Genomic DNA, 72089 nt, shown 5'->3' with positions numbered 1-72089 from the left:
CATTGAGGATCCAAAATTCCAAAAAATTGTGCCAAATACGGCAAAGGTAATAAAAGGTATTAGCAACGTTAATAGGAATAAAAGTCTTACTTCTAAGGAGAGAGGGTCTGTTGTCCTAAGAGGGATTTAAGTGTAATAAAAGTTTCGTAATCGCGTTATTTCTTTTTCATTTTAGAAACTTATGTAAGCTTTATATCTACATGACGTCAAGTTATACTTCGTTTATTTGAAAAGTGAATGTTTACAAGGGGGATTTGAATTTTCCATTCAAATATGTCCAAGATATCAGGAGTAAAAGACAAATGTATATACCATTTTTCAACATTAATTTTTCATACAAAATTGTTTTTCTTCAGCGTAATCACTAGTCAAAGAAGTTCATACTATATTTTCTATTGGCATATCTTATATATAATGAGTGGGACTCGATTGCTTATGGCAGGGGTAAAAATACAATACTTATAAAAATTAGTTGTAGATACTCACTACAGAGTTATTTTAGTCTTTTAATTGTCTTTTTTTTCTCATATGGGTATTGGTTTGGTGATCAAAGTACTTTTCAGAGAACAAATATGTTTTCAAACCATATACCGTTTAGCATTAAGTTTCGGTAGTATAGCCAAAGCCTGGCAAGGAAACAGAGCTATGCATGAAGGAGATACAATCCTTTAATAATCTTAAATTATTTTATTTTTTTTACAGAAAAATGCATAGTAAAAATTTAATAATCAGTTAAAAACAAAACTGTACGACATAAAAGTGATTCTTTTGGCCAACTTTTGGGTATTTTAGTCTTCGAAACTCTTCATATTTGTACTTATTTGGCTTCATAACTATATTAATCTGAGCGTCACTGATGAATAGTATGAAGACAAAACGCGCGTCTGGCGTATTTAAATGATAAACCTGGTACCCTTGATAACGGCTTAGCTTCCCAATTGTAAACTTTCCGTTTCTATGAAGCAACATTCAAGCAATGTCTGCATGCGGATTATATATTTTCCAATTGACTCGATATTTCTGGGCTTAAATTTTATGGACGTCATCACGAGTTAGTTGACCGCTATTGGATATTCGTTTTACAGATGTTATCAGATATGTTCCTAATTTCGTAAGTAAAATTCCTTTCCTTTTTCACAAATGTGATCTACCGAATTGGCTATTGACCGGGTTTGTAATAACATGAGCAACACTACGGATATAAAAGAGGGACGAAAGATACCAGAGTGAGAGTCAAACGCAAAGTTAAAATATAAACTTACAACGCCATGTCTAAAAATAAAAAGACAAACAGCAAATTATAGTACAGAATACACAACATTGAAAACTAAGGAATAAAAACTTTGTGTGATCTTATGTGGTCTGGAAGGGTAAGCAGATGCTGATCCTCAAGGGGCAACCGTCGTGTTGCTTATGTTATTACAAATTCGGTAAATAGTCTAATTCGGTCGGTCATTTTCGTGAAAAGGGAAAGGGTATTGTAGTTACGACATGAGAAGATATCAGATATCATCTGTGAAACGGTTATTCCATAACAGTCCACCAACTCGTGATGGCGTCCGTAAATGTTACGAATGAATGATTTCAACTTCACCATTTGGAACTCTTGGTTTAATAGCTTCCTAGTGAGTAGCAATCCTCTATCAAGGAAATCATGATAGGAAATACAAGCCAGGGAATATAGTATCAATCGGGAGATTAAATTCCGTATGCAGGCAAGCCTGAATGTTGCTACATAAAAACGGAAAGTTCACAATTTAATTAGGAAGCTGAAATCATCTCTTTTGTCGAAAAATTCTGTTGTGTACTATTGTACGTCTGTTTGTAATTTTCTTTTATAGTCATGGAGTCATCAGTTTATTTTTGATCTATGGGTTGAATGTCCCTCTTGTTTCTTTCGCCCTATTTTATAACAAAATATATTTCCAACCATGTTTTATTCATACCAAAAACTCTTTGTAACATCTTACTATTAAAATAAGTTTGAATAACTATGGTATCTATAAGGAGGAAAAGGGGTCATACTTTTAGAACTATCCACACAACTTTTAATTGGACCTTTCCCATTTTTGTTTATTTCAAATACTCTAATAGTTATAAACACTTATCAATTGGTCAACTTGTATCATCTGAATTTATATAATCCTGACGTTTAACTCAATTATGGAAAAGAAACTGTCATTCTTGTTTGCTTAAAAGTACAGATAAATGTGTATTCTAAAGATAGTACTAATTCAGCACGGTATGTCAATCAAGACACACAAACGAAGTTTTACTGTTTAATCCTGGTATCTATGATAAGTTTATTTTGCTAAAAAAAAACCATTAAGGTTTGGGAATCCGAAAAAGTCAGCAAAACTGTACCTTTTTTAAATGCTCGAATTTATGTTGCGGGTGTGATTAAACGAATGAAAGATTTTTGTTAATTTTACAAGGAGTTTAAGTGATTTAGCTGAATATAATACAAGTCAAGGACTTGAATGGCCGGTTTGCACGTGGTGTTTCAACCAATGGTCTACATGTATATTGAAAATTCAAATACAAAGAAATATAAAATATCAAAATATATAAACAATACAACAATTAAATTTGAACATACCAAATAGACTATTTAACTGTCTGTTAAAAAACTTTTTTAAAAACAAAAATAATTACCATTTTGAAAAATAAAACCCCCGGAAAAATTAATAAATTTAAAGTTAAAAAAGAAAGAAAAAGATGCAAAACTGCAAGATATGTAATTTTTCCCGTAAAGTACAATCGATTAATAATTGTGATACAAGTTACGTATATAACATCGAAGCGTCTTCTGTGACTATACAGAAAATGATAAATTCCTAAGTTAAGACAAATTAAGTCAACTATACAATACTAATACAACTTTTGATTTATCTTGCTGAAAAATTTATAAGTTTAGGTGTAAAGTAATTCGCCTTAAAAATCATTTGAAGAAGGGACACACCTTCAACATGTACACAATCATTCTTCAACTTTTGATGGTTTGGAAATTCAAAACTGTATAGCGGGAGTTGATTACACACATAAGATATATTTAAGTTTTACCGTCCGCCTGTCAATATTTCTCTGACAATACTGTACAATAAGCCGGTTTTGGACTTCATCCAACCTGGAACACAGGAATTTCCATTATCTGTATTAAAGTATAAACATTTCCAAAACCATATCTATTTTTAATAAATGGAAAATCCAGTTGCATCATTTCTGTTAAATATGAAATAGGAAATTTCCATTATCTTATCGTCGTTACGTATACACTACTAGGTTAACAAATCTCTAGCATATCTTTAACCATCTCCGGCTAAAACAGTTGGAAAATTCGATGTTAAACTGGATAAACGTTGAATAACAACTATCTTTTGCAGTTTAATAGACAGGTATGTTTACAATGTTAATCATTGTTAGAGCGTTTTCATGTATTTGCCATGATTAATCGTGTCTATGTATGTTTGCGTATATTTTGCAGCATTTCAGTGTTTTTGGTGTTCCGTTTTTTCCACTTATAGTTGATGTGTTTCCATCGGTGTTTGTTTGTGGTCTATGATTTGTTTCAGAGAAAATCGATTAATGACTATTGAATAGTTGTATACTACTGGTTTATTTTTATTAAAAATAATATCATATTCCAAAGGATATTTAATTGTATTTGTACTGCAAAATATAAGAGATTGTTTTAACTTGTCATTACAACTTTTGACGATGCTTGTGTAAGAAGATTATCATAAATTTTGTTTTTGTTATAACATGATGCATATTATACATTCAACTTACGGAAACATAGTAATACCATAAGTACTTATTTATTTGTTTTTGCATTTATTTAGGAATTAGGAACAATTTAATCGAGTGATTTGGTAAATTACATCTATATAACCTGTCTTCATTTTTTATAAGATGACCCATTTAGATAACATAAATCAATACATACCATAAAGATCATACACTATGCACACAAACAACACATGCGATCAAGTCTACATACTTGTTCTTAATAAATATGATTAAGAACAGCACCTGAATTAAATAATTTAAAAGTTAAAATAAAAGACTATTACGACAAAAAAGCCGAGGCAGTCATAATTGGGTCTAAGGTTAATTGGTACGAGAAAGCGAGAAAGGCGAAAAATCTACCGGGTACTGCTTTAATCTAGAAAAAAGGGGACGCGGAAAAATTATGGTCTTGAATAAAAGGTGCAGACGGAAAGTATAAGGATGATATAGAATCTATTTTAGAAGAACAAGTATCTTTCTACAAAACATTATTTAAGTCCGAGGGGTGGGATAGGGAGGCGGCAGAAAATGTATTACAGAATATAGACCATAAACTAACCGAAGAAAATAAAAAAATGTGTGAAATGGAAATAACTTTGGATGAAATAAGTAAGGCCATTACAATTTTGAAACCTGATAAATCCCCTGGGGAAGACGGAATTGTAAATGAATTTTACAAAATATATTGGTATTTGATAAAGGACGACTGCGTGGCGGTTATTAGGGAAATCTTCGACAACTATTTGATCTGTGAATCTCAATATAGAGGTATGATTACGCTTATGTTTAAGTCTGGGGAGAGAGAAGAAATAAACAATTGGCGTCCTATAACGCTATTGAACACGGATTACAAAATTATTTCCAAAGTACTCGCGGAAAGATAAAAAATGTATTACCGCAAATAATTGATTTCGATCAAAAGGGTTTGTCAAAGGGCGCAACATTTTTCAAGGCAATAGATTACAACAAGATGTTATAGTTTTTTGTGAATAAGAAGATGAGGAGGGTGCAATTTTATTTTTTAATCAACAAAAAGCATTTGATAGGGCGGAATGGGAATGGATCGATTTTTGCTTATTTAAATTTGGGTTTGGGGAAAAATTCCGGAGTTGGGTAACAATGCTTTTCATTAACGCCAAAACGTGTATTTCAAACGAATTGGTTTACTTCTAGATTCGTAGGCATAACCCGTTCAATTCGTCAAGGATTCCCAATAGCCCCGATGTTATATATTCTGCAAGCAGAACCACTTGCAGCATCAATTAGAAACAATCCTAATATAGAAGGAATAAAACTTCCTACTAGAACTGGGGACTATATTGAAACAAAGCTAAATATGTTTCCTGACGATACTCAACTCTTAATAAAAGCGAGGAGTCTATCGAAGAAACTTTTAAAACTTTAAAACTGTACGAAACGCTTCGGGGGCTAAAATGAATATCGATAAGACTGTTGGCATGTGTTAAGGCAAGTGGCGAAATAAAAAACCAAAATTTAACAAAATTAAATGTTCTAAGCGTCCTGTGATAGCTTTAGGAGTACAAAATGGATATGGGCTGGACTAATATCAAAGGAGTAGGTCCGGTAAGACCCCTTTCTGGCCCCAAAATATAGCAGTTTTACAAAATTGCTAAAATGTAAACTTTAAGTTATTTATTGGATAGTAGAATGGTTCTGCTACATAAATATGGGCTGTTTTTGACAACACAATGTACATATATTGGGTACTAGCACCATTAAGTCATGCTAAAATACTGAAATCTTAACAATTCCAGCATTTTACTACAATTTTAGCCGATTTCTGTGTAAAACGAAAGTGGCCGCATTCGTGTTCATCCAAAATATTGAAAAGGAAGTGGTATGTGATGATAATACATAACATATATAAAGATTGAGGATGCACACGGATGCGGCCACTTTCGTTTTTCACAAAAACCATCTGAAAAGTGACATTTTTTTGCATATTTGGTAGATTTTTCATATTTGAGCTTGAATCGGATCGTTTTAATGACTAAATAAGTTTAAATCTTTCACAGAAATTAATTGAATCATATGAATTAGACATTTAAGTGTTTAAAAAGTGGTCAAAATCTTTCGTTGGATTAAACTGAAATTTGAGGCCAAAATCGGTCCTTTGGTTAGAAAAAATAAATAAGATAAAAAGCTGTATGGAAGTTTGGAAATCAAGAGATCGCACATTTACAGGAAAAGTTTTTATTATTAAATCCTTTGTACTGCCTGTTATTGGATACGAAATTGAAATGAGAGGTATCCCGGATATATACGAAAAACAAATAAATAATATTATATGGTCCGTTATATGGGATGGGAAAACAAACCAAATCGCTAGAACAGTTTGCTGTTTACCGAAAGAAAAAGGGGGATAGGAATGATAAACTTAAGGGACTTTATGAAATCAAAACAGGTGAAAAGTATGTACAGTATTGTCAACTCAAAAACACAAAAATGGAATGCAATAGGAAAATACTGGTTAACGTCACTAGACAAAAAATATGATACAAATTTTTTTATATGTTCTTGTTCGGACACTACATGTTTTATGCAAATACAAATGTCCAAATATCATAAAGAACTTTTAATTTCCTGGTCTGACTTACAGAAAATCAAAAAATCGGTCACAAAAGAGGACCTTTTAGAAGAAAATATATTCGGCAATTGTAAATTTAAGTTCAAGGGACATTCATTATACTATGCACATTTTGATTCCAGTGGAATAAAAAAAAAGAAGATATATGGGACTCAAACAAAGAATCCTTTAAACTTCTATTGATATTTTTAACCGTCTTAAAGATAAAAGGAATTGGATTGCACAATATAGCCGCATTTAATCTTCGTTAACACCTCAACAAATTGACATTTTAAAAACAGACTCTAGCATGCAAAGTCATTCTGATAGACCTATAAAAATAATTAGTTCTTGTCAATTTATAAAATTGGAGTTGACGTTAATGCCAAAAAATTAAAGAATAAGAATTTAGCTAACAGGAAAACTATACAACTCCAATGGAAGTTACTACATAATATAATTTACACTGAAGAAAAAATACAAACAATGAATCGCTCAAACGGGAAGTGTCACTTTTGCAAAGAAAAAGAATCACTTTTTCGTCTTTTTATTTATTGTAAACTGGTGGATGACGTTTGGCGAGAAATTTTTGAGAAAATATGGGAATTTTGTTCAAAATTAAATATCGAAAAATTACAAAAATCGGAAACAAGTATATTTGTTTGGGGTCATTAATGCAGATGCATCTTATACCCAAATTTTAGATACGAAGCTTCTAATCATGAAATGGGTATTCTGGAAAACTAGAAACATCGCAAAATATCAAAATAAAGGGATAAGTAAATCGGGGGTTTTAAATATGATAAAACAAGAAATGCAAATTTTGTTCAAATATCTTAAACAGAATACGAAAAACGGAGCCTTTTCTTCTATGTGTGACATTTTTTGTATATAAAGATATATTTTGTGTGGTCAGGTCAGTGCAATGACCTCTTTGATACTGATGGAATAATAATATGCACACTGCTCTCAACTCCCTACATGTAATTTATAGTGTGTATGTAATCCATGTACTATAGTATAACATCTAATTGTAACAAGATATGTTGTATCAACAGGTTCATTTTATAATCAAATATTTACCCACCATATCCTTTAAATAAATCCTTTTTGGAAATCAAAAATCATTGAAAAATCCATTTTTTTATGAACACATCCCTTTAACAAATCGCACGTGGTAAATGATCACTCGACCAGAATTTAAATGTAAAAGAAATTAACATAACAAAAGACTTGATGTACGGTAACACTGAAACTGCCTAATAAATATAGGTAGCCTTTGTGAGAAATAAATAAAGATACAAAATATACTTTATTCAAATTATTATATATAGTGAGAGGTAAAGATATATAGATCGATAATGATTGCAGGTTCATGTATATATATTATAGTGGGAGTTTTTTTTTCTCATTTGCTTTTTCCCCGACAAATGAGAATGTAAAAATTGGGACCCCCTTAGTTGCTCCCCTGGGCAACTGAGGGTTGATGTAACAGGCGATTGTTAATAAAATATGTTTTATATTTAAAAAAAAAACAAAAAAAACAAAAAAACAGCACCTGTAGTTGATTAGCAGCTTACCACACAAATCATGCAAATGATGATACAAGCATGAAATTTTGTAAGAACATGCATTTAGGAGTATTTAATAATATTAAAGGGGCAGCCAAGGAAAAAAATTATCCCATCATTGCGGCCATCTTTGTTTTTTCAAAATGACGTCTTTCGTTGTAAAATACATCAAATGTATGATACCGTCTGTATACATATTGCTGGTATTTAATTCAAAATGTAATAAAAATAAGAAAGAGGGTTTATTTGTCTTATTGAAGTACTAAAACAACATTTCTGGTCAAATTTAGGTCGATAAATAACTTCCGGTTAACAAAATTTCTCACATTTGATTCATCCGATCACAAGCCGATGTTTATATCGTAGAATATTGATAGTTATTAATTTGAAGTCGTCTTTGGACCTTCTCCATTATCAATTCTTAGTGTTAAGTTTTTACTTCACATCCGTCCTGAACCATAATTTGGTATCAGTCCATATTGTGAAGTTGCTTGACTTGTCAAATGTCATTCATTACCAGGCATAACTGAATATTAATCACTTATAATCCACATTAGAAGATACCGCATGAACCAAGTCAGGAATCTGATTTTTTTTTACATATTAAACAGGACTAAAATGATACTAAATGAACAATCGGTTTGAATATATACAAACATCTATTTACCGAATTTAGTTAAATTGATAAGAACAAAGGGTTATACAGACGATAAAGGGATAATCCCTCGACCTAAATATCAGAAGTGTTTAGATATTTAATTCAGGCAATATTTTCGTAACTGTTCTATTGTTACATTATTGATCTCTTAAGTTTGTTTATATAACAGTTGATCTTTTGAAATGGTGAAAATAATTCGTCGTTTGTCAGTTTCCTTAACAAATAGTTGGGGAAACTGATTAGACAAAATGTTGTTTTTTTGAGGAGGTCACAACTAGCCGAATGAAATCGTCAGCTGGAGGATATACAATAATGGGCAAAACTGTCCCTCTTTTTTTATAAAGAAAATACACTCCCTTTTCCTCGATTAAACGACGGAGAGGAAATTGCAAGCACGATGAAAAAGAAAATGATAAGATGTGCACAGAATAAAGTTTAACAATACAAAACTTGAGAGAGCCAAGCAACTCCATCTTTCGCATTTGCCTGTAATTATAAGGACACTATGCATATGACAAAGACGGCCGAAATGATTCTCTGCCAGATCGCTTCAAAGAAGTGACCATTTTCTGGAACCTTGGTCTCTGAAGATATCTATGACAGCATACCTACTTTGTTACAATTGTTAAAAATGAAAGAGCATGGACCTGATGATAAATCGCAGTAGACTACGTTTCTACAATGTTCGACTAAGCTCTGGCCCAAATATTAGTATTAAGGTTTAATTACTATGCAAACTACAAGAAAGCACAAGTACAGCACACACACTTAGCTTATCGTATTTGTGTATCTTCCAAAAACCAGGAAGAGATAGCCTATATATACATTATTTCAACATGGATTATGCATTGTTTATGATCAGAAACTGGAAATATCAAATCAACTAAGTGAAGCTGTAGTAAACACTATTTGAATGAGAGAGTGAATTGTCCGCTTTTATTTAATTAAAAATTGTTTACCTATGCTGCGGTCGACATGAACCTCAGACTATCAGACACTAAATATATTTAATGGGACAGAAATCTATTCTTCAATATCCAATGAAAGAAAATATTGGCGTGAGAAACCAAAATTCTAAAAGGTACCTGAACTCCCTGATGCTTACATGAATATGAAACTGCATATCTAAAAAACAAAACTAAAAAATCCTATTCTGTCCAAGGATGTTCCTGCCATTCTTAACTACGACTATCTACTCATGAGTTTACAGAATGAGTTTTATTGGTCCTTGTTATCACGAGGAAGTAGAATCAAGGATATTTGTTCATATCAAAAGTGCATCTAAACGGGGTTGTAAATCAACACTGATAATCAGCTCAGCTCAGGTCAGCCTTTTTCAAGACACTACAAGTAGAAACCTTGGGTTTTATTTGGAAAAGAAAAAGATGGCCTTCGATTCACGAAATTGATCATGCTCTTGGTCCTGTATGAGATGTTTTGCCATTTTTTTCTTCTTCACTGGAAATGACACTGCCTTCACTTTATGTGTGAAAGGGAAAGCAGTCGAGGAGTTGATAGACGAACTTGTTGTAGTTATGTATTATAGACCGACATCATTTGACATCAATTAATTATCCAAACTTGACATGTTGGTACCAAAAAGAACCATTGACAGTATAACAAAATTCCGCCAACCAAAACTGCACTACTTGAGCACACCTTAAGAGCGGCATATCAAGGTCATTATGTATGGGGATAGGCATTTACATATGAACAATGTTTATCTATGCCGGGCGATTGATTTTTTTTAGAACACAGATCCCGAATAAGGCACACTAAGCAGCCATTGTAGCTTCTTGCCAAGAGTTACACACAGGTGAATTCAAGAAAACGTGTTCTGGTAGATGCAAGTCTGACATACCTAGTTGGACATGCACAACATTGTGTTCCTGTAGCTGTTAGAACGAAAAACATCGGAAAATATGGTAGAAAAATTAATTAATCTACCTTCCTTCAGGTCTTAGATAATAAAATATATCCTTTCCACTATTATTTAACTCGATTGAATAAACTTTTTACAACCCTAACCGGAAGTGGCGTTTTATTCCTATAATAACTGTCTGTTTGGGGTTATTTCATTTCCTTTATTGTATATAACATAGTTGTCATCACCTATATCACATTTAAAAGGTGTGAATTTGTTTGAAATTTTCCAATATTTAGCAAAATAATGTCAATTTTGAATGCAAGATGGCCGCCGTGTAAATATCCAAAAACATGTTGGCTACCCCTCTAATATGCTATATTATCTAACCACCTATACATTTCTAGAAATATTATTGGTTAAAAGCGACCTCCTAGAGACCGTGTATATTCTATATTAGGTTAGTAGGGATTCGGGGCTTATTTCAATACATGGTTAGTAGTTAATTTACGACTTAGGCACTGTTTGATTTTTTAAAATATTGAAAATCCTGTTTAATATAGGTATATAATGGTTGTTGATAACAGATATTTTTTCGTTTACATTACTTTTTTTTTTTTTATTGCAGACCAATTGAAAAAGGTTCTTAAAATTAAACACTTGAACACTTTAATACAGAAATAAGAAGATGTGTTATGATAGCAAATAAGACAACTTTGGTCTAAATTCAACAAATTAAGATAGTCGGTAAGAGAAATTCGTTACATAGTGTGCTAGTGATCTAATATGATATATACAGGGTTAGTAAATTCCATATGGGGTTCGAGCTTTGCTCTCATCGCATATGGACTTCACTTACCCTGTTTATATCATATTAGGTCACTAATAGTCCTGTCAACTAAGATTTAGCATCAAACTAATTGCAATAGAAAATGTTTAGTTCTAATCTATAGCATAATGCCCTTTATATACACAGAAAAAAGTTCAATAAAATCTAACTTGAGGAAAACTCAAAATCAGCATTTTTAATTTCCTACGGAAATTAACATTGATAGGGGAGATAACTCTTGCAAAAATGAGTTTGTTTTGATCAGATTTTGGTTGTTTTCTTGAAATTTATGTAAAGTATGATACTTTGATGGGGTTATAAGTTTGTATGTGACTAAATTGGAGATAAAGGATACTACAGATACAGTTAAGTCGGCTTCATATCTTGACTTACATCTAGAAATTGACAATGAGGGTCGGTTGAAGACAAAACTTTACGACAAAAGAGATGATTTCAGCCTTCCAATTGTGAACTTTCCATTTCTAAGTAGCAACATTCCAGCAGCACCTGCATACGGGGTATATATCTCCCAATTGATACGATATTCCCGTGCTAGCATTTCCTATCATGATTTTCTTGATAGAGGGTTACTGCTCACAAGCAAGCTATTAAACCAAGAGTTCCAAATGGTGAAGTTCAAATCATCCCTTCGTAAATTTTACGGACGCCATCACGAGTTGGTTGACCGTTATGGAATAACCGTTTCACAAATGATATCGGATATGTTCCTTACGTCGTAACTACAATCCCCTTCCCTTTCATGAATTTGACCTGCCGAATTATACTATACCGGATTTGTAATTACATAAGCAACACGACGGGTGCCGCATGTGGAGCAGGATCTGCTTACCCTTCCGGAGCACCTGAGATCACCCTTAGTTTTTGGTGGGGTTCGTGTTGTTATTCTTTAGTTTTTCTATGTTGTGTCACGTATACTATTGTTTTTCTGTGTGTCTTTTTCATTTTTAGCCATGGCGTTGTCAGTTTGTTTTAGATTTATGAGTTTGACTGTCCCTTTGGTATCTTTCGTCCCTCTTTTATATAACCTTCTGCTCATGAAATGTATAAAACCGAAGTGTTAAGGGTAGTTTTATTTTGTTTCGTGCATTTTGTATTAAAGAAATTGCAAATTTAGAGCTTTGTGGCCATTTTGAAAAAAACATTGTGAAAATTTGGTATTGTTTATATCTGTATATAAGTTTCAGCAACTAACTTATCGAAAGAAACTTTAAACCACAAAAAGAAGAATACTTGCTTAATTATTTTGATTACATTTGAGATTCTTTACCTTGACATGTTGAAATATTCAATAGATGGTTAACTAATGAATTACGAAATCTAGATTAAAGCTTGATAAAAGAAATAAAAACACCTTTACAGTTGTCTGTTGAATAGAAGCGGTAAAATTATACTTTTTTATTAATTCTTATGGATATGTCTGCATTTTTTTGCAAGAGATATCTCCCTTTTCAATGCAAATCTCTATAGGAATTTTAAATGGTGATTTTTTTTAGTCTTCCTCAAGTTAAATTTTATGGGACTTTTTTCTGTGTATATTTGGGATATAATGCTACAGATTAAAACTTTAAAAAAATCTTCTTTTGCAATTACTTTCGGGTTAGGTTAAAATTAATTCTAGATTGACTGGACACTATCACACTATGTAACTAATAGTACATCCCAACGAACCTATGTGTCAAATCCTATGCTTGTATCACCTTTTGCATGATTTTCTTAAAATTCGGTACTAAGCCGCCCCACTACTGGAATAGAAACATGAATAAAAAGTTACATGAATGAGGGGTGGGCGCAGGTTCAAAAAGGACCAAGTCAATGTGTTTACATTAACGTGTATACCTTATGTGGAAAGTTTTCATTTAGATACAGACTTAAACTTGTCACTTTCAATTCCTAATTTTTCATTTGTATAAATCCAGATAAAGAAATTTTCTCTATTTAAGTTTCTCAGATTTTTTTAAAATAAAATTTTCTATGTTCAGTGGACCGTTCAATTGGGATCAAAACTCAAATTTAGAAAGATCATATCATGGAGAACATGTGTCCAAAGTTTCAGGTTGATTGGACATCATCTTCATCAAAAACTACCTTGACCAAAAACTTTAACCTGAAGCGGGACGAACGAACGAACGAACAAACGGATGGAAGAACAAACGGACGGACCAACGAACAGACGGACGAACGGACCCACAGACCAGAAAAACATAATGCCCGTATACAATCGTAGAGGGGGCATTACCTGTAATTAAGATAATCGAATCATCAAATGACCAAAACAAGAAATTAAGATGTGACATGAAATAACTATGTGCAAGGTTCCTTAAATTGCTTGTGACTGGAATAAACAGATTTCCATGAATTTATTCGATTCTTTTTCTCTTTTTTGTTTAATTGTTTTTTTATTTTTTTTCTCATAATCTTCGTCTTTTGAAATACAACCATCCGTTTGCATAATCAAAATAAAATTATCGACCGGATATAGAGTACTCCATACGTTTTCATAACTGCATATATATTCAATTATCTTTTAATTCATCAAATACAACATAAAACCGATAAAATCAACATTACAAGATCTTACTAAAGTGTTAACATGATAACAAGTAGGATTAAAAGATTTATTCAAAGAATGTATCAATATGAATCGCTCTATATCTTTATGTTTGTTTATGATTTTGAAATTTATAAAAGATAGATACACAATATCGTTCTTGTCACTATGGAAATAATTCTTTCATGTCATGCATTATGCTCATTTCAAAATTGGTAGGCATTACACTTCAAAATATTCTAATACCGAGCAATTCACGCAAATAAGTTCATTTTGAACCTTAGCCTCGTTCAAAAAATGTCAAAAGAAAATTTAATGGAGGGCCAAGCAAGATAAAAAAAAATAGAATAGGGATTTAAAAGAAAGAATGGAGGACTTTTCAACCACAATCTTTTTCTCAAAACTTTGAAAAATAAAATAAAAAAAATAATGTGTATTCCTACAACTATTTATAACTAGCACTTGTTTGGCTTTATGATTATTTTGTTATGAGCGTCACTGATGAGTCTTATGTAGACGAAACGCGCGTCTGGCATACTAAATTATTGTTCTGGTACCTTTAATAACTCTTTGCAATAATTTAATGTACGTTCTTGTTGAATTCAATTTCAACGGACATCGTTAACCGAAAGGAAATCATGAATTGTTTCTCAAAAATAATTCCTAATTTTTACTTTATTTTACTTTCTTATTAACAGTATTTTAGAAAAAAATGACTCATTCTCCTAGCCTCATTCTTTCATTTTTACATTATAGTAAGAATATCTTATCTACCTCATATTGTGACAAATTTTAATCTCATTATATAATTAAAATGAACACTAATGAAAACTTTAATCGGTCCATAGTATGGTATATACGGAATTTCCCGCTGCATTGCAGACCTATTGGGGACCTTCTGCTGTTTTCTGCTATATGTTTCGGGTTGCTGTTTCTTTGACACATTTCCCATTTCCATTCTCAATTTTATGAGTATATTTTCCCAAATAATTTTAAATATTACTTTTTGATTTTGTCCCCAAAAAAATTTCGCCAATCGAAGAACATATTTTATAAATGGTTTACGCGAGAGTACAGATTTACGTATGCATTCGTTGTTTATCAACTTCGAAAAAATGAATAGTATGTAGATCAGTTCTGGGTACTCTTCAAATTTGCACAGAATATTTTCACTCGATTGAAAGTGACAGCAGGTGACAATTTTACAACTCCATATTAAACATGTTTAATAGATTAATGAGCTCAAAACCTTAAACATATCTTGTAAAATAAATGGTCCGTCCTATTCAGACAGCTTGTTCATTTTCATATTCTGAACTATATTGTAAATTTTCATTGAAAACATCTTGAAAACTGTTATCATGGTTATGTCAGGGGATAATAGAAACAATGTTCGTCCCGTTTTCGTGTTCAAATGTCGTAAACTTGTGAACCAACATAAAATTCTAATTGTTGTTTGTTTGGTTGGTAATAGCATTGAAGTCAGAAGTATCGACGGACCAGTTAAATTGCAGCATTCAGCATTTTAAAATATTATATTAGTAAGTGTATATGTTTTTGTATTCAAATTTTTACGATACTCAAAAATAAAAGGAAGGCAAACTAATGTATATTTAAATGAGTTATATAAGCATATGCATATATATGTGCCTTATAAATCATAATCAATATGTAAAACTAAAACAAACTGTCTTGTATTTCATCATATTACCCTATTTGTCGTGTTTGTGCCATAGCGTTCTTCGGTTAATTGTTTTTTTAGTTAATTTAGTCTTTACCCAACTACTTACGTATTAGAAATAGCATCTGCGCTTCTCTTTATTCATAATTTTCTTTTGTATAATATTTGCTGGTGTTTTGTGTATTATCGAACATTTCATTTATTTTAGCAAAACGTTGACCACTGAAACAGTAAGATTAAAAGACATTTCTTTGTTAACTTGTTTCTTCTTCTTATATTTATTAGACAATAACAAGAAAAATGTCGATATCAATGGAAGATGAAAATTACATGAGATTGTGCATGTTGGTTGATATTGGTAGAAGCAGTGAAAGTTTATTTTGATTCCGAAATTGATCCAAAATGTTTGAAGAAAGAAATAAACAAAGGTTACATCAAATTAAAAGAATTGCGTAAGAAAAATGTTATTTCTGTAACACAGTGGAAGATATTGACAGGTAGGACTTATCTTAACATATTTCATAGTAGGAACTTTCGTTGCTTATATCTGTTGAGATATTGTTCCATGACAATACAATTAAAGGTGAGAAAAAATTGTATCAACGTCCCAAAAAAATTTCTGGTTCATAAAAAAAAATTGATAAAAAAGCTCTATAACATTATTTGATTTTTGTTATTGTTACGAACATTTGACAGATTCAACTTCGTCGTTAGAGGATAGAGAAATTTTACTCATTTTTTTGTAAGTAAACAAACAATTTCATACATGTAATAAATAAGAACAATAAGACTATAAAATAGAAGATGTGGTAAGATTGCCAATGAGACAACCATCCCCAAAAGACCAAAATGACACAGACATTAACAACTATAGGTAATATACTGTCAGTGGCGAATCCAAAACTTGTGAAAGGGGGCTCAATTTCCAGACTTGGGACAGTAACATACAAACAGCATTTTGCGGGTTTAAACGTGTTAGCGGGATCCCAAACCTCCCCTTAACCGGTGACAGTTGTCTTTAGAAACTGGTCCGATCTGAAGAACTCTTAAAGTTGATTTCTTGCACGTTAAAGACACCCTTGTAGATTTCGAAAAAAAGTAGGCTAATGCCGCTACAAGGCAGCATTCGCACCTGTAAAGTGGTATGGGATTAATATAAGTTGCAAAACTTGTTTCCCAATTCACTATAAATAAACATGTTTAAACTAAAGTTGGTCATATTAAGTTAGGATACCACAATAAGTGTCTAATGATTGTCTTATGATAGTCATACATTTTCACGGCATGTTTCTAAAACATATCGAAGCTCTGATACTGTAAAAATATGACTACCTTTCCTGCTTATAACTTAAATTTTATATGTTGGAGAATTATCAAACTGTTACACTAATTATTCGGTGTATTTTATAGCAATAATGCATGATTGAATATAATCTATTAACATCAATGTCATTTTATTTTTACCATGCTATATACTTAAATTTCCATATGTGTATCGGTGATTTAGTGATGAATTAATCATGCAAATTGCACTTATTTTTAAAGTTAGTTTATCAATTATCATAGAATGGAATATTCATTAACAGTTTTAGTAATTTATTGAAAATTCATACATTTACATAGATTTTGTAAAAAATCTGTGTTAATTTTCTAAAATATAAAGAGCTAGCGACATACTTAGGATGAAGGATATAATTACAAATACAAAACTAAGATAGCTTCGTGTCGAGGTCAGAGATATGTCCTAAGATAGTCACAATAGGGTCATAGGCCATGTCCTGATGTATATCTTATAGCAGGTTTAAGATTGCTTTTTGTAAAATTGTTTTATTGTTACATGCAAATACTAATGCATATGATATATGCCGAACAGTATTATATAAATAAAATTTCGATGAATTGGTTGATTGATTCGATACTGTATTGAAATTTTCGTAATTATTGAAAATGATATATTAAAAAAGAAGGGGTGGTATGATTGCTTAAACGACGACTCTCAATAAGAGACAAAATGACATAGAAGTTAACAAATGAATGTAGAATAAATCACAAATCAGTACTCCATTCCAAGAGTCAAAACTCTTTTTACTATTTCAAGAGGCAAAAAATACTTTCGTTAGAGATTCTCGTTATGTTTTGTATATATTAGTTGCACTTATCATGGACATTGCTAACCATAGACTATTCAAGACAGTATCGACTACATTAAAAAATGAGGAAAAGCGTATTTTTTTTAAGGTAGAATTAGCCTATAAAGGTTAAGATGCTGTAAATATTACCAATAATTTCCATCAGAAATCTGTACAAAACCTTTTTCTGATTACTTCAAAAATAAAGCTACGTCTGTTATCTCTTATACTTACACTAAGTCTATTGCATCCAAAATTTTCAACCACAAGAGGGTTTAAGATGCCTTTAACCTCCAAGATGTGCAATCATAGCCTCCGGATTGCTCATGATACAGTTATAGTCCAGCTATATATACTAGTCGTGTTATTATACTGGTGACCTGGACATCGTTACCAATAAACAACTAAGAGAGTTGTTAGATCAGGGACCAACATATAGAATTCCCCAGCCCATCAAATGGAACAAGAACTTTAAGTTACTGATGGATGCAGTTGAGGACTATGCAAAACAATGGATAAAGCGCGAACAAGACGAACCAGAACTGGAGACTTTGTCTGAACGGATCAAAGCTATTTGATCGTGCATTCAGAAGTGCATTCAAAGTTACGATGAACTATGAGCACAGGAGTTAAATGTTACTAATCCTTTTAAGAATCCGGATGTTGTTGATGCTTTATCCTCTTTGCATGACAAATATGTCGTTGTTTCAGCAGATAAAGCTCTAATAATATTGTAAAAACTTTGTTCTTGTTTTGGCTTTCAAACTTTTTTCATCTGAGAATGGTTTTGTGTGCACGTCTGGCGTATAGTTATTTTTAACCTGGTACCTTTTGATGGCTCTATTTCGTTTGCTTCTTTGTTCTATATTTTTCTCATTTATTGTTGTAGCCCTGTCGTGTAATATTGTCATTTTAATGTAATAATTAACATTGCCATTAACGCGGGAGGTTTTGCATGTCACAAAACCAGGTTTAACCCACCAATTTTTTTCTTAAAATGCCCTGTACCATGTCAGGAAATGGCCCTTGTTACATTATCGTTCGTTTCTGTGTGTGGTAGATTTTAGTGTTGTGTTTCTGTATGTCGTAGTTTTCTTATAATTGAAACGTTTCCCTCAGTTTTAGTTTGTAACCCGGATTTGTTTTTTTCTCTATTGATTTATGAATTTCTAACAGCGGTATACTACTGTTGCTTTTATTTGCATATGTATATTAGCAAAATTTGTTTTAATATTTTTATTGTTTATGATCTTTTAACAAAATATTACACATATACAGCCATGTTTATGATCTTTTAGCAATATTACACATATACAGCCATGTTCAGTTCTCCTTAAAGATATTTTGGTTTTGATGACAAAGTACAACACTGTCGAATTTCGAAATGTGAGATCAAAGGCAGCAAAACTTGTGCTATCTTGATTACAGATGCTTAATTCACTAGCAATTTGACCAAGAATTCATATTTTACCAGAAGTTACGATGATCTGAATTGTAAATCGATAAATGTCGTCTACGGATTAGAGTGCAACCTTTGCGGATTGGTATACGGCGGTGAAACGAAAGGAAGGCTAAACAAACGTTTGTGCGGTCATAGATCAGACATTAACCTCAATGCTAACGACATTCTATACCAGCATTTCAATCAGCTTGATCATCCCATCGTTTCTATGACAGTTCGTATTATCGAAAAGATATACCATAGCTCTAACAATCCTAATCTTTCAACGACTCTCCGTAGACAAAAAGAAGACTACTGGATAAGACAATTGGGAACTGTGACACCTTATGGTTGCAATGAAAAAATTGATGGTATAGGAATTTTATCTAGTCCTTCGTGTAACTCAGTGAATGTGATGCATACTTATAGCTCGACTCCTTGACGTAGACTCAGTCATGGTCATCGTCAGAATACATCACCTTCTCTGCATGATGTCTCTATTAATGACTTGCTGCCATTTAAACAAAAGCCGTTAGGTATTCATCACATTCGCACGAAACTTTATTCAGTACTTCTTCTCTGTTCAATTTATGTTTGAAATCCACTGTTACATACCCTCATTCAAACCAATACAAACTTTAAGCTAAAATTTCGGATATTGCAAGTCGCAGACTTGTCAAGCCAGTCCGCATTGGAAGAGATGAAAAAGAGAAAAGATCTTTCCTGAATCTTTCCTTTGTCAACAAAGGTCTCGATGGCGTCAACTTAGGCAATACCCTTCATCATAAATTAGTTATATCGAAAATACCTCCTTATTTCAAAGACCAGTATGTACCAATCATTTCTTATACCTATACCAAACCTATCGCAACTAAAATTTTCAATTACAAACACGTTTTGCAGGATCTCGATATCAACGACTTCAAGTCTAAACCTCCTGATTGCACTTGTGCTAATTCCCTATTCACATATAATCCTGCTGGCCACGTTATTACCGGTGACCGCAACATTGTTAATAACACTTCTCTACGAAATATGTTATCGAAAGGTCCGAAATATCGTGAGCCTAAATCCGTCAATTGGACATACAACTTAAAAATTTTGATGAGTTCAGTCGAGGATTATGTCAAGCAATAGGCTAAGCGTAAGAAGGAAGTCGTAGACACTCTTTTCGAATGGATTAAGGCAGTGAAGTCGTTGATACAATTCAGAATTAAGAAACTAAATGGGTCCATCAATGCCCATGCTACGTCAATTTTTGAAGACCCAAATGTTGCAAAACACCTATCCGACCTCCATGACAAATATGTTGTTGTCCCCGTAGACAAAGCCCCACATGATATCGTTTTCGTGTGTAAAAGTCATTACATAAACTGCTTGATAAACGAATTAAGTATTGACAATTCACTTGGAAACTCAACATATACCCCCACGACACTTACCAAAGAGGAAATACTGGATAATCATTGGTCTGTTCTTTGTTCCTTTGGAATTTCAACCAAAGATGATCAACTGGATCTTCCGTCACTGTATTGGATACCAAAACTACATAAGTGTCCTCACAAATAACGGTTTATTGCTGGGTCTTCCAAGTGCTCCACGAAACATCTTTCTCAATTATTAACATCTATTTTATCAGCAATCAAAGACGGGCTTCAAAGTTATTGTGAAACTGCCTATTTTAGAGGTGGCATGAATCAGATGTGGATACTTAAAAATTCCAAAGATCTTTTAGAGTACATACAATCTAACTCTCTTTCATCTTGTAACAGTTTTAAAACATTTGACTTTTCTTCTCTTTACACAAGCATTCGACATTCCAAACTAAAAGACAAATTGAAAGAGTTGGTATGGCTTTGCTTCATAAAAAGAATGACCAAAGTAGATACAAGTTTCCTGTCTTAGGGAGGAATTATTCCTACCTTGTAAAGACCACTCTGATTCAAACAAAAAATTCTCTGAAACTGATATTATCAAGATGCTTGATTTCTTGATTGACAACATATTTATTACGTTCGGAGGACGTGTTTTCCAACAGACTGTCGGCATTCCATTAAGAACAAACTGAGCCCCTCTATTAGCCTACTTATTTCTGTATTACTATGAGGCTGGCTTAATGCAGGAACTTCTTAGGAAGAAAGATATGAAGTTAGCAATATCCTTTAACTCTACTTTCCGCTATAAAGATGATGTTCTTTCACTTAATAATTCAAAATTTGGTGACTGTGTGGAACGCATCTACCCCATTGAACTAGAATAAAGGATACTACAGATACAGTCAAGTCGGCTTCATATCTTGACTTACATCTAGAAATTGACAGTGAAGGTCGATTTAAAACTAATATTTACGACAAAAGAGATGATTTCAGCTTTCAAATTGTGAACTTTCCTTTTCTAAGTAGCAACATTCCAGCAGCACCTGCATACGGTGTATATAGCTCTCGATTGATACGATATTCCCGTGCTTGCATTTCCTATCATGGTTTTCTTGATAGATGATTGCTGCTTACAAGGAAGCTATTACACCAAGAGTTCCACATGGTGAAGTTGAAATCATTCCTTCGTAATACGGACGCCATCACGAGTTGGTTGACCGTTATGGAATAACCGTTTCAAAATGATATCGGATAAGTTCCTTACGTCGTAACTACAATCTCCTTCCCTTTCATGAATGTGACTTACCGAATTAGACTATTTACCGGATTTGTAATCACATAAGCAACACGACGGGTGCCACATGTGGAGCAGGATCTGCTTACCCTTCCGGAGCACCTGATATCACCCCTAGTTTTTGGTGGAGTTCGTGTTGTTGATTCTTAAGTTTTCCATGTTGTGTCATGTGTAATATTGTTTGTCTTTTTGTCGTTTTAAATTTTAGCCATGGCGTTGTCAGTTTGTTTTAGATTGATTAGTTTGACTGTCCCTTTGGTATCTTTCGTCCCTCTTTTTTTTAAGTTTCAGAATTTATACATCAATCTTTTCCATACCTTAGGTCTTTAAAATATCACCATTTTTGCAGCTAAAACACTAGGATGCTTGCATAAAGTACGACTAGTTTATAACTTCATAATTTTTAGCTGCGGAGTTTATTCAATAAAAATATACAAACATGTCACATCAAAAATGCATTAAACTGTAGCAATCATAATGACTTCGAATACTTTCCACATTTATATCCTTTTGTTCGTATCCGACCTGGAGAACTGTTTTAGAAACATGTGCCTTTTTGTCAGCCAGACAAAACCCAGTTGTTGGACCTCAAATGATATAACAACGTTAAAAAAACATTTAAGAAGCATATAATGCAAACAAATTTGTTATTAGTCAAAATACTGCTGCTATATGAAATTTTATACGTATATGCAGCTCTTTTCTTTTTAAGCGTCAACCTAGACGATACCAAGTTTCAATATCTTTTGCTTTAAAGCATGAAATAATGACCTGTGTTATGACATTTTTTTTTTTGATGAAGGTGCAAACTTTGATGCGTTTGATAGTTACAAAATATATGATGTTTTGTTATCTATTTTGGTTTTCTAAATTTTCCAACTTTGATGTGTTAGTGGCAGAAACAATCCTCTCCTGTGTTTATAAGATTTCTGAAGGATTCTGAAAATCTTATCATAGTCTTTTGTCATTTAGAGACAATCTTATTTAGCTCTATGAATATTCATTTTTCGTGTTATATCGACATGTATCCTTATTTCGTGCTTTCCTCGAGTTCTTAACGCTTCATATCTATCTATATTGTAATAACTTGAACACATATAACACTAAATAATTTTTACAACCTGGAATCTACAATGCCAACAGAAGAAATAAGTCAACTACAGATGGATGTAAACTTTATTGGATGATGGCCTGCAACACAGATATTATTGACTTTATGATCATTTATTTGAATTGGACATACCATTATATTTGCAACTTTTTAACTTTATGTACCCCTTTCACTTGTTTACCAAACTCGTTTTACTGAATAACATATTTTTCATAGATTGTAAGGTGTCTGGCACAAATATGCATATACCTGAAATCCTATTTCAACCCATTATAAATCCTGAAGAAAATAATTCAGTTTTACTATCGGTCCGAAATATTTTTGTTGCTTCTCCGTGAAGAGCCATTATACAGGTCATGTGACCGCAGTAGGACATATTTGTATCGTTGTCATTATATATCTAAAATCTCTTAAGTGTTCTACAAGAATAACAAACAAGTCATTACATTTTAGTTTTATTAAGGCTCTAATATTTATATCTGTTACAGATTAGTTAATAGGGATTATATTGTAACCAGTTTACCGCTGGAATTTAGTATCCGTACATCTAGTGTCTGCTAGTCCTACGCACGACTAGAAATTGGAAACAAGTCTAGTAACGAAGTTTTAAGCTTCTTTTGCTAAATTTAAATAAAGGAAAAGTTAGGACTTTATGTCATTCGTATAATAATTTAAGAACATGTATTTTTCTGTCCATTTTACGTGTGATTTTTAAATGTGCAGGTTTTCCTGTCAAGCACCAATTTTATCGGAAATTTTCATGTCAGTCCTGATAAGGTTTTCATTGGCCCCTTAGGAATCCCTGGCTAGATTCCTTATTTTCGATTGACTTTCAGGGATCTCAAAAGTATATAAATAAGGTTCCACTCAGTGAAATGGCGGATAACTTGTTAGCTCAAGCCTAACTAGTAGCTTAACAACCTAATAGATTGAAAGTTTATCTTTACCAGACCTAGTCCAACAGAAGAGCCAAGCAGGTTTTAAATATGCCTTAATTTAATATAAGATGAAGTCTTTTTTAAGGAAATGTAAATATAGCGGCAGTTATCCCCCACCACACTGAGTGACCTAAATGACCCAAAAAATATAATTACTGATAAAGCGTCTGCATGTCTGCATTTGTCCGTGTATATATATGAACATGTCATAATAAATATATATAATTTTTAGATATATAAATATTCTAATTTCTATGATTTTTATATCATATTTGGATTTTTATGATTTTTATGGAATATTTGGATTTCTATGAATTTTATGGCATATTTGGATTCCTATGATTTTTAGGGCATATTTGGATTTCTAGGATTTGTATAGCACAATAGTATTTGGAATTTTAATGATTACGTAAAACCAACTGTTAATTATACTTTGTAGGCAAGAACCCTAATTCGTCTGAATTTGATATTCCTTTGATGGTATGTATTTTGAAAAATCTAATACCTGACATGAACATAAGCAACTTATTGCCACTTTCAACTCAGGAGAGAACTACAGACGATATTGCAAGGATAGTATTCTACAGAAATGCTATCGCCCATATCAACAGAAGTTGTCTTTCAGATGAAACATTTCTTGAAATTTGGGGAAATGTTTGTGAGGTAAATAAACATTAAATTGTTTAATACGTTTAATATTATATTTGTATCCGATATTTATGAATATAACAAAAGTTCTTTTCAGACAGAGTTTCTTTTCAGATCTATTTGTGAAATTATATATCTTAAGATAAAATATAGTTTACGGAGTTTGACATGTGAATCGCTTTTGAAATTTTGTTTATAACATATATTAGAATAATATATTAGAATAACAAATGTCTCATAAGAAAAAAATACATTTGATAGCAATTCTAATATGACGACATTTTATTGTTTACAAATTTGAGCACAGTAAATCTACCTTTCGCACAAACGCATTGATACCCTATACGTCCCCTGTATATAAACGACCTACATTTTCGTGGATTACAAAAGAAATAAATTAACAAGTACAAAATACTGTTTTATAATTAATTGATAGGGTCTTAATTTTTTATTTTTGTTATTTTTGGAATGCGTGCACTAATCGTCTGCTGCACAGGAAAGCAACAACATAGTCAGTTTGAAATGAATAGACACAATGATTAGACCTGCAACTACTAGAAGTTGTGTTTATTTCCTAAACATCTATATTTTGTGCAATATCAATTTCATCATAGAACACTTTTCCACAATCCGTGGTTCATTAAGGGATGAGAATAAGTGTGAAAGGAGTAAGTTCAGTAAGGGCCATATTTGGTCCCGATAACAAAGTTCAGTGGCACAAGATAAAAAGTGTTTAACGTTGTCTCTTAGACATGTGAGAAAGTTAAATAGAATTATTTGTGTCAATTTTTTATCATAAAGCGTCGATTTTTATATCCAACATAGAAAATTTGGATGACATTTGACAAAATTGCCCGGATTTCAATCACATTTTAGAACCAGGAAACATAGAGTGCAGGCGTTGAGAAACTAAATATTCAAGTTAAACATGTAAAATGTCATTACATACATATTATTTTCATAGATCTTTTTTGTCGTCGTTTGCGCTCTATTGTTCCTGTTAAATAATCATGATAATCAATTGTAAATTACCGTTTTTCCTTGACTTTTTGTTGAAAATAACAACGATTACTGTTTTTGACGTCATTAGTAGAACGCAGGAACGTAAATGTTCAACAAAAAGGCGCATTTCCCATCTAGTAATTGTATTAGCTATGATTTAATATGATATTGGTAAAAAAAAATGCTAGTTTGTCTATGCTAAATCTGAGGGCAAATTAAGGACCTCAACGATCGAACCTACTCCTTAGTGTATCAATTTAAATAGCTATCAATGTATTTATTTAAGGTGCAGTGTAAACAAAATAAGGCCAATGTCATAAAAATATAAACAGTTTTGTATTCGGAACTAGCTAGGGAAGGGCTCGGTAAAACCACACATGTTTCGCAGCCTTATACAAAAAATACTATATTTTTCTGATATTGACCTAACATTGTATATGTATGAACTTTAAAACATGAACAGGATTGATAGGTTATTTTGTTACTATACTGTTACTGCATAAACTGCCTGACTAGAATTATTAAAATCGTTCACAAATATCAATAAAGATAAATACATTACATTCCAATACTATGTAAAATCACAGGCAAATAATTATTCGGTTGAAGCAAAAACAAACATTCTGCGAATTTTTCAACAAAGTTTTTCAAACTATATTTTTATAATAAACATTTTGAAGCTTGACAACATTTGAATAAAATAAAAACCAGGGCGAATAGAGACAGAACAAAAAGCAACTAGGGAGAACGGACCCGGATTCAGAAATACATAATTAATCAATTTATGTTTGAATTATGTTATGCGCGTTTTTTTTTATATTTTAAGAATTAAACGACTGTCTTTTTTCAAGTATTGTTGTGGAGATGAAAACGGAAAAGCTAAAAAGTATTATGTAAAATATTTGACGTTCACGGTTAACAAAATTACCGTAATTGTCCTATTAGAATCGAAATGGCTGTAATCCTTATTTGCCGCAAACATGTGTGAGTGGGTTTATTTCAACTTTGCTGGACGAATCAGACTACAATATATGTATTGCAACGTGGGCTACTAAATTTTACTTTCATCGGATATACTTATATATCCTACCTTCCTTGTCACATGCGTAACAAGAGGCGTAATAAGAATGTAACTGGGTCTATTCACATGTCTCATCAATATGGATCCTCAATAAAAAAGATTTATCATCATGTAATTACAAAGTTCGTGTGTTGAGGTTTTTTTTTCTTTTTTTTCTGACAAAATTTTAAACAATACTAACTGTTTATAATTATTATTCAATATCCTCTTCTCGGAAATATTTATAACATAAACAACTTGTTTTTCATACTGTCTAAATAATACAAATCTTTGATAATAAACATTTGATAAAAGCAGATGCTAGAAATTATTTCGAATGTCGTATTTTAGACTGTGCTACTTTGAATACTAATAAATGCAACTAGTATATTTCTTTTAGGAAGGATAAACAAATTCTCCTTTAGATTATATGTAGGTCTCAAATCTATGGCAGGTTCCAAATTTACGGCAGATTCCTTATCTATGGTAAATGTGACGTTACAAACGCCAAACAACTCAAACCTATGGGAGATTTTTGTTTTCTCCAAATCTATGGCAAATCTGGGGGAAAGAGTAACATATAACGTCACGATTGAATAACTCTATATTACATTTTCGCCCCCGCTAACGATGGCGGAACTCATAGATTTGAACACCATTCAGGATGAAGGTATTTCCCTGATAACAATTTGCGAGTGGTTTAAAGGGAGAGGTGACTTATTATCCCGCAGAGGGACACACTGTGCTGTACCGGTCGATGTCCGCGATGAATAAGGACACCACTTTGTCAGGACCACATATTTGAGAAAAAGGAGTTTAAGTAATTACTGTAGTTTACTGTCTACGACTGGCACAGTTTATAAATTGAAAGACAAAATTACCAGATACAAATTTATTTAGATCGTCATCAAATAAAAAAGGTGTATTAACGATATTGATGAAATATATATCATGTATATTTTTGAAAATATAATTGTTTTTTTTTTATTTGTTACCTTTTTTTCATAAAAAGCAGCCTTCTTGTTTGTTAAGGAACTTATTCGTTGGTTTAATGAATGTGTTAAATATGTACCATACAAATATTTGTTTTGTTTTCAGAGAATATCATTTTAATCCCAAAGTCTGTATAAGGGTATATGAATTGATCATCTATGCTTTTTTTTGGTTGAACAATATGGAATTTTTATTTCATAAATGTTTATAGACATGCTCTCGTATATTTGCTCTGTCTAAAGACAAGTCATTGGTCGAAAATGTACTGCATTGATTTTCATTTGCAAAAACTATGCCAAAGATTTGGAAACGATGTCGCTGAATAAACATAATAAATCCGCCATAGATTAAATTCGGGTTGTAAAAAATCTGCCATAGATTTGAAATTGCATGACGTCACATTAACCATAGATTATGAATCTGCCATAGATTTGGAACCCACCATTGATTTGAGACCTACATATATATTTCAGAGCTAATACATGTGAAGAGAACTTTATCCCAATTGATTCAATAGTCATTTGCTAAATAATTCAACATTGATATATACTGAGGTATTCATGAAGGAGAAAACGATAGTAATTTTTTTTTATTTGATACAATATCTTTAAAAATATTATATTGATCGCATACATTCATAACCAGTACATATCTATTTGGGTGAACAACGTGCCTTTAACATGCATCCTCCTTTTAATTCTATATCTTATCCCGATTGATTTAAAATTCATGTGTTAGATATTCACCAAGGAGAAAACGAACATTATACATTGTATTATTGATTTGACAAAAGATTTCCAAATCATAATATCAATTGCAAACATCCATGTTCGCATTGTTTTATGCAATTCTAGTATTAAAATGCGCAGTACTTATGCAACAGCAGTACGAAGTGGGCCCAAATGATACTAGATGTTTTTAAAAAATCTGGCAAAAAAGAAGCATTGGCGCATAAGAGGGACGAAAGATACCAAAGGGACAGTCAAACTCATAAATCTAAAATAAACTGACAACACCATGGCTAAAAATGAAAAAGAAAACAGACAAACAATAGTACACATGACACAAAATAGAAAACTAAAGAATAAACAACACGAACCCCACCAAAAACTAGGAGTGATCTGAGATGCTCCGGCATAACGGATGTGATTCAAAGGCATTTATTCTAAAGATAAAACTCCGCTTTCTGGCGACTTCACTTCTAAGCATTAAAAAACTGCCATGTCATTTTTTTCATCATTATTGACAATAAATCTTAAATAAATGTATTTTCTTAAAATAATAATTTCCTTATCACCGCTGCTAAAACACTTCGCCGTGTCATTTTTTTCAAATGGACATTACAAGTGCTGGGGCCTTGTTTTAGAAAGTATCCTAAGATATGTGACAAATATCTTAGGCCAATTTGTATGACCGTCTTATGACTATGTCATATAATGTACCCGAAAAGTGTGATCCATACCTGTCAACTCTCTCGTTCTCGGCAGGAGACATCAACTCAAACAGCGAATTTTCGGAAATCTTCCACTTGCTGGGCTGCGCCTTTGAAGGAGTATAGCATCTCTTGCTTTCGGATAATTTAAATCGGAATGACCCGCGTTTGCAATTTTCTGAATATTCCAATCACTGTCGATAAAAGTAAACAAACGTTGGGCGATCGTATAAAAACTTAGGTGAGTAGTTTTTATGTTCAATTTATAAATATTGATTACTGATCGCAATTCATATCTGATTACAGGTTTAAGAAAGATTTTCTTTTTTCAAGATTAAGACTCGCCACATTATAATCAGTACATTTTTCGTTGGCTTCTGTTGATCTTAATGACGATAATAGGAATGATAGTCCCACCACATCTTCCTATATCTATGATAAGATTGAGACTCTCAATGAGGCAGCAGAGGTAGAAAATGAGGTTTTTCTTCCAGAAACCAAACGATACATTTGACAGTCAACTTATTATGGCTGACACTTCATTCAATACTGTTGGCAGAACACAACTTACCATTTGTTGTTGCTGATCATTTTTACTAAGATCTATTCTAAACTTTTTCATGGCAGTAAAGTTTCATAAACGATTTCTTTCCAGCATTTCAAGTCTACCAATTACACACAAATCGTTGAAAGAGCATTAACATCCTGTTTAGAGGGCATATTTGTACAGATGTGTCAAAGGTAACCGTGTTCTAACCTTTGTGATGAAAGTAATGATAGAGCTGCCGAAAAAAATGTTTTCATCGAAATTCTAGAAAAGGCTACAAAGGCTTCTTGACCATGCCAATTGTAAGCATTACAACTGGGGGAAACTTGTTTAATGCGCAAAGTAACAAAAACAGTCTTTAAAGCCATAACATATTTATATAAAGTAAATGAGAAGTGGACATTCTTCAGGGAATAGGCTTAGTCTTCATTGTTTTACAGGCTGTTGATGTATAGATTGGTGTTATGCATGACCAGATCAACAGGATATCCTCACCTAACTTGTGAAAATATCCATCATATATAAGTCAAATTTTAGTTACATTTAGTCACGGATGTACCATACTGCTATAAACCAGCACGACAGTGATCACGTTTCCAGTAAACCTTGCAATAAGAAGTTTTCTAGTAGAAACGTTTTTTCAGGTATGATTGACCTCCTGCATTATAAAATTGAACAGTTTTTAACAAATAATTTATGTTGCATATTTTTTGTCTCTTTCATTGAAAAAGTCCAGAACAGAACGAAACTTTTACAAAAGTGTTACTGAAAAAGATTACAAAGATATTTATATTTGTGGACACCAAATAAAGGACTTGACACATTGAGTGACAAATTTAAAAAGTATAATCACAAAAATACTGAACTCCGAGGAAAATTCAAAAATTCAAAATGGAACGGCCCTCATCAAATAGCAAAATCAAATGATAAAACACAGAAATAGAATGGACTATCATATTCCTGAATTTGGTACAGGCATTTTCAAATGTAGAAAAAGGTAGATTGAACCAGGCTTTAAAGAGAAAAACCTCTGACTTATATGACAGTCGCATCGAATTTTGTTATATTTTCAACGATGCGTGAACATACAGACATAATAGATAAATAGTCAAAATGTGGTTACAGCAGTCATTACTGTTACAATCTCAAAAAAAAAAAATATTTACAAAAGAGCACAAAAAAGCATTTTTCAAATTAAAAAAACACATTAATTGTTTTGCGTGTTTTACGTCGATTAATATTCGTGAATAATAACTCTGACTTTTGTATGCAATCTATTGCAATAGAATACTTTATCAAAATTAATTATAATAGATTACTGTCGATAACATGCTATCATATAATGAAGAAAGTTTAAATTAATATTGCTCAACTTATTGAGAGTAGTTTTAGAATATTTACAAATTTAAAATAACAACTTTAAAAAAATGTTTCCAAATGTTTTGTTGATATGTTGACTCTTCACTTTAAAAGATGCCGTCAGTATGATATTATTATATATTATGTCATTATGATATTATAATTAGGAATTACAAAATACGTTGAACTACAAACGTCAATATCATTCAAGCGCGTAGTGGAATTAACTTTTTGTGGATTCTTATAAATTCTATATATTACTTTTGGACTAATTTAAATCTCGGTCTATTTCTGAAATTTATTCTTGCTAACATTGCCTACGTTAATTTTAAAAATCTTTGTATGTATATTGAACGACAAATCCATGTGACGTATACAATTTTCATACGTCAGACACACAAACCAATGAATGTTTTGTAGATGTTTTTATGTTCTGTTAAATTGTTTCTTCAAAAATTGTAAAACGATGATGACTGCTGTACCAATATTTTGACTATTTAATTTATTGTGTCTGTTAAGTTAACGCATCAATGTAATATAAAGGAATTTGATGAGGCCTTCTACAAAGTGAGAGGATTAGCGCTATAAAATCAGGTTTAACCCACCATTTTCTACATTTGCCTGTACCAAAGCAGGAAATTGACAGTTCTTGTCCATTCGTTTTTTATGCGTTTTGTTATTTTATTTTGCCATTTAATTATGAACTTTCCGAATTGATTTTCCTCTAAGTTCAGCATTTTTGTGATTTTAATTTTTTATTGTTTAATTCTAGGAAAATTGAAAGAAAAAAAAATTCTGTCTCATTGGTTAGAAATCTTTGACCATCTGATTACTAAAAACAAGAAGGTTGTTGAGAATTCTTTGATCTTTATTCAAAATCATAAACAATATATTTTTTAACATGCATTTTCCTATTTTAAAACTGTTTTCCTGTTTTCTTATGTTTGTGTTTATTCATTATATAAGAGGTCTCAAATTGCTTGCAAAGAAGCTTGAAATAAAGTTAAATTTGTGAGATCTGATTACTTATAATGCACCTTCAGACATCAGATCTCAATAAGGAATTTGATAAACAGTCAAGTAATAGTAATACATTCTTTTTAATCAGTACTTTAAACTGTCAAATACATGCATTTTTCTTTTTTCATTTAAATAAGGTTTTATTTCATCACGTTTACTTAAGAAATCGAAATGTAACCGATTATTACAATCATCATAATTTTTGCTATCATCGATTTAATTACAATTGAATGAAATCGAAAACGACGCCAATTAAAGATTACGGTCGATAACTTAAAAAATGTAATCAATGACAATCGATTACGATTACATCATCCCTGATAAGCAATCATTAATTCTGAGAGAAAAGCTAATTTATCAACCGACTGGGGTTAGTAAGTTATTCATATTGATTTAGCTAAATTTTAGGCAAATCAAAATATGGAAATATCTATTTCTCTATTGGTAATGCCGAAGCGTTTTCTGTTTTTCAGTTCTGAACATATCATCAAAATTTCCTCAGAAACTAGCCTCAATTATTTACGAGCAAGACAAACTAACAGAGAATTTCTTGATTTCGAGTTGACCTCAGCAGGAAAACTTCAAAAATGGACTGAAAGGGAACCAGATGTTTAGTATTTTTGTGATAAACAGGAAATATTTTCAACACACGAAAGATAATAAAATTGTCAAAGTTAGTCATAACTTGTGTTGTCATGCCAATCAGTTATACTTATTTTGAACGCATATTCTCATTGCAATAAAAAATAATCAAACAGAGCATAGATCATAATTGGCAAAAAACTGATCATAGATTTAAAAATTGAAATGTTTAATTAACGCCTGACGCGCGTTTCGTCTCCAAAAGACTTATCCGTGACGCTCAATTCAACACACGTCAAAAGGCCAAAGAAAGTAAGATCAGTAGGGAGTTGACGAGTATTGAGGACAAAAATTCCTAAAAGTTTTTACCACAAACAGCTAAGGTAATCTATTCCTTATGTAGAAAAACCTTTGTATTTCAAAACTACAAAGTTTTGTAAACATTTTATCTACAAGGATGCAAGTCATTTCGTACCTTAATCATTTCGTACCCAACGTTTACGATGGTTTTGTACCCACGATAATATCCAGTTCGTTCCCTCGATAATATTCATTTCGTATCATATTTTTGTACAGTTGTGTATGATTTTAATGTTTTTTTTAGAATATAACATTGTTACGGCCAGAAATCGCCTTTAAATTGTAGCCAACAAAAGACACAAATCAATACTTAAATTTAACAATATTTATTATACAAAAGTTTACAAGAAGTATTTTACAAATATTACTGATAACTTAACTGTCAAAATATGAGTCCACTCTTTTATCTTTATCTGTATCCGGAAATCTTTCTGAATCCAATCTGAATATTATGTTCACTACTAAGGTCACAAGCCAGTATGATGTTGTCTGTAGAATAAAAGTGTCAATCCAAATGCCGTGAATACTAATGTCTATCAATGTCTAAGTCCAAGTTTAATTATGAGAGTTTAACTTTAGTGTCTGTATATATATAGTTGTGACGGATTATTCTAGAACACGCTAGAACGGAACATTGTGGAAAATCCTGGAAAGTTACAACGGAAGTTTCTGGAATAACGTAGAAGTTTAAATTACGCATCTTTTATAAGGATCATTCTAGAAAGTTCTAATCATTCTGTGATTTTTCCAGTGATTCCTAAACTGCACAGTTATAAGATTATTTGGTAAACAACTATCAGGCCATACAACACAAATTAGGCCAACATAAATAAACATAATAATTACAATATCATAACACCTCCCCCCTTAAAAGCAGTTTTAGTGTAACAAAAACTTATCATGAATAATATGAACAAAAATACATAATATATACAAAGTGATTTAATAAGCTCTAGATAAAGCATCAGCTATTACATTATCTTTACCCTTAATATGTTTTACAATTACATCATATTCCTGTAACAATAAACTCCACCTAGTCAACCTCTGATTCTTGTTTCTCATTTTATGCATGAAGGTGAGAGGATTATGATCAGTATAAACAAGAACAGGATATACAGTGGGATTCAAATATACATCAAAATGTTGAAGTGCTGACAACATTGCAAAACACTCTTTTTCAATAGTTGAATAATTTTTCTGATGTTTATCTAATTTCTTAGAAAAGTATGATATAGGTTTCTCGACATTATTATCTGTCTCTTGATATAAAACAGCTCCTATTCCTACATCGCTTGCATCAACGGCAAGTTTAAATTGTTTTTCAAAGTCTGGAGTAATCAGAACTGGACTATTAATTAAAAGTGATTTGCTATTTTCAAAAGCTTTTTGACAATTTTCGCTCCAGATAAATTTAGAATCTTTCCGTAAAAGATGAGTCAATGGTTGAACAACAGTAGCAAAATTTGAACAAAATTTTCTGTAAAATCCAATCATGCCTAAATATCTCATAAGTTGTTTTCTATTTGTAGGAGGTGGAAATTTGGAAATAGCTTCCACTTTAGCCATAATAGGTTTTACTTGACCTTGGCCAACTGTATGCCCTAAATAATCAACAGTGGCCTGACAAAATTCACTTTTACCAAGATTAACAGTCAAATTTGATTTTGACAATCTATCAAAAGTATCATACAAATGTTTTAAATGCTGTTCCCAGCTATCACTACATACAATAAGATCATCAATATAAGCATAACAACAGTCTAAATCTTTTATAACATTATTGATCATTCTTTGAAATGTAGCTGGAGCACTTTTCATGCCAAATGGCATTACAGTATATTGAAATAAGCCATCTGGTGTAACAAAAGCTGATATTTCACGAGCTCTCTGTGTCAATGGAACTTGCCAATAACCTTTCAATAAATCAAATTTGCTCACAAATTTTGCTTGACCAATATTGTCAATACAATCGTCTATCCTTGGAATCGGATAGGAATCAGATTTTGAGACTGAATTTACTTTTCTGAAATCAGTCACGAAACGAAAAGTTTTATCTGGTTTTGGCACAAGGAGACAAGGAGAGCTCCATTCACTGTTACTCGGCTCAATAATATCATTGTCAAGCATATATTTAATTTCTTTTCTCATAACTTCAAGTTTGAGTGGATTGAGCCTGTAAGGATGTTGCTTAATTGGAGAAGCATCTCCGACATCAACATCATGACAAACAGCAGTGGTTTTGTTTGGCACATCTGGAAAAAGGTTTTTAAAAGAAAATACCAAAGTTTTTATTTCTTCTCTACGATCAAAAGACAGATGTGCAAGTTTTGAATCTAAATTTGACAAAATTTCTGAATTTTTCAATCTAACTGTCTCTTCCATAGTTTTACAACTAAAAGTTGGTTCAATAATATCTGGTTTGTCATGATTGTTCTCAAATTTAACCATGCCTAAAGTGGCAACTGGTTTACTATCACATAGTACATTAGTACGCTCAAAATATGGTTTTAACATATTAATATGACACACTCTATTTTGTTTGCGCCGACCTGGAGTTTTTACAATATAATTCAAATCATTAATTTTACTCTCTATTGTATAAGGACCACAATATTTAGCCTGTAAAGGATGTCCAGGGACTGGCAAAAACACAAGTACCTTATCACCAGGCTCAAAAACTCTGTCCCTGGCATCTTTATCATACCATATTTTCATCTTGTTTTGTACATTTTTCAAGTTTTTCTGAGCAATTTGACAAGCAGTATACAGTTTTTCTTTAAATCTAGATACATAGTCTAAAAGATTCAAGTCAGTATGTTCAGTAAGCCACTTTTCCTTAATCAATTTTAACGGTCCCCTTACATTATGACCAAATACCAATTCAAAGGGACTAAATCCAAGGGATTCTTGAACAGCCTCTCGAACCGCAAAAAGTAGAAAGTGAACTCCATCATCCCAGTCTCTGTCGAATTGAAGACAAAAAGTTCTAATCATGTTCTTCAATGTTTGATGAAAACGTTCTAATGCACCTTGAGATTCTGGATGATAAGCACTTGATCTGTACTGAGCAATCCCTAACTGGTATACGACTTGCTGAAATAAACCTGACATGAAATTTGATCCCTGGTCGGACTGTATAGACTTGGGAAGTCCTACTAATGTGAAAAATTTGATCAAAGCTTTGACGATAGTTGGTGTCTTGATATTTCTGAGCGGAATAGCTTCAGGAAAACGAGTAGATGTACACATGATCGTCAATATATACGCATTTCCAGTCTTGGTCTTTGGTAAAGGTCCAACGCAGTCAATTAGAACGCTGCTGAAAGGTTCGTCAAAGGCTGGAATAGGCAGAAGAGGTGCTGGTGGTATTTTCTGGTTAGGCTTACCAACAACCTGGCATATATGGCATGATTTGCAGTATTCTGCAACATCATTTCTAAGTCTTGGCCAGTAGAAATGCTGTAAGATCTTAAGGCATGTCTTCCTTATACCCAAGTGTCCAGCCAAGGGGGTGTCATGGGCAAGACCAATAATTTCTTGCCGATACACTCTAGGCACCACCACTTGGTATATCACTCTCCATTCCTCCTCTGGGGTAGCATCAGGAGGCCTCCACTTCCTCATTAAAATGCCGTCCTGATGGAAATAGCATTCAGCCACTTTGTCTGCTTCCTCCTGTGGTTGAGCCCTCTGGCTGAGCTGAAGAACCTCAGGGTCTTTATGTTGTTCTTCGAGTAAATTCTTTCGGTCTAATGAATGGCTGTTTACATCTGGCCATGGCATAATAACATTTTTGTGAACACTAAGTGGTTTTATAATGGCCTTTTCTGAGTTACCAGGATCTTCAATATCAGCTATAAAAGTGTCAGAAAGGTCCATGTAATCAAATTTGTCTTCTTGCAAATTCTGATTTTGTTGTTTTCTAGCCATCGCCCTAGTAACAACACAAGCTGGATACAATTCAGCATCATCTTCAGGTGATTTAACATCCACCACCGGTTCACTGGTAACAATTGGTTCAGCAACCACTTTGTTCCTAGCTAGATCATTTCCTAGCAATAATGTAACACCCTCAACAGGGAGATTAGGACGAACACCTACAACAACTGGTCCAGTTATCAAATCTGACTTCAGATAAATACGATGAAGAGGAACATCTATACAACCCAACTCTACACCTTGTAACAAAACGGGGGCACCAACAGAAGTCTTCTCAGACAAAGGCAACACACCTTCTAACAATAAAGATAGAGAAGCTCCAGTGTCCCGTAAAATCTTAATAGGCTGAAGAGTGGTATCATCAACAATAGCAACAAACCCATCAGACATAAAGGGTTTATATTCCTCCATATAATCACAAAAACTGGACTTAAAAGCCTGACTCGCAGGACATTCCAATGTACTGGTAATATAAGGTGTCGTACAAGCACTGGTCTTCGGCTTATTATCTCGTTCATTCTTCTTCTGGAGTCTAAAACAATCAGCCATCAGGTGACCAATCTTCTTACAATAAGCACAAGTCAGTGACTTCTTCTCAAAAGTATCAAATTTTGGACTAGACATATTATAACTGGACTGACTCTTATTCTGTGGAACAGGCTTACTATCAGTATGCTCAGTGCTTTGATTTTTGTAATTTCCACTAGAAGTATTAACATATTGACCCTTGAAACTTCTTTTATGTGAAAGAGTATAATTATCTGAAATAACAGCTGCATCATGTATTGACTCAACAGTTTTGTCGTCTAAATGTGTTTTTAAGTCTAAATGAACACATTGTTTGAACTCTTCTAATAACATCAATTGTCTTAGGTTATCAAAATTGTTATCTGTTTTCTTTGACGTAAGCCATTTATCAAATAGATCTTCTTTTTCCCGAGCAAATTCCACATATGTTTGTGAATCAAACTTTTTATAAGATCTAAATTTCTGTCTATATGCTTCTGGTACTAGCTCATAGGCTTTCAAAACTTCCTGTTTCATTGTGTCATAATCAGAACTTTTTTTTTTTGATGGAAGTGCGGAGTATATTTCAGCTGCCTTACCCTCAAAAACACTTTGCAGCATCGTAGTCCAATACGGCTTTGGCCATTTCAAATTATTTGCAATTTTCTCAAACTGTGGAAAATATTTATCAACTGTTTTTTCACAAAATTTCGGAACCAAACGTATATTTTTTGCTGCATCAAAATAATCTGATTTCGAGTGAACTTTAGTGTTGCTTTCTTCTTTGACCATTTCAATTTTCAGTTTTTCCATCTCTAGCCTTTCTCTTATTTCTAGTTCTTTTAATTTTAATTCATCTTCTTTTATTTTTTCCCTCTCCTTCATTTCCAGTTCTTTCAATTTAAATTCATCTTCTTTTTCTTTTTTATCCATTTCCAATCTTTCCTTCATTTCCAGTTCTTTTACTCTTATTTTCTCCATCTCTTTTATTTCCAGTTCTTTTAATTTAAGTTCATGTTCTAATTCAAGTTGTTTTAATTTAAAGGCGTCAACATTTTCGACCTTAAGTTCAAGAGCCTCTTTACCTAAAATTTCTGCATCAACTAATTTGTCTATAACCAAATTTTTAATAATTTGTTTTCTCATAGATACTTTAAAAACTAATTTCAGTTGTTTAGCAAGCAACACTAATTCCTCTTTCTTTAAATTATCAAAACTCTCCAGGTCTGGCGTTTTCAAAAATTTACCGGCATCAAATGCCATTTTGTAGAATTTTGTTGGCTAGTTATAATAAAAATACTAAACAAATTTTGAATAAATATTTTAAGATCCCAGGACGAGCCCCCAATTTCTGTTACGGCCAGAAATCGCCTTTAAATTGTAGCCAACAAAAGACACAAATCAATACTTAAATTTAACAATATTTATTATACAAAAGTTTACAAGAAGTATTTTACAAATATTACTGATAACTTAACTGTCAAAATATGAGTCCACTCTTTTATCTTTATCTGTATCCGGAAATCTTTCTGAATCCAATCTGAATATTATGTTCACTACTAAGGTCACAAGCCAGTATGATGTTGTCTGTAGAATAAAAGTGTCAATCCAAATGCCGTGAATACTAATGTCTATCAATGTCTAAGTCCAAGTTTAATTATGAGAGTTTAACTTTAGTGTCTGTATATATATAGTTGTGACGGATTATTCTAGAACACGCTAGAACGGAACATTGTGGAAAATCCTGGAAAGTTACAACGGAAGTTTCTGGAATAACGTAGAAGTTTAAATTACGCATCTTTTATAAGGATCATTCTAGAAAGTTCTAATCATTCTGTGATTTTTCCAGTGATTCCTAAACTGCACAGTTATAAGATTATTTGGTAAACAACTATCAGGCCATACAACACAAATTAGGCCAACATAAATAAACATAATAATTACAATATCATAACAACATAAATACAATAATGCATCTGGACGTTTGATTGAGCAGCAATTGAAAACTTAGTTATACTTACACTTTGATTGTTTGCAGGATTTGTCCTTTATTAATTGTTAAACTCTAGAAATACGAGGTTAATTAACTAACAAAGAAATTATTATCTGCAACTGTTTTAACAGTAACAGGTATACATATATACAATAACTGTTTAGTGGCTTTAAATATCAGCTATATTTGTACGAGGCTAGAAAACTAAGTGTATGCGAGCTATAACACCTGTTTCGAGCCGAGTACAAATACAGTTGATATACGAAAAGTTAAATACACAAACCTTCCACGACGTACGAAGTGGCATACATATAAATCTTCCATGAGGCACGAAATTACATGCATTTAAATCATCCGTGAGGTATGAAATGGCATACATTTGAATCTTCCACGAGGTCCGAAAAGGTATACATACAGACCTTCTTTTGGTTTAAAAGTCTTCATTGAGACCGAAATGGTATACATGTTAATATATCATGAGTTACGAAATGATCAAGGTACAAAATTGTCAGGGTACGAAATGGGAGATACGAAATGGTTAGGATACGAAATGACTATAATTCATTTATACTTATGACCTTATCAATGATAATTGATTAATTCGTGTCAACACAGAAGCGCTGACTACTTGGCTGGTAAAATCGAAATAAAACTCCACCAGCAGTACACAGCCAAATGGCACTGTTTGTTCACTTTTTTGAACTGATCAGATTTAAAGTCTTAAATGTTATCAGTATTGTCATGAGATTGAGGTACTGAAAAGCCTTTAAGGCAAACACATCTTTTGTAGATTACAGCAATAGAAGAATATAAGAAACAATAACTCATTTTAGTCTGTCATAAGTGAAAATATGTTATTTAAATGCAAATAATGATTCAAAGATGATCAATGAACATACAATGCTAGTTTATGTCAGGGGAAATGCCTTTTTATATGAGCCTGAGAAACTGGACAAGGGCGAGATTAACCTAGCCCTTCTCATGTTTTGTGTCGAATACAAAAAAGTTTATATTTTGCTGACATTGACCCACTATTGCTTTTATACTGCACCTTAAATTAATACATTTTTAGCTATCTAAATTTATATTTTAAAATCACCCCTTAATGAATCTTTGTAGAAAAGTTACCGATGATGAAATTGACATTATACAAAAATATAGCTGAGTTACTTTATTTAGGAAATAAACACAATTATAGTGCCTAACAAGATTTTGTGAGGTAGACGAAATTGGTCTTACAACGATCGTATTGACTTTTGATGTCCAAAAATTGGCAGATCAGATATTTTGACTCTATTTTATGACTTCTAAAGTTTGTGATTTTAAATTGTAATTAATAATTTCATTCGGATGCACGTTCAGATGTTATCAATAATCATACATGAAAAGCATAAACAGTTTGAAGGTAAACTAACATGACTAATGAAAACTTCAAAAATCGAATTGCACAAGATTCAACAACAATGACTTAATCACATGATAACAAGTATTAGAAATAAACTGGGTATGAAGAAAATTGAAAATACTTCTAGTTCATTATTTTGCAATAACGAATAAATTTTTTACAACCAAACATTTGGCTACAATTTCATAAACATGTTGTTCTGTATAGATATAGTTTTTGGATCTTTTATTTGCTTATTTCAGGTAATAGAAAGTTTGGGAAGCCTATATAATTATTGACTTTATACAGAAAATTCGCCCTTATAACATTAAATGGTTCACAATTATATCGTGACTACAAAGTAAATGAAGGCAACAGTAGTATACCGCTGTGCAAAACTCATAAATCCATGGACAAAAAACAAAAACGGGATAACAAACTAAAACCAAGGGAAACGCATTAAATATAAGAGGAGAACAACGAAATAACATTAAAATGTAACACACACAGAAATTGACAGAGCATCAGGCAAAATCCCATGAGAATAACAAATATAACATGAAAACCAAATACATGAATTGTGGATAGACAAGTACCGTGACACGTCTTACAACAAAGTGAATTTACACTAAAAAATAAGAGAAAACAAACGACGCAACGTTAAAATATAACACCCACACAGAAACGAACTATATTATAACAATGGCCATATTCCTGACTTGGTACAGGTCATTTTTAAAGGCAAAATTGGTGGGTGGAACCTGGTTTTGTGGCATGCCAAACCTCGCACGTTTATGGCCATGTGATATATAACATCAAAATGACAACACAACACAATATAAATAAATTGGAGAACACAATTGACAAAGAATCACACGAACAACAGCCAACAAAAGACAACAAGTAAATATCTTAATACGCCAGAGGTGCATATTGTCCACATAAGACCTACTAGTGACGCCCAGATACAAAAGTTTAAAAGCCGGAACAAGTACAAAGTTGAACAGCATCGAGAACCAAATGATCAAAAAAGTTGTGCCAAAAACATCAAGGGTTTTCTGTTAGATACACGAACATCCCTATTATTCAGTTTTACTTTTGCAAACAGTAAATTTTATAAAATGACTATACAAAAGATGTACAGGATAAAACTGAAGTATTAACTAATAACAGGAAACAACTGAAATACATAACATAACCAGACATTTGCATCACTAGTAGGCACATCCGAATAAGTTTAAACCTCAACCCAAGTGACGTCATACTTGAAACTGTAAAAAATGACGAAAAATGATGTCATTTGAATTTGTAAAACAGATCAACAAAAAATGAAAAATGACGTCACATCAGATTGAATTAGATAGAATAATTTGTTTCTTTATACTGCACATTAAATAATATATAAAAGGAATATGAATCTGGGTTGATAATGTTTTTAAATTAAGATGTATATCTATATTATTAAATTCTAGAACTTCTTGATCATGTATAAACATCCGAGAAGTGCTTTCTGAATACTTTAAAGATTTGGTACATCGAGTAGCCGCTTAACAAAATGAAACGTGGAAATACGTTGATAAACAACTGTTTAAGGAACAGATACTCTACATTTATTATACATAAGCATGAACAAGAAAAGGAGTTAGAATTTTATGTCGCATGAGAATCATGTTCGAATTGAATGACAAAGTTAAGCGAAGACGATAAATCTAATCTTTTTGGAAGGATAAAAACACAACAACAAAAAGATTAAAGGTACAAAGAAAGATGTAGAGCATCCATGTTGTAACTATTATGCTTTATAAGACCAGTATAAGTCATGTTGCATATCGTAGTCGTAAGATATGTTTTAGAAAGTTCCCTAATACTCTCGTAAGACATGTCGTAATCACATGATACTTTTGAAAACCAGGCGCCCGGGAAAACAAGCATTGGTACATTATTACTTTGATTCAGTAGCGAACCTGCATGTCGCAAATGTGTTCTATTATTATAGATAATTTCGTGCGAATTCGTTCAACTGCATCCGAAACGAATATATGTAGAATATAAATCCAAATGTGAAAAATAGGTCTTCAAACGTGTATAGTTAAACGTAAAAATCTGCAAACAAATATCCGTCCCCCTCCAAAAAAAGCCTATTTCAGCACTATTGTATATATATATAATGGTGGCCAGTTTAATTGTAGAAGAAGCGGCTGTTTTCGGAGAATACTACTGATCTTCTAGCTGAACGCTGGCATTTCAAATTGTCAATGTTCCAAGTGTTCTCCTCGTCAATTTACTGCTGTGTTCTCTCTTTTTAGTCAATCAAAAGGATGCCAGGAGGGTTATATGAGGAATAGGAGAGTTTACAATCAACTGGTCTAAATCTTTTGAACAAAGACATCAAACTCAAAATCAAAACTGCATTTAAAGAATTGTCAGAATTCAAAAAGGTACACGAAAAGCTACTGAACGAATGGAAAACACTAAAGGAGCACAAAAGCAATCCAATTCCTCCAAATATCAGGGGTAAGTATAGATGTTTACGAAATTAAACCGTGAAATATTACTAAAAAATTCAAACCATAGGTATTATTGTATGTTTACAATGTTGAAACTGTTGGTGAAATAAAAACTTATATAGATAGGATATAAAATATTAAGAACTACAAGTATTTTCTGTCCATTGAGTTCATTCTTTTTAATACTCAGTATGTATCTTGAATTTATTTTACAGTCAAGTTTGCTAAGCAGATAGAAAAATGGAAAGAAGACGATAAAAGTTTTAAAAGTACCAACGGATCTAACGCTGTCCTTAAATCGATTCAGGAACAGCCATCTGTAGCTATTACAGGAAGTTTTGGTGTTGGAAAAACCGCTATCCTCTACCACGTAGCTATAGAAATGTGTTCAAAAGGATATATTGTTGTCCCTATAGGAGGACCTTTGGAAGTACAAAAATATAACCATCCTGTTGAGAAGAATTTGTTCATAGTAGATAATTTTTGCGATGAATGCGATTTAGACGAAGAAGAAGTTGAGGCATGGAACAACTGTAATGTAGAGTTCGATGAAAAATGTAAATTACTTGTATCGTGCAAACTGCAGGTTTATAGATCAATGAAACATGCCAAACTGGAAAACATTAGTTTTCATGAATGTAACTTGCTTTCAAATGTTTTATGTTTATCTCGAGAAGAAAGGCAAACAATCGCAAAAGAAAAGTATGGAATTGACATAGCTGATATTGATGAGTATATTGAATTATACAACTGTTTTCCCCTTTTATGCCAGTATTTTATTAAATCAAATAATAATGTTAATGAGAGGGCCTTCTTTGAAAATCCATTTGAAGTTTTTGAAACACAATTTAAAATGTTGCAGGAGGTATTTGCCTATGGTAAAGTCTCCGCATTAATGACCTTACTAATGTTTGATGATAATGTCCGCGAAGTTATGATCTTGGGAGATATTAATGCCGACGACAAAGATATTCTTTTAAATACAAGCAAAGCCTGCAAATTAAATTCGGCAAATGTATACAACACAATACACAGAGAACTCGAAAGCTTGATCGACACGTATCTTGTGAAAAGGGAAGGTATTTACCATGCTCTAAATGAGAGAATATTAAACTTTCTAATACGTTATTTTGGAAAGCAAATGACAGAACTGCTAATACAGCATTCTTGTCGCTCCTTCTTCCAAACCAGATTACAGTTGTCTGACCCGTCAAAGGAGAAACAAGATTATGAATTGTCCAAGACGGTTGGAAAAAGTGAAAAAAAAACTGAATACACTTATCATGAAACATGGGATAAAGTTGGTCAGAATGTAGTTGTACTAGAGAGTGAAGAATATCGAAAGCTTTATGTAAATCGAATGTTTACAGACTGGTCAAAGGGATATGTGAAAGATGCTTTCAAAAATCCAAATTTTGTTCATGTATTTTCGTTCAAGTACTTAGAGAAGAAAGATAAAGATGAATTGAAGCAGTTAACCGAAATAACAGATTTAACCGATGGCTCGACACCTCTAATTGCCTACTTCGATGATAGAACATATACACATTCTCCTTCCGAAAATGTGTACGATATAGCTTTCCATTGGTTAATTGATTTCGGGTGCTCTGTAAATAAACCAAATGTTAACGGAGAGACTGCACTTTTTCTAGCTGTGTCGAACGGTACCGTAGATGTGGTAAAGCTTCTGTTAGATAATGAAGCCGACAGTAATATATGCACAAACGAAGGCTATTCGCCATTATATAAGGCTTGTGAAAAAGATAACAATGAAGTAGTAAATCTTTTGCTTTCTTCTGGGGCGGACTGCAATAAGTGTTCGAAAAATGGCGATTCGCCATTGCATGCTGCTTGTTCTGGTGGATATATATCTATTGTAAATAACTTACTAAAAAACAATGCTGATGTAAATATAAGAAATAAAGAAGGTTACACGCCACTCGATGTGGCTCGTCTAAATGATCATCAAGACATTATAAATGAGTCCTGTAACAGTTAATAAGAATTTTGTTTTGACAGCGTACGAACTGGTTTTGATAAGAACACACAAATTTACTTGGCATTAATATTTCGTTTCTTTGCTAGTAAATATTGGATTGCTGTATTTGAATATAATAAAATACGTTTTTTTTGCACTTGATAACATATCATCTAGCTATCCAGTATATAGTTGTTTATTCACGTGGATTATTGCCCAACGTGTTTTGTTGCTGGAAAGAAAAAAAATGTGACAGACAAGGCTAAACTAAAAGGAAAAAAACTAGAAAACTTTTACTGTAACTAATGTACTAAATTGAGATAACAAACAAGTTGTAAGAAGATAATTGATAAGTTTACGCTTTGAGGACGGGTGCAGAAAAATGATATAGAAAAACAGATACCTACATTTTGTAATAGATATCTGAATTATATAAACTAATAGGGATTTTTTATTCTAAATGTACTTACTAGCATGTATTTGCAATTTTAAAAATGGTATTTTTTGGCAATTTTCATAAGTTTAGACAGTCAACTTGGCCGATGCATCTATGATTTTTTAAACAGTTATAACTATTTTAAAACCCAGGTTTTGGGTGAGAATTCGTGTTGCTAAGTATTTAGTTTTCTATGTTGTGTTTGTAAAATGTCCTTGGTTTTTTAAGTAATTTTTCGAATTTTTTTTGCCAAGGCGTTGTCATTTGGCCTTCGCTTAGGCATATTTCTTTATAATCCTCCACCTCATTTTTATCACGATTTCGAAACCTTTGGTGGTCTCTTCACAAGCAGTTACTTTCAAAAAAAATATGTTTACCGGTAATGTGTTTTCTAAATGACAGCATTCATGTTGTCTATAGTATAAATAGCAAGATACTTAATCGAATGTTTGCCATGACGTTCTCATTTTGTCCTTAGCTTATGAATATCCCTTTGTCATCTTCCACCTCATTTTTATACGACCGCAAAAATTCAAAAAAATGGTCGTAAATTGGTATCACGACGTCGTCGTCATCGTCGTCGTGTCGTCCGAAGACGGATGATTTCTGGATAATAACTTAAGTATATCAAGTAAATAGAAATCAATAAAATTTTAACACAAGGTTTATGACCACAAAAGGAAAGCTTGGATTGATTTTGGGAATTTTGGTTCCAACAGTTTAGGAATTAGGTGCTAACATGGTTCAAAATTATACTTTATTTGATGTCATAAATTGTTTTTGGGTTCTTTTATACGCCAAATCTAACTGTATTTAGATTCTTATTTGTTGGTCCCGTTTTTATATTGGTCTTCATTATGGTCCAAAGGGTTAACAAATAAACTAAGTTTGATTATAACAAAAAATTGAATTATTGTGGTTCTTTGATATGCTGAATCAAACATAAATAACATGAATAACATGTACTTATATTTTGGAATATGGGCCCAGTTTCCAATTTGGTCCAAATCGTGGTCCAAAATTTAACTTTGTTTAATTTCAACAAAAAACGAATATATGAATTTTTTTTATATGCCGAATCTAACCATGTATTAAGGTTTTTGATGTTTGGTCCCCTTTATCAAATTGGTCCACATTGTGTTCTAAAGGGTTCAAAATTGAAATTTATTTGATTTAAAAAAAAATTGAGTTCTTGGGGTTCTTTGATATGCTGAATCTTTAAGCCTTGGTCACACCCTATAGTGGAGCGGCGGAAAGGACAATTTTAGAAATTTATATAAGTTACCTAAATACCTCATGGGATTTTAATGGCTCATTGGAAAGCTGAAATGGTCATCAATTAAAAAATTTGCATATTCATCAAGAGAAACAATACCATTGATATTTTTCAAAATTAATAATCTATTCAATAAATTATTATGTGGAAATGCGTTAATTCATACAAAATATTTTTTTTAAATTTACACAGGACGTCAGAACAACGAGAAATTTAACTTTTTTGAAGGTAGTTCGTGGTATACAAATTATGAAGCCTAATAAAAAAAAACTGAAACAGAATAACTTTGATATTTGACATTGACAAATAGCATTTCTTTGATACTTTAGGATAAAAGTTTTTCATAGAGTATCCGAAATGCATATTTGATAAATCAAATAAGATGTGCAGTTAAATTTCCTTTCAGTTTTCAAGGATTCAACATGTCACTTAGTTTTCTTTAAATGATTTCCAACTATCTCAATACAAGATACCATTTCATATAATATAGTTATTGAAGTGATATATTACCCAATAAGTGCAAGCGTGTTGTAAAACAAATTGAAAAAATGCGACATGACCGTTTTGGTATCCATAATGGGTTTATTTTCATACCAGTTGAAACTTCCAAAATTTAAGCAAATTAAAATAAAGTTATCAAATATTACAACAAGACCTATTTTCTTGTTATTTTATCTGTGTCATCAGCTATGTCGACTGATTCTGTCTGGACATTGTTACAACAACTTAATATTGACAAAAACATAAATCAGTGCAAGGAGGATCCCGGACTTTGCAAACACATGTTGTATGGCATGCTTTGTTCCCCGTTCACGAACAAACTATATCTCGCAGAAAGTCGGAAGCCGTCTGTCCCTAAAAGAAAACTGACTTTAACTTGTCATTTTGTGCAGTTTTCCAACAAAAAGCATATTGGCAGCCAATAATTTGGGTTGACTAAATTTCAAATTTGAACAAGTTGTTTGGTACAATATCTAGACAATTCATGTGGCAAGACAGATCCCTCTCTGCATATTATTCTAAGAATAGCCCACAACATATCTGGAGTCTGACCGATTGGATATGTAAAGTGTTTAATAGTTCAAGTGTATTTTAACGTCGCGATGGTTCGCCCCTTATTTTTGGTTTCGTAAAGAGTAAGCACTGCATCAGCAAGGATATTTCCATAGACTTAAGATTTGTCCTGTTTCCGTTCAAATCGTTGTCTGATACTTAATCCGAGTGTTCCATGTAGAACTGAATTTTGGAATATAGCACGCGCTATCGAGTGAAATGTGTTTTTACCGTCAATCGTTTCGGTATTAATGTCAATATTATCCACACCTTCTGGGATTAAGGAAACACAGTTAGCTATACCGAACGGGATACACCAAACACTTTGTATTTATGTTATTAAAGCATTCGCTACACTAGTCAAAAACCTCCGAACCTCGTCATACTTGAGGCAGAGACCATGTGCATTTGAATTTTCAATCAAAGACTTTGATCTAAATTCTTGATACAACTGTACTACAAGACCAAGACTAAATGAATTAACTATGTTTTTACAATTTGACACCAGGCACTCTGCGAGAGCAACACATTTTCTTCGAATGTCATGCAATATATCCCTTGATAACGAAGAAAATGTTTCAAAAGACTTTTTATCAAGAAGCCAAGTAACAAAAAAAGTAATCAAACAGGGTGGCAACATTGCTTCTGACATTTCCAACGACACTTCGTCATTCGCATGATAATGATAAAATATATAAAAATAATCCATTTTTTGTCTTTATATTGAGGCTACTTCATAAAGTACATGCATATCGATTTGTTTGTAAGTTTTGGTGGAGCTACATGTACTTTAGTCGGCTTTTATCTCAAGCAATTCAACTTTGCTTCGATTTTATTCGCTACTTTAACAGCGTAATGGAAATATCGCAAGCAAATACAATACTAGATTTACCTTGTCCTTGTTGAGCAAAACACATAACGGCTTCCCTATAGTGCTTTTCAAGTTAAGCCTCAAGTTTAGAGGAATTACGGTATGTCTTGCTTACTGTATCAGGTAAAAAAGACTGGTACATTGTCAAAAGTGGTGACAATATAAGAGACTTGTTGTCACGAATAAGTCCTCTGTCTATAATTTCAAATACTCTTTCAAATGCCAAAACATACGCTGATTTATCAGTGGATTTTGTCTATATGTCAAGTATGTGGTCAGACATGTGCGTGATACATTACATTATTGAGCAAATTATCTCGCTCTATTCGATAAATCACTTCAGCGCATGCTCTAACAGCAGCATCTTTGAGATTGACTAACCTTTAAGCAAATGAAATTGAAAAATGTGTTTATCCTTTTTGTGAGACAATAATACACTTTGAAGTATTGTGCTCAATATTTTCAGGCACCAAAGCATTAGATAAATCGGAATTTATATCTGGTGTTTCCTTTTCAGCAGAAAAACATGATACTGATTTTAAATTCTGCTTACTTGTGTTACATGACATATGATACCTAAATACGGGTAATGCTGTTTCATTGCAGAATTCATTCAAATAACTAAACATAAAACTAAAAATGGACTATAACTAGAAACCACAACAATATCGGTTAGTCTGTGACAAATATACGGACTTGAAATCTGGATAAAAAGCAGATATTTAGCCAAATATCTATTTTATTAGGAATTAACTTCAAAAAGTAAATCGGGTCGATTGAAGTATTATAAGGCGGCTTTACTGCTGTGCCTTTAAAATACAAATAAACTGCACGTGCAAATAATGCTAGGTGAAAAAGGATGATTTTTTCAGTGTTATTTTCAGCCATTAAATGAATGGCTTTTATTTATTTTGAATTTACAAGATTGATCGTTTATATAAATATACAGCGTTAATTTCCATTGTTTAACGGGAGCGTACATTTTAAATGAATCAAACGAATGAAAACTACGGTTCCTAGTTTGTGCACTATGATAAAAAGTTCGTATGTATAATTACTTTCAATTGTTTCTTACTCTATCTAGTATTGTTTTCGTCGTATTGTTGCATATATTCAATTTCATGATTGCATCAAGTGTTTCTATCAGTTTACCATAGTGATATCACATGGTAAGGTTAGAAAATAATCAAGTTAGCAAAATTTGATGCAGGAATGCAGATATTTAATATGAATTTTCATTTAAAAGAACCAATTCATAAGAATATTACTTATAAATATTAATATTTTTGCAAAAATTGATTATTTTTTATTTTTTTTAAATTGCTATTTTAGGGGGAGGTAACTGTAAAATAGTGCATTTTCTAAAGGATTCAACATGGAATTTTTCTATCTTGTACTTTAACCGGAAATTTTGTATTTTAACCGGAAAAAAACTCACAGTGACCCTATCTTTTCTTTTGAGATTCTCAAAGCATTGTTTGAAAGCTATCTTTTCCCTAAGTATTTAACAACTCTATCATTTTGTTTAGTTGTAAACCACAAAATGGTGTGTTTTTCCTGTATAATCCTTACAAAATGTGTCATTTTGTCGCGTCCTGTAGCTTGAGAAAATGTGCGGTGACCTATCATTTTTATGTTTTATTTCAACATATGTTAATAGATACTACGTTTTGGCAAAGTACGAACAAATTCTATCATTTATTTTAGACTCCCATACCACCTAAAGTGTTTTAATGTCTTATCTTACCGTTTTAATTTATTGACATAACTGCACGATCCGATTTTCAATTAACAGTGGCAAGGTATTCGTTGCAAAAAATCCTGCTCAAACTTTTGTGAAAGACGGTTTTAACTTTGAATTGTTGCGAGGGTTTATGTTCTATGTTGAAGGAACTTGCATATAGTGAGCTGAAATACAAGCACTGTTCCATTGAGTTTAGATACACGTCTTCTGTTTCTGTCCCTGACCCATGTTTTCTGTATTCGGCATGTGTAGTGCATCATGCCATGAGACATTGGTACGTGATAAACTTTCGTGCAGGACTGCTTTTTTTTTGGCATGAAACTCCTGACCAGACTATGACTTTTTGAATCTTGACTATGCACTTTGGCGTGTGTCATCATGATACATTGTGGTCCTTTGTATATTACCCTGACCTAGAAGTATAAAAATTATTATAAATTGACCTTGCTTCTGAATATGTAACATGAAGATGTATTGTCATAAGATGGTGAGTCTTGTTTAAGCATCTTAAAAATCATATGAAGGTATACGCATATCAATAAACTGAACTCAGTGCGAAGAACCTTTAAAGTACACTTAGACAAAGAGCTCAATCTAGTGAAACACTTTTTTATGCTGGTCACTGTCTGTTATCAAACTGCACCTCAAACCTTAAAAAAAATATGCAAGTTAATTCTAGTAGAAGTAGAATCCAAAGAAAGTAAATAAACCGTTTACTGAAATAAATGTTCAATATGTCTATGGGCCACAGATGTCCCTGCTTGTGAAAAGAAAACACAAGTAAACTCCACATATAGAAACAGGATTCACGTAAGTGGGACTGTTAACTGACCTATGCATTGTGTATAAGTTTTTAAACATTTGGTGAGGCAAACTAAAGTTAAAGAACAGAAACTATAGATTAAGCATCTTTCCTATCTTTAGTCTACGTGTTGATATTTGTATCATTAGTACTAGTACCAACTTCTTATATTTAATAACTCTTGAACAGTAACACCACCCAATATCGAACTTGAAAGAACTGTGTTGTGAGGTAATAAGCATTACGTATAAGGTTTATAAAATTTGATTGAGTCAAACTTATTTATAAGAACGAAAACGCAAATTCAGCATTTTCTATGTTTTAAAGCAACATGATAACTCTTGAACGGTAAAAGTGACGCTACCAAATTTTAAATTCATTATATTTTGTATGTGGAAATAACCATTGTCTCAGGTTAGGGAGATGGTGGAGACCCCGCTAACATGTTCAACCCCGCACTATTTGTATGCATGTGCCTGTCGCAAGTCAGTGACCTATACATTTGTCAATTTCTTTCCTCGTTTGAATTTCGTTTTATCGTGTTTTTTTTCTATGTTGTGATGTTATAATATTGTTTCATCCGGCGGCAAATGTTTGCACCTGTCCTAAGGGAGCTACCATTTGATTTTTAGGGGGGGGCTAGGATGAAAAATTTTGCATTTTTTTTTAGCTGTAATCTCTGTCCTGCCTTTTTTATTTTTCACTCTGTTCGGTCCTGCCTTTTTTTTTAGTTTATCCTGACATTTTTTTACCAAAATTGTCGTCCTGACTTTTTTTTTGCAAGTGTCTCATCCTGCCTTTTTTTTTTTTAACTCAAAACTCCTGTCCTACCTATTTTTTTCAAACTTCATCCAAGGCTCCGTATGAAGGCCGTACATTGACCTATAATGGTTTACTTTTATAAATTGTTATTTGGATAGAGATTTGTCTCATTGACACTCATACGACATCTTCTATACATATTTGCTCATTGTTGAAGGCCGTATGGTGACATATAGTTGTTAATTTCTGTGTTACCTGGTCTCTTGTGGAGAGTTCTTAATTCTTTGGCGCTCATGCAACATGAGGTGAAGGGTGGGGATACTGCTAGCAGGTTTAATCCGCCGCATTCTGTTTGTATGTACCTGTCCCAAGTCAGGAGACTCTAATTCATGAATTGTCATTTGTTTATGTGTTACATATTTGGTTTTTTTTTTCATTTTTTGTACATAATTTGTCCGTTTCTTTTCTCGGTGCTTTTTATTACTGACTATGCGGTACGGACTTTGCTCATTGTCGAAGGCCGTAGGGTGACTTATAGCTGTTAATTTCTGTGTCATTTAGTCTTTTGTGGAGTGTTCTTATTGGCACTCATGACACATCTTCTTTTTATTTTGTGTATAAGTTTTGTAGTATTTGGTTGAGACAACTAAAGTTAAAACAACGGAACCCTTTTTTTATGGACGTTCGGGACGAACGGACTAGTTTAACTCCCCAGTTGATGCCCCTTTTCTATGGTACCAACACATAAGTTCTGACTAGTGTGGTTCTGCTACGCTTTCCACCAGCACTGTCATTAACACACACACACACAATTTTATTATAAAAATATTCAATCTTCATTTTGATTTGATTCTTTTTGGCCTATCATGATTATATGCATGCCTTAATTTCACAAGTAGTATCAAATTTGACAAATTTATTGTACCTATACCTTTTTGTTATATTTTATAACTTATTTTTCAATTAAACTTAAATTGATCATCACTTTCTTTTTGTGCCCCACCTACGATAGGAGAGGGGCATTATGTTTTCTGGTATGTGGCTCCGTTCGTTCGTCCGTCCGTTCGTTCGTCCGCAGGTTAAAGTTGTTGGTCAAGATAGTTTTTGATGAAGATGAATTGCAATCAACTTGAAACTTAGTACACTTGTTGCTTATCATATGATCTTTCTAATTTCAAAGCTTAATTAGACTTTTGACCCCTATTTCACGATCCATGGAACACGGAAAATGATAGCGCCAGTGAGGCATCCGTGTACTTTGGACACATTCTTGTTATATGTCTTTTAAGATTCCGTTTTGAACAAAACGATTTGTTACATATATACTTCACACGTATTTCTATCAAATCTGACATTATTGCAAAGCAGCTATTAAATAAAATGCATTCGAACTTTAAATGTGCATTTAAATATATATGCAAGTCGTCAACTGGTGAAGTGGCTAGATGCATATATCGTTGGCTAATTGAACGACAGGTCTCCAAATTTTGTTGTTTTAAAACGTCTAGAAATAATAACGGAAATAAATAAAAACAGAACGACTGAATTAAATAAAATAATGTTCGATATAATGTACCATTTCGATTTATTTTTAAAATCTAAACAATGTTTTTTTTATCTAGTTTCCTAATCATTAGAATGAGAAAATAAATACCTTACAGCTTCTTTTACCGTCGATCCTGAAATGTTTAATGTTATAACACGATTTTAGCGTCTTTGACCTACTTTACCTTTTTATTCGGATACTTGTGGTTATCTTCTTCAAGTTCAACGGGAACATTAGAATAATCTAGAAAAGAACCCAGATGGAACCAGGAATTCGGGTTGCTATAACCAAACAACCCGGATGTTGAACCAGTTACCATGGTTTCGAACCAAAGAACCAAGGTTCAGAACCAAACAACCCAGATGGAACCAGGGTTTAGAACCAGAGTGCCCGGATAGAACCTTATTGCATTCGGAATTCTCATGACTTTTTATACCTTCAATGTATTTTCGAAATCATTTATTTATTTAGTATATTTATATATAATTGAACCATAAAACTATTTTTTGACTTGAATAATCCGCGAAGCGGATTGTGTAAAATGTGAACAGTCAAAAATTAGTTTTATGGTTCAATAAAATCAAAATAAATTATTGCCATTTATTATAAATAAATTTCTATCAAAAATGAGGCTCAAAGAATTTTTTATATTATTTATCTTGACAATAACAACGTACACACATGTTGGCGTATGAATACACAACGTCAGAGTGGGCGTGTCGCCATTAAAATTGACAACATTGAAAATAAAACTAATAATTTTAACCAATCAGAAGACAGTTAATACACAAAATTTATTTATTTTCAAATGCATTGTGCTTTGCATATAGCAGGGGCGCATTTAGGCGATGGCGTGGCGGGAGTGCGCCCCCCTAAACTTTAGAAAGCATGGGTTGTCTTTAACCTATTAATGTAGTAGAAGAGACCATTCAATCTTTTTTAACATTCAAAGTATATCAAACAGTCAGTTTAACAGAATCAACTGATTACTAATTAGCCCTAATCACCTACCCTGCGATTTATTTAAGTTCTATGAATATTATATACTTCAAAGGAAAGTGTCAAACGCGGATCTGTGTTTAATTACAAATAGAATAGTTTTTTTTTTGCAGTTGAAGAACAAACAATTGTTACATTGTATTTGCGGTTTTTATAATCAATTTCTTTGGTAATCAAAGTTCCAAAACATCCATAACCCTTACTCACTTTCACAATTTCATCATGGCACAGCCATGAAAACAATCCTGGTGAGATTCTTTCTTAATGTCCTTAATGAAAGATAGAAACACTGCTCAAGCGAAAGGTTAGTTCATAAATTGTATCTCTGTCTTTATATATTTCTTACTTGCAACCAAAATTTTTTGCCAACTCCTGTACCGTATTACATGCATGGGATTCCCAGACAATAAACATTACTTCGTAAATGCATCTCCATTCTGATTTGAGTGGTTTGTGGCAAACACAGTATATATAAAGTCTGGCACGACCTCCGAAAATCAAAAAAGTAAAAACGGATATTATGTTAGCGATTAAAAATCACGCAGAAAAGTAGAAATTTTCATTTGCAAAATCTTTTGCTATAGTATTGGTCAGGTGAGCTGTTGTGATATATCTCGTCTCACTTTGCTGCCGTCGGTCAGCCCGTCTATCTGTCAACTCTTCACATTTCCATCGTCCTAACCATGTTCGTAGGAGCTGGTGTTATATATAAAATCGACCAAATATGCCGAAAAATGTCACTTTTCAGATGGTTTTTGTCAAAAATAAAAGTGGCCGCATCCGTGTTCATCCTCAACCTTTAGATATGTTATGTATTTTCATAATATATGGAATGTTAAAGTTATTCTTAAGTGAACCGGTTTCATTACACATTGTTGAAACCATCTACAATTGGCTTAGACACATTGACGATGTGCAAATAAGGGTTATTTATTGTTGTGATGTTTCTGTATTTCTTTTTATCACAACTACCAGGACCATGTCTTTCAAGGATTAGATGAGATATTTATAACCTGATATTGCTATATAGATCATTTTACAACAAGTGGTTGTGTTTTGATTGGTTTGCATAGGAACATAAAATCAAGATAAATGTTCGCATGATCTTACATTTCTGTTTTTGTTGTTTTTTTTGCGTCAGCTTTATAAACTCGTATATGCAATATGAATATCTAAGTGCGTAAATAAGGGGTGTTAGGAGATTGTTGTAGATTTTTCTAATTTGAAGCAGACCTCGCCATCATAACTCCAAGGTTCTTCACGGAAAAGGAACATATTGTTATACCTCTGTACGTCCATCCGTCAGTCAGTCACTAGTGATTGTAGATTGTTGTCAAGAGTGGATTTAGACGGTTTTTGCATGAAACTTTTAATTTCTCTCTAATTTTATCTCACAATAGTTGGAATATTGCACCCCTTTAGAATAATATTTCAATAATTTAACCTCAATCGCTCCGCTGGGCAAAATAAGAATTACGCCCCCACCTAATCTCAAATCCTGGATCCGCCCCTGTATATGACTATTTAGAAATGCCCTTACATTGTATGAAGTTCAGGAATTACTGTATTTATCAATGTCGTTCACAAATGAATTTTTTAGAACGCGTTTATAACATTTGTATGTTTGTCTACCGAATTAGCAGTAGGGTATTTGATTCAAATTGGGTAACGTCAGTTAAGGCTATTTTTAAAGTCATTTGTACCAAATTTTATATTTACGACAAACATTTTTATAAAGCTGAATAATCGATAGACTTTTTCAACATTCGCTGCTCCACTATTACAACCTAGTTTTTGGTGGGGTTCGTGTTGTTTATTCTTTAGTTTTCTTGTGTCACGTGTACTATTGTTTTTCTGTTTGTCTTTTTCATTTTTAGCCATGGCTACGGGGCGCCGAATGGGACTCTTGTGGTTTTGTACTCAAAATTCAATTTTGTACGGACAAAAGTGACTTTTGTTCAACAAAAATGAGTTCAGTTTAACAAAATTTGTATCATACTACAAATTTGAAATTTTGTCATACAAAATTATCTATCAGCGGACAAAAGTCACTTTTGTCATGACAAACTTCATTTTTGTTACACAGACTTGACTTTTGTTACCTAATTTGAAAATTGAGCGACAAAAGTCAATTTTGTATCTAAATTAGTTTAGTTTGGTTTCTGTGAACAAATTTGCATACAAAATCGACTTTTGTTACACAAAATTGACTTTTGTTACACAAAAATTACTTTTGTTACACAAAATTGACTTATGTTACACAAAATTGACTTTTGTTACACAAAATTGACTTTTGTTACACAAAATTGACAAAATTGACTTTTGTCTCAACAAAATTGACAAAATTGACTTTTGTCTCAACAAAATTGACAAAATTGAATTTTGTCTCAACAAAATTAACAAAATTGAATTTTGTCTCAACAAAATTGACAAAATTGAATTTTGTCTCAACAAAATTGATTTTTGTCTCACGAAAGTCAATTTTGTCTCACGAAAGTAAATTTTGTCTCATAAAAGTCAATTTTGTTGTTACAAAATTGAATTTTGTCGTCACAAAATTGACTTTTGTCTCAACAAAATTGACAAAATTGACTTTTGTCTCAACAAAATTGACAAAATTGACTTTTGTCTCAACAAAATTGACAAAATTGACTTTTGTCTCAACAAAATTAACAAAATTGACTTTTGTCTCAACAAAATTTACAAAATTGACTTTTGTCTCAACAAAATTAACAAAATTGAATTTTGTCTCAACAAAAATGACAAAATTGAATTTTGTCTCAACAAAAATGACAAAATTGAATTTTGTCTCAACAAAAATGACAAAATTGAATTTTGTCTCACAAAAGTCAATTTTGTCTCACAAAAGTTAATTTTGTTTCACAAAAGTCAATTTTGTCTCACAAAATTGAATCTTACCGTACACAATTGACTTTTGTGATTTAATTTCCATATCAGGTAACAAAAGTCAATTTTGTATGCAAATATGTTTATATTTGCATACCTTTAAGACAAAATTGACTTTTGTCATGACAAATATGAATTTTGTCTACAAAAATGAATTTTGTCATGACAAAAATGAATTTTGTCATCACAAAATTGAAGTTCTCACAAAACAAGTCTGTAGCACATAGTTTTGTAAGACACAAATGATTTTGTTATGACAGAATTGAATTTTGTACAAAACCACAAGAGTCCCATTCGGCGCCCCGTAATGGCGTTGTCAGTTTGTTTTAGATTTATGAGTTTGACTGTCCCTTTGGTATCTTTCGTCCCTCTTTTACAAGATAGCACAAACGGACGACTCACGTAGGAAAATAAAAGTTGTCCGTTGACAAAATTGTTATCTGTTGAGAGTCCGTTGATGTAAAACGGACGCGTAACGAATACATAATGGACACACACACACACACACACCGGATATGCAACGTACGAGAAACGGAAATGTACCGGACAGAGCGGATGTCGAACGTAAATCCAACGGACGAGTACCGCATAAAACGGAATCCTAACGGAAGCGTACCGGATAAAACGGGTATAAAGTAGTGTTGTCAACGATTAACCGGTTAACCGGTTAACCGGTCGAACGACCAAATACAGAATACCAAAATCGCTAACCGGTTAACCGGATTTTTTCCCTGAATTTTGATAGATTAGATATAAATTTGAAATAAAAATATTTAAAGTTATGTTTTATTTAAGATTTTTAGTCGTAGTAATTAATTTGACAGATCAATTGTCCAGTATATTGATTGCTATTGTTAATCCTATAAACATAAAATTAATTAGAACATGTCTATCGGCTCGGGGCAGGATCTTAAAGAAACATAATTAGTATACATGTTTTTTTAACAGTAACTCTAAATCATAATGCGATTAAATTTTACGATTTACTTCATTATTTCGTTTCTGATCTAATATTATGTAAACCTAAATCGAAATGTGCATCCTCCGTCGTGCAAGGCTTAGTCTTACTTGTAACGGAATGCTTATTCAAAAATTGTGAAGTGCAAACCAATGTGAATGTACTCAATGTATACGTGATAGTATGGGTAACATGCAAACAAAGTGAAGAAGCAGTCATTACGGTAACCTATAGATGTTAATTTCTGTGACATTTTGATCTCATGAGAAGAATTGTCTCTTTGGCAATCATACCACATCTTTCTTTTTTTTATAATTAATCATTCAAATTGAAACATTCCACTCTTTTCGGAGACAACAATTGTAAAGGAAAGAATGATCAGTTTCAGACATATTCAATTCTACGAAATCAAGAAGTTTTTTTTAAATTTTTTAATCTGAAATGGGTACAAACTCTATAGTTGATACGGTGTAGTTGATTATTAAAAGTCAAATTTCGCCAGGAATCCTCACAGACAAGCCTTATAATGCCAAAGGACAAACTGTAATTCTAAAAGCGTAAATTTATGACTTGCAAGAAAGGTTGTCAAATTGACACTCATACAACATCTTTGAATAGACTTATTAAGAAGGGATATAATTACGATACTGTTGTCAAGTCATTAAAGATTGCATATTTTGGCGTTAATATTGAGTCACTGATAAGGTCTTTGCGTCGGAACTAAACACATTTATTCTAAAAACAGTTGTTGGCATGACACGGGTTATTTTCTTCTCATATATGTTATGATGGTATGATACTAAACCCCTAACGGGAAGGATTGTGCTTGATGTTCATAATTATGATGAAATCATAATATTTCAGTCAGTTTAATTGAAGTCTGGAGCTGGCATGTCAGTTAACTGCTAGAAGTCTGTTGTTATTTATGTATTATTGTCATTTTGTTTATTTTCTTTGGTTACATCTTCTGACATCAGACTCGGACTTCTCTTGAACTGAATTTTAATGTGCGTATTGTTATGCGTTTACTTTTCAACATTGGTTAGAGGTATAGGGGGAGGGTTGAGATATCACAAACATGCATGCCATGTTTAACCCCGCCGCATTTTTGCGTCTGTCCCAAGTCAGGAGCCTCTGGCCTTTGTTAGTCTTGTATTATTTTGATTTTAGTTTCTTGTGTACAATTTGGAAATTAGTATGGCGTTCATTATCACTGAACTAGTATATATTTGTTTAGGGGCCAGCTGAAGGACGCCTCCGGGTGCGGGAATTTCTCGCTACAAATTTTATACAGGTCATGTCCTCAAAATGTTAACTTTCTTGGCCAATTAATAGAAACATCTGTGGTAACTTTCACTCATTTATAGAAGAAATATTATAATAAATGAGTAATCGAAGTATTCAAGCCGAATAAACTATCCATATAAAAGTGTATCGACTCCTTTGAGGTTTCAATAAGTTCTTACGTAAAACATGAATTTACGCCGCGTTCCTTAGAGAGATATAAATAGTTATCAAAGGTAACAGGCTTATAATGTGATACGCCAGAAGCTCGTTTCGTCTTAACAAGTCTCACCAGTGAATCTGAGATCAAAATAGTTAGAAAGGCAAACAAGTACAAAGTTGAGGAGCATTGACGATCCAAAATTCCAAAAGCTTCCCTTTTAGTGAATAATTTGTTGTTAATGCTTCAAAATTATTTCATTTGCTAATACATGTAATAAATATGTATTTATCAAAGTATTACTTAGGAATAAGTTTTCTATTAAAGCAAAATATCAGAAATAAGGAGAAAAAGGTCCGAGAAACCCTAAACCTCTGAGTGTTACTTGTAATGTCTCCTAATATTCATAAAAAAAGTCCCTTTTCAAGGCAATTTACTCATTAAATGTGTTGTTGAGACTTAATCCACTCAGAATATTTATTTTTTTGTAATATTTCATTTTAATAGCATGAAATTTGAGAAAAAATGAAAGTACACACATACAGTTAAAGGTGCATGTGTAGCTTCTTATAATATGTGTTCTTGGCATGAGTAAAGTTTTATCCTGTCCAGTACTATAGACAATATAAGAACATAATCATCACTGGAAGTTAACCAATCACATTTTCAACACCTTTTTACTGTCCACAACCTTTAGTAACCATGTAATCACAAGTTTCCAATTTTTTTGTTTCTATAGAAACACAGAATTGAAAAATAATGGTCCTTTCAAACACCCAAGACATATGTTCATGAATCACATATATGATACTGCAACGAAATGTAAGATTAATTTCATATAACTGTCAAATTCAAGGTAATACTTTTGTCGTATTCAAGCAGATGTGACGTACTATGATTTGGTGGTATTACTCCTTTACAAAACTTTGATGTTTTTGAAATAATAACGATTGTTTTCCCAAGTCATAGATTACCATGCTGCATTTGACCAACTATCCGTTTTTTTGAGTTTTCAATGATCTTCAACTTTGTACTTGATTTGGCCTTTTTATTTTTATTCGAGCTTCACCGTATTAATAACAAGTCTTTTGAAGACGGAACGTGCGTTTGGCGTGTAGCATTTAAAAGCCTGTCGTCAGTGTCACAAAATAACTTGAGACTAAGATCGGTAATAAGTATACTGAATTATTCATGACTTAAAATCAATCTTAGCTGTATTTGGCAAAACATTTAGGAATTTTTGGTCCTCAATGCTCTTCAACTTCGTACTTTATTTGGCCCTTTCAACATTTTTTTATTCAAGCGTCTTTTTGCGACGGGACGCGCGTCTGGCGTAATTATAATTTTTGTATCCTTGTATCTATGATGAGTTTATTTGCAACCACTGGGTCAATGCCACTGCTGGTGGAGATTTATTTCCCCGAGGGTATCACAAGCCCAGTAGTCAGCACTTCTGTGTTGACTTGGGTTATCATTGATATGTTCATAATTAACTGTTAACAAAACTTTGAATTTTTGAGAAACTAAGGCTTTTCTACCTCAGAAATAGATTATCTTAGCTGTATTTGGCAAACTTTTAGGAATTGTTGGTCCTGAATGCTCTTCAACTTCGTACTTTATTTGGCGCTTTTAACATTGTTTTTATTCGAGCGTCATTGATGAGTCCGTTTGAGATGAAATGCGCGTCTGGCGTAATTATAAAATTTTAATCATAGATATGATGAGTTTATTTGCAACGACTGGGTCGATGCCACTGCTGGTGGAGATTTATTCCCCGAGGGTATCACAGGCCCAGTAGTCAGCACTTCTGTGTTAACTTGAGTTATCATTGATATGTTCATAATTATAAATTAACTGTTAACAAAACTTTGATTTTTCTACCTCAGGAATAGATTACCTTAGCTGTATTTGGCAAAACTTTTAGGAATTTTCGGTCCTCAATGCTCTTCAACCTCGTCATTTATTTGGCCCTGTAAACATTTTTGATTCGAGCGTCGCTGATGTTACGGCCAGAAATCGCCTTTAAATTGTAGCCAACAAAAGACACAAATCAATAATAAAATTTAACAAGATTTATTATACAAAGGTTTACAAAAGGTATTACACAAATATTACTGTCAACTTAACTGTCAAAATTTGAATCCAACTGTGCATCCTATTCTTGTTTATACTGATCATAATCCTCTCACCTTCATGCATAAAATGAGGATCAAGAATCAGAGTTTGACTAGGTGGAGTTTATTGTTACAGGAATATGATGTAATTGTAAAACATATTAAGGGTAAAGATAATGAAATAGCAGATGCTTTATCTAGAGCTTATTAAATCAATTTGTATATATTATATATTTTTGTTCATATTATTCATGATAAGTTTTTGTTACACTAAAACTTCTTTTAAGGGGGAGGTGTTATGATATTGTAATTATTGTATTTATTTATGTTGGCCTAATTTGTGTTGTATGGCCTGATAGTTGTTTACCAAATAATCCTATAACTGTGCAGTTTAGAAATCACTGGAACATTCACAGATACTTATGGAATGATTGGAACTTTCTATTTGATTATTCTATAATGATCCTTATAAAAGATGCGTAATTTAAACTTCTACCTTTTTATAGAAACTTCCGTTATACTTCTCTAGAACTTTCCATTTATAGAGTGTTCTAGAGTTTTCCGTGACAACTATATATATATACAATCACTAAAGTTAAACTCTCAGAGTTAGACTTAGACTTAGACATCGATAAACATTAGTATTCACAGCATTTGGATTGACACTTTTATTCTACAAACTGCATCATACTGGATTGTGACCTTAGTATAGTGAACGTAATATTCAGATTGGATTCCAAAAGATTTCCGGATACAAATTGGACTCATATTTTGACAGTTAAGTTGACAGTAATATTTGTGTAATACCTTTTGTAAACTTTTGTATAATAAAATTTAACAAGATTTATTATACAAAAGTGAATATAAACTAAAAGTCTGCACAAATTGAACACTTACATTCACTCCCATTCCATGATTTTAAAATATTTTTGAACTGACTGAAATTAGCATTTCCAAAATCATCAGGTACAAATGTAGATCATTCCATAAAACAATAATTTCGATGTAAACAAACAAAAATATATGAAATACACAATTTTTAACAGCGAAAGATACAATAGGTTAAAACAGATATTTCATATTATTTGGAAAGTTTTGTGGTGTTTCGTAAATTATATTATAGTTTTTGTTGAAACCCCTCGGTTAATGCCGGGAGTTTCAACAAAAGCTATGGTATAATTTACGAAACACAACAAAACTGTCCAAAAGATATGAAATATCTATAACCTATCAGCACTGCTAGGTTATTTTGTTATTAAAAGAATATAATTACCAATCTCCCTCGAAAAAAGATTGTTTAAATGGTCTTCACATCCCAACTTAAGCTTGCTCTATATAGATGAAACTTTTTGCTATTAGTTTCAGGCTGCACAACCATGCATGTCTTTCTTGTTTTGTGGGATCGGAAAAAACTATGTCACATTTTTGTCACAACCTTGTTTGACAGAACAACCCTACACTTAGCAAGACATTTGAACATTGTATATGACGTCTACGGCAATTGATTAATGATAACGTACGGTCGGTAATACACGAATCTGTTTGTTCTTTGTGGTCTATAGATATCACCAGAAATCACGTGACATTTTATATCGGACATGCCGACAAGATGTCGATTTCCAAGAACTGATCGATTTTGATCTCTTTACATACAGAATAAAACAATTTTATTGATGAACATGGTTTTTTTTCGTGCTTGAAGAACAAGATATCAATGATTCATTTTTTGGCAGAGTTTCCCTTTAACTTACCTGTAAATCTAATTAGGAGCAAATATAAAATCGGCGCAGTGAAAAAATTAAATCGACGCAACTGAAAAAAAATAGAATTTTCAAAATCGGCGCAAATGTCATACGCCCGTAGAAAATGGTGGTTTAAACCTGGTTTTGTATCTAGCATAAAATTCCGTTAACAACGATGTGCGAACAAAACAAACAGCCATTTAAGGTAAAAATGTACAAATACGGACACAACAGTCAACATTGCGGTATAATCTTAATCGCTATAAAAACTAACAAACATGTAACAAAGAAACACAAAAAGACAAATAGACAAAACACATTAGCAAAAATGAAAGACAAGAAAACAAACAGTTAATATAGCACAATAACACAAAGGCGGGATGCATCTGTTCAGAGCCACGTGCACGTCGAAAGGATATCATAAGAAATAGACTAAACAGTAACAGTTATATTCATATATTAAAGACAAATACAGGAATATTATAAAACGTTACTAAGATGACAAAGAATGTAATGTTCCAGAATCTTTACTTCAAAACCATCGTGTAATATTTTGTGAAGTTGATGCGGACAATTTTTTAGCAAGGTCTTGGTACCTTCAGACGAACATTTTTTTGGAAGAAAAGACGAGACGTTCTTTGACCTACCCCTGATTCATCAGCTTTCTACTCAGACATCAATTTTTTTTATCAACTATAGGTAACTGTTAAACCTACAATGGTTACAACAGTTTGATAGAAATTTCCGTGTTCTATGAGTTTTGTAAAATTTTCATAGTTAACTCAATTAGATTGAGAAACAATTGAAATTTCATAAAACCTTCGAAAGATTTCGCTTTACTTGTCCCTTACTTTTGATTCGTCATAAATATTGATGAATAAGGCTGAGTGTGTCACGGCATCTCAACAAAACTAGTTTCATTGAAATACATCGATAATTACAAGAATACAATGGTATTTTCTTTAAAAGGACAAGGTACGATAAGCTATTGCAACTGGTCCCCTATTTTCGTTGAAATTAGAATGCATTATATCCAAGAAACTTGACTATTTCTAAAGAGAATACTAGTGTCTCATCTAACAAAAAATCAATATAACTTTTCTTATTCCGTGTGAAAAAAATAATGAATACCTCTCTCTTTCTCATGAAAAAACGTAAATTTTATAAAAATTCGAAGTTTTTCCGTCCGTTTAAGCAATTTTTAACTATGAGCGGACGCGAGTACCAAGAAGATATTTCAATGTGTTGTTTGTTGTAAGGAAATAATTCACTGTTTTAAATATATTCGTGGTACTCGCGTCCGCTCATGTTCAAAATTCAATAATTCTACACTGAAAATTTCTTGTCTTAAGGTGGCACGGTAGTATTTCCTGGCCCATAAGGGATAATGATAGCCTTTTTAGAATTTTCACCACTTTCTAACACTGCAAAAAATTCTACATTCACAGTCAACTGAAGTACTTTCATTTTACTATTCAGAAATGAATTTGAATATGTATCATGACCGTTTACTTTTTTTGCTATTTTTAAAAACCTTAGGCCACTAGTACTTTTAGGTCTTTTATGGTGCAGTGAATACAAAATTTAAAAAAATTCTCAAAAATTCATTTTCATCAGTATGTAAAATTATTTCATATTTTTCTACACCTGATTCAACCCTCAGTTTGGGAAAGTAAGTTCAGTTGATACTGTATTTTTTGTCCAATCGCACTGTTTAGATACATTAACCTAAGTAGGGTACACAAAAGAGCAACCTAAATTCTGGAATACAAATACTACCGTGCCACCTTTACGGAAACGTCAATAATATGCGAACCAACGACCGGAACGAACTTGTATTTCCGAACTGCTCGAACGTCTTATTTTAGCTCAGGTGATCTTGATTGGGTTACAAAACTTCAATGCCGGGAAGGTAAAATGCTTTTACGTTCTTAATCATAATTACGTTTTTTTTTAAATCGGGCAAAGTAAAGGAACGTGTGATTTTGCATCATTTATTTATAGTGACAGTGGCAGTGTTGTCAAAGAACAACCAGCAAACTGTACATTCAACAACACTAAATGAATAAAGCCCCTAACAAACTATAACCCTTTTTATCCGTGTACATAGAACGTAAATGGCAACTGGAAATTTAAATCGATTTCACATGAAAACAAAATTAGAACCGAGAATACCTCCCCTGTCAATGGATTATACAGAAAATTATTTGAAATATTTTTTTAAAATAATTTTTAAAGAAACAAAACTCTTCATTCATTAAATTTACTATAAAAATGTTAAATATGTGAATGTATTAAAATGAAATACTGCAAGGATTAGATTTAATTTAGAAACTTTAATTAAGTGTATGCAAATATTATAAACCTTTGAAAAAATACAAAGTCAAATATGACACCATTAATAGTCTCAACAATATACGATTTTCAAAATCCGAAGATACATTACAGATGCATGCTTAATTTTTTAAAACGAAAATCCATGCGTCTTCTCTGGTATATAAGCTGATCAGCTGTAACTTGCTAAAAGCTCACATTATAACATATGTATGATAAAATTTTCAGTTATTAAATTATAATTACTATCTTTTCTGTGACTATTTCATTTTATTTTATTTCTCGTCACTTTTTCTTTTTAAGAATCTTTTCTCTTATATAAAATAAAAGGAGAAGCTGCTATGTGTGCGAATTGTTAATCGATAAGAGGAGAACATAACTAATTTTTGTAAAAGAAATAAATTCACGACATTTTGACACATTCCCTATCCAGTCCATTCCAATTTTAGACAAATTTAAATATATATTAAACTTGTATTTTGTGTATCTTTTTAAGGGATGTAGATTAAACATTTCCTTACTCAAGTGAAGCACATCTTGCACCGATTAGATAATGAGGAACAAAACGATTCAGTGATTATTTGTTTTTGGAATGTACAATTGTACCCAGCCACGTCCACTTATTTGCAAAATTTGTATTTTTATTGATCTTAGCCTTTTTTTTAAACTGATTTTTATAGTTTGTCCTTATGTTTTACTGTTATAGTAAGGGTGAGGTTTCAGATCCTGCTAACACGTTAAACCTGCCACATTCTCTATATATGTATGTGCCTGTCCCAAGTCTGGAGCATGGAGTCAGTTTCACAAAAAAAAACTTACGACTAAGATTGATCGTAAGTCATGAACAATTCAGTATACCTTACGATCATTCTTAGTCGTATTTTTTGGGTGAAATCGACTACTGTTATAAAGTGGTTATTATTTGCTTATGTGTTACATATTTGTTTTTTGGTTATTTTTTTTCCATATATTAGGCTGTTGGTTATCTCGCTTGAATCGTTCAACATTGTTAATTCGGAGCATTTTATAACTGACAATGCGGTATGGGCTTTGCTCGTGTTGAAGGCCGTACGGTTGTTAATTTCTTTGTCATTTGGGTCTTTTGAGTGGAGAGTTGTCCTATTGTCAACCATACCACACCTTCTTACTTATGATACATGCATTGCCCGTTTGAATGGTTTTACACTAGTAATTTTGGGGCCCTTTATAGCTTGTTGTTCGGTGTGAGCCAAGGCTCCGTGTTGAAGGCCGTACTTTAACCTATAATGGTTTAATTTTTAAATTGTTATTTGGATGGAGAGTTGTCTCATTGGCACTCACACCACATCTTCCTATATCTATTGAACAAAATGACTAAAACCACTAGACTCCTATCAGTTTTTCGAATTGCCGAAAGATAGATATGTTATTATTCTATTTTTTATGATATATTCATCTTCTGTGTTAGATTGAAAATAAAACTATAAAAGAACCAAAAGTCATCACCCCCTGTCCTGACGATCCCAGTTGAAAAATATCAACATGTAGATCAATTTTACAATCAGTGTACAATATGCACCAGTTTACTCAATGTTCTAAATAATAATATACATGGTACTACTTTTTACTGCATAACATTTATTTTACAACTAAAGGGTTGAAAAAAATGGACGTTTATGTAAATTTTGAAAGTCAGCAGCCAAGTTTACACATCAATAATTTCTACTCTTACAATATTCAACTATTTTTTGTGTTCCACGTTTGTAGTAAAAAGCATGCATACGTCCTCTCTGTACCGGAGCGAGCATGTAAGTTGTTTGCTTGTCCGTCTATACATACGTACATACATAGGTCCGTCCGTCTGTACGTTCCAAAATTGGATTCGATTTCTTAACTTTAGTTTGCCTCAACCAAATGTTAAGAAACTTATACACAATGCTTATCACCACAAAACACAGGTCAAGTTTGATTTTGCTGGCGCCATTTCATACTAGAGTTCTGCTCCTTAATAAAAGGAAAACTTGCTGAATTGTTCGTTTCCGTTCTCTATAAACAATAGTTATTACCACAAAAACAGAGACCCAGGATACATTTTTTTTTCTGTTCTAGGGTTAATCTCTCTTCACAAATGAAAAACAAAAGCTGATTTTTTTGGTTTCCGATCTCTAACTTGAGTTTGTCTCAATTCAATGTTATAAAATTCATATATAATGATTATTGCCATAAAACTCAGTTTAAGTTCAAATTTTAGTAGCGTCACTTTTAAAGTTCTTGAGATATGTCTCTGTACAACTTTATATGTAAGCGAGGGAATCAACTGAGTATATGGACACATTCTCCATTTATTTAAGTTAAATTATCTAATGTTTGGGCGAAGAAAAAAATAACAGAAATTAATTGAAACCTTATAGTCATTAATAACATTGTCTATTCATCAGATCATGCACAATTGATTTTGATTTGAAAATAACAATAGAGAAAAAAAATAAACATTGTGAAAACAGGGGGGGGGGGGGGGGGTACAACTCATAAGGCTGTTGTTTGCAGCAAGGAATCTTAGATTATTATACAGTATGCAACACTAAAAACATATGTATCTGCTATCTCTGTTTTATATGAAAATACATACGTAGATATGCATACAAATTATTTTTTTCTGATTTGAGATGGTTGCTAAGCAAGATATTATATCATGGAAACGTCCATGTGTAACCATGGAAACATCCATGTGTAACCATGGAAACGCTGAATTTAGAATTATATTAGAATTGCACATCTGCACTTAAGGTACTCATAAATAACCTGAAGTTCCACGTTTCAAGCTGAAAAATTACACTCAGTAATTCTAAACCTCTTTTTAAATGTTCTTTAACTGTTAACTAACTTTGCGTTGCTAAGGTAAACTCGGGTTGATTAGACAGATTATATAGATACAAAACCAAGTTGTTTTTTCATGCAAACATTGTTACTAAATATATCAATATAGGAGTCGACTTAATATGAGTAGTATGAAAACATTTGACTTTTTCTTTTTTTCTATGGATAACATTGGATAAATAAGTACTTTGATGTGGTTACTAGGCAACATTGTAGTTGCTAAGTTACTTTTAAGAACTTTTTATAATGATATACCCAACAATAGTTAATATTTAAGTGTTTGTTAACACTTTACCATTCATTTAAATAGATTCAGAAGTCTTTTCCTTGGGAAATTGCAATAAAGATGGATATTATAGTTCGTTTTATAAAACCCGTTGCTAGGCAACCAAATAATCAAATAAACACAAAAATATCAACATTTTTTTAAGAAACTATGCATAGACTAATGATTGATCAAATATGAAGTCATTTGGAGAGGGGCCAAAAATTGCCGCTTATCATACCTTGTCCTTTATATTGCATTACCTTACGGATAACTATTACACGGAATTTAAAAAAAAATATGGTATATGTTCAACAGATTCTTTTGATTCTGATATGGAACACGAAAGACAAACTAGTGGATTTGCTGGACTGTTATATTAGATTATACTTATACCAATATGGTTAACCGAATTTTTACGAGAACAAATGGAAAGATTTCATTGATAAATATCCTGGTGTACGTTGGTTTAACACAAAACACTGGACGGTATATTGAATTGCAGGTCTTGCCATTGTCATTATTTCTTTCTTAAAGGTAAAGAAACATGAATGATGTAAAGTTGATCTTGTTCTTTCAATCATTTGTACTGCTTATAAGAACACACAAAACGCACACCATGAATGATATGTGACATCGGTCTAATATAGGTTCATTGTCTCCGCCATATGATTTTGATTCCACGGGACCAGACTCTGTTGCACATATTTATCAGAAGCTGAAAATAAACATAACAGTTTGATCGTAATCCAAAAGGAATTCAATCCCAGGATCTTGATGTCTGTAAACCTAATGTACTCGACTGATTGATTGTTGGTGTATTCGATTCCCATTTTGTAGGCCACATAATGCAATTTAATAATTGTCACAATTACGTGTAATGTGTCGTTTTAAATATTGTTGTGTGGTATTTTAATTTAATCTATTTTGATTAGTGTCATTATCCCATAACCAGGAACATATGTTTCCCATTACTATTTTTCATCAATAAGAAGATTCAGAGAATCGGCAACATAACAAAAACTATTTATTGTTAAACAAAATCTACTGATTTAAATTTCCGTACTTCGTACAGGTATCAGTTGTACTGCTACCCTAATCTGTCTAGATGTTCAGACAAGTAAACAGTTGAAGAGCATTGAGGACCCAAAATTCAAATACGGCTGGGGTATTCTATTCTAAGATCCTTATTTTTTTTCGAAAAATTCAAAGTTTTGTAACAGGACATTTATAAAAATAACCATATAATTGATATTCATTTCAATACCGAAGTACTGAATACCGGGCAGGTGATACCCTCGGGACGAAACTTCCACCATGCAGCAGTGGTATCGCTCAAAGGTACCAGGATTATAATCTAATACGCCAGCGGCGAGTTTCATCAACATAAGACTCATTAGTGACGCGCAAATAAATATTATACAAAAGCAGCAAATACCCACCTACACAAAAGCTTTATTTTAACTGAAAATATTGCATTGCCTTGGTGTTTTTGATAAAATTTACTGGACTTGTTCGATCATTTTTCCTGATTGAAACCTTTAAACTACAACTAGTAACAGTTACTCTTTTAAGACCAAGCTTTTATCAGCTTTCACACTGTATTTGGCAGGATTTTTGTCATCATATGAAGTTCGTGAGATAAAATTACCAATTTGATTTGATAGGTTTGCAAGTGTGTGGCTTTGGTTAAGTTTATTTCTATTTTGTTTTGTCGCAACTTAATTTCACCTTCTAATCACTTCTCTTCTAAGATAAAAAGTAGAAGATGTGGTATGATTGCAAATGAGATAACTCCCCACAAGACCCTATATTGTATGTGTCTAAAGTCTTTCATTCAGAGAGCTTGCCTTGTCTGTCAGTACACGTAGTTCTCACTTTGTAATGGATTTAAGTCCATTGTTCTACTTATTGCAACATTATGCAACTGTGATGCGGTTTCACTTTAGAGAAATTTTGTATTACAGCAATAATTTTGCAAGTTCTTCATTGCAAAAATGATTATATTTTTTTTCAATCGTATAAAAATCAACAAGTCATCAACTAGCAATAAATGAACAAGTAAAATAATTTAATCCATAAACTGATTTCTTAGATAGAGCCAGTAAGATGTCCAGTGAAAATAGACACTGAAAAACCGCCACCAACCGGTCTAACAATGATTTGGTTGTTCTGTCCATCAGGGTCAACATTCCATACTTCATCTCCAATATTCAAGTAAGCCGCTAAGGTAAAACTGGCTCTGCCATAATAACTATCATGTAAATGATCGGCGAAAAGATTACCAATTACGTTGCTTTTGTGAATAATGTTGGCGTGTGTATTGACAACACCTTCAAGACCTTCACCAATTGTCAGTGAAAACTGGTACACGCCTGCCACTGGTGCTCGGAATATGCCTGTATGCGTACTTTATCCGTTTCCTACATTAACGGACGTTTTGTCAAAAACGATAATATGGCCACTTGGAGTGTTAACTATGTTGTGTGATAGCACGGCAGAAAACGCTACTGCTTTCCCTGAAATAATAAATAGTAGTATTCACAACACTGCAGTCGTTAATTTTCAACGACTAATCAGTGGGAAGAAACTCTGGGTTATCTACACATGGACAATATCTGTAGGTGTTTAATCACAATGTGTGTGATCTATGACCAACTCAGACTTAACTGGATATCTGTTGCTATTATAGATAATGCTGAAAAGCCAGTCATTCAGTGATAGTTGTCGTTAGTTGATGTCTTTGATACATGTGTTTGTATATGTTGAACTTTTTTTTCGTATATCATGCAATTGGATTTCTTGTTTGAATAGGTATACATTTTCTCA

At 32.5% G+C, this 72089-nt stretch overlaps 1 protein-coding gene across 1 annotated transcript; it reads left to right on the top strand.

The window, feature by feature from the left end:
* The first annotated feature begins 39736 nt into the window (after window positions 1-39736).
* LOC134692311 (uncharacterized) lies at window positions 39737-45172 on the top strand. The gene is made up of 2 exons (XM_063552762.1): window positions 39737-39779; window positions 43389-45172. The coding sequence occupies exons 1-2, from the start codon at window positions 39737-39739 to the stop codon at window positions 45170-45172; spliced, it is 1827 nt and encodes a 608-aa protein (XP_063408832.1).
* The last annotated feature ends 26917 nt before the right edge of the window (window positions 45173-72089 follow it).

The sequence above is a fragment of the Mytilus trossulus genome, chromosome 12, assembly GCF_036588685.1.
Source record: "Mytilus trossulus isolate FHL-02 chromosome 12, PNRI_Mtr1.1.1.hap1, whole genome shotgun sequence".
Taxonomy (NCBI): domain Eukaryota; kingdom Metazoa; phylum Mollusca; class Bivalvia; order Mytilida; family Mytilidae; genus Mytilus; species Mytilus trossulus.
This window is presented reverse-complemented; position numbering and strand designations above follow the sequence as displayed.

What these genes read in the sequence shown, in the direction of transcription:
- LOC134692311 (XM_063552762.1), top strand. Translation starts at nt 39,737, where the DNA reads ATGGTATACATGTTAATATATCATGAGTTACGAAATGATCAAG. An exon ending in TGAGTTACGAAATGATCAAG is followed by an intron (nt 39,780 to 43,388) that starts GTACAAAATTGT and finishes TTTATTTTACAG; the next exon opens with TCAAGTTTGCTAAGCAGATA.